Source organism: Poeciliopsis prolifica, unplaced genomic scaffold, assembly GCF_027474105.1.
Source record: "Poeciliopsis prolifica strain line A6 unplaced genomic scaffold, Auburn_PproV2 SCAFFOLD041, whole genome shotgun sequence".
In the NCBI taxonomy this organism is placed as follows: Eukaryota; Metazoa; Chordata; class Actinopteri; order Cyprinodontiformes; family Poeciliidae; genus Poeciliopsis; species Poeciliopsis prolifica.
Genome location: NW_026562416.1, coordinates 4,328,015 through 4,388,962, shown reverse-complemented (window position 1 = coordinate 4,388,962; position 60,948 = coordinate 4,328,015). Strand labels below are relative to the sequence as shown.

At 36.2% G+C, this 60,948-nt stretch overlaps 5 protein-coding genes and 1 gene segment (V, D, J or C); 5 read left to right on the top strand and 1 right to left on the bottom strand.

Moving 5' to 3' along the window:
• The first annotated feature begins 409 nt into the window (after window positions 1-409).
• Window positions 410-957, top strand: LOC129375680 (Ig kappa chain V region 3381-like). The segment is given in 3 exon segments: window positions 410-461; window positions 564-866; window positions 947-957. Coding segments are annotated over 3 exon segments (366 nt in total).
• Window positions 958-2,342: 1,385 nt separating this feature from the next.
• zgc:174904 (uncharacterized protein LOC564690 homolog) lies at window positions 2,343-11,119 on the top strand. Its single transcript, XM_055055381.1, has 6 exons — window positions 2,343-2,527; window positions 5,567-5,683; window positions 6,242-6,412; window positions 6,919-7,094; window positions 7,589-7,704; window positions 9,848-11,119. Exons 1-6 carry the CDS (start codon window positions 2,431-2,433, stop codon window positions 10,011-10,013), a joined length of 843 nt encoding a protein of 280 aa, XP_054911356.1. The 5' UTR covers window positions 2,343-2,430; the 3' UTR covers window positions 10,014-11,119.
• A 4,203-nt stretch (window positions 11,120-15,322) lies between these two features.
• On the top strand, window positions 15,323-22,592 carry gnb3b (guanine nucleotide binding protein (G protein), beta polypeptide 3b). The gene is made up of 9 exons (XM_055055330.1): window positions 15,323-15,579; window positions 17,412-17,528; window positions 17,713-17,858; window positions 18,569-18,632; window positions 18,935-19,091; window positions 19,169-19,235; window positions 20,219-20,420; window positions 21,235-21,451; window positions 21,586-22,592. Exons 2-9 carry the CDS (start codon window positions 17,460-17,462, stop codon window positions 21,690-21,692), a joined length of 1,029 nt encoding a protein of 342 aa, XP_054911305.1. The 5' UTR covers window positions 15,323-15,579; window positions 17,412-17,459; the 3' UTR covers window positions 21,693-22,592.
• Window positions 22,593-23,958: 1,366 nt separating this feature from the next.
• On the top strand, window positions 23,959-28,943 carry LOC129375803 (triosephosphate isomerase). The gene is made up of 7 exons (XM_055055088.1): window positions 23,959-24,227; window positions 25,236-25,359; window positions 25,679-25,778; window positions 26,244-26,361; window positions 26,983-27,068; window positions 27,860-27,947; window positions 28,274-28,943. Exons 1-7 carry the CDS (start codon window positions 24,119-24,121, stop codon window positions 28,390-28,392), a joined length of 744 nt encoding a protein of 247 aa, XP_054911063.1. The 5' UTR covers window positions 23,959-24,118; the 3' UTR covers window positions 28,393-28,943.
• Window positions 28,944-29,801: 858 nt separating this feature from the next.
• Window positions 29,802-48,990, bottom strand: LOC129375802 (gamma-enolase). 2 transcript variants are annotated; one of them, XM_055055086.1, is made up of 13 exons: window positions 48,867-48,990; window positions 39,456-39,541; window positions 39,095-39,190; window positions 38,249-38,307; window positions 37,343-37,412; window positions 36,142-36,275; window positions 35,941-36,032; window positions 35,727-35,857; window positions 35,439-35,636; window positions 35,148-35,349; window positions 32,740-32,848; window positions 32,444-32,502; window positions 29,802-30,820 (listed from the first exon to the last, which is right to left on the bottom strand). In XM_055055086.1, exons 2-13 carry the CDS (start codon window positions 39,538-39,540, stop codon window positions 30,751-30,753), a joined length of 1,305 nt encoding a protein of 434 aa, XP_054911061.1. In that variant the 5' UTR covers window position 39,541; window positions 48,867-48,990; the 3' UTR covers window positions 29,802-30,750. The 2 variants fall into 2 exon arrangements, with proteins under 2 accessions (XP_054911061.1, XP_054911060.1); XM_055055085.1 differs by lacking the exon at window positions 48,867-48,990 and having other exon boundaries at window positions 39,456-39,579.
• A 4,719-nt stretch (window positions 48,991-53,709) lies between these two features.
• The window catches only part of LOC129375835 (cell division control protein 42 homolog), a 13,839-nt gene continuing 6,600 nt past the window's right edge, over window positions 53,710-60,948 (top strand). The window contains exons 1-2 of the mRNA XM_055055168.1: window positions 53,710-53,814; window positions 57,238-57,342. Coding sequence (XP_054911143.1) covers window positions 57,238-57,342 — 105 coding nt within the window. The 5' untranslated portion in view covers window positions 53,710-53,814. The remainder of the gene's footprint in view (window positions 53,815-57,237; window positions 57,343-60,948) is intronic.

Sequence of the window (60,948 nt, the reverse complement as noted above, 5' to 3'; positions counted from 1 at the left end):
AAATTAAACATATATGAAAAAAGCTCAATTTTATCACAAGTTTTCTTAATTTAAATAAACAAGTTTTGTTCATTCAAATAACCAGATCTCTGTGTACAGACAAGCAAGTACAATGGATTGTTGTATGGAAGACACAATGTGAAAATAAAAATTTATAAACCATATTCAGGAGAAAACATTTAATGGAAAGATGACTTTTAAGACTGATCATCCATTACAAATCCATTGGCGAATATAATCATTGCAGAAATTGTCATAGTCAGAACATTTCCATAAAAGGTCACTTTGCATCAGCAGCTCCATGCTCCAGTGCTCTGGGAGAGTTTATAGTCCTGACAGTTGAACACTGGATGACTGACAGCTGTCCTTCATCACAACTGAAGACACAGAAATTCTCCTCATCTAAAACATGACTTTCATCTGCGTCCTCATCTGGACTCTCCTCTGCTGCTGCTTCACAGGTAAAGTCCAGAGAATCCAACTCCTCTATGAACATCTGTCCCTCTGAAATGAAGACGACTGAACCATGAAGCTGATGGATGTTTTTGTGTCTGTGTCCTCAGAGGTCAGAGGTCGGGTCACTGTGACTCAGCCTGGAACAGTGCACTCTGCTGTTGGAGAATCCATCACAATCAACTGTAGGACTAATCAGAGGGTGTACTCTTGGAATAGCAAGTATTATGTGGCTTGGTACCAACAAAAAGAAGGAAAATTCCCTAAACTTCTCCTGTATGATGCCAATACACCAGCAGATGGGAGACCCAGTCGCTACAGAGGTAGTGGGTCCAGTTCTGACTTCACTCTGACCATCAGCGGGGTCAGGGCTGAAGATGCAGCAGTTTACATCTGTCACTGTGTTCATGAGGGTAATAGACCAGGGCCACACACACAGTCAAAACTCTTCATACAAAAACTTCCTTCTAAAATAAACTGTCTTTTGCAATAGAAAGTCACTGAGCACACACACACACACACACACACACACAACAAAGTACTACAGAATAAGTAAAGCTTTAAGATTTTTCTGTGTTTATGGGTTAATTTGACAAAAAACAAAAGTGAAAAAAATGTCACTGCATTAATTCATACAGAATTAAATTGATTTTAGTTTTTATTTGTATTTAACATGGATTATGTGTATTTCATCCATAAATAATAACAGTATCAAATGATGTTATGCTGCTCTCCACAATTATGAAAAAAAATTAGATTAAATATTGAAAGGTAAATCTGTCAAACCTAGGTGAACATGTGATGTGCATTTTTCTTCATGTTGCAGAATCTCTGTGTACAGACAAGCAAGTACAATGGATTGGTTGTCCACCATCCAATCCATTGGTTGGTGTTAAGGAATTTAGGACTTTCTTAACAAAAACCTTTGGATGAATATAAGTTGTGAAATACTTAAAACAAAGCATACATTTCTGTACTAATAATACTTTAACTTTTATGAAAATGCCATTAATTGTGAAGTGTGGAATACTAAACCCATCATCCACATATTTAGAAAAATGTTGCTTTTATAGGCATTAGCGTCCATGAACTTTTGTCGATAAACTGAAAATATGATGTGCAGCTTCTACATGTAATCTGTCTCAAGCTTGTTTTGTTTTTATTTGTTAGGCCAGTTCATTGTAAGATGTTGGACTGAGCTTTTTTTTTATTGTGTTGCCTTTAGGGCTTTATGCACAATACATTTTAGACATTTCTAAAATGTCTAAAATGTAGACATTTAAAAATTTTATGGAGGATGGATGGATGGATGGATGGATGGATGGATGGATGGATGGATGGATGGATGGATGGATGGATGGATGGATGGATGGATGGATGATGGATGGATGGATGGATGGATGGATGGATGGATGGATGGATGGATGGATGGATGATGGTAATTTCACTAAAATTATTGCCACGAACTACTGCAGTGATGTTCTCCGTCCACCAGATGTCCCTGTCTATTAACTTTAAGGAGCAATTCAGAGTTCACTTAAATTAATTTATGTCAAAGATGTTTCTTAAATATGCCCAAGGTATCAGGTATATCGCATTACAATTTTTGTGCCATAAAGTATAACGCAAATCATTCTTTCAGCACTTTGCGTCTTTTTTCTGTGAAAGTTGCAGAGTTAACTTTATTTGATATGTCTTCTCATCTCGTCGCTTTTTTTAAATCTCAAAATAGCCCATCCATAAATACATGTTCATTTATGTATTTTTTGTTTATTTGTCATGAGTCGCCTTTGCCCGTAAGTGTTGGACCTAATTATTCCCACCTTTTACCAGGGCTTTTATTTTGAAAGCTCCGTCCGGAACGTCTAATTAATTTCACTCAGTGATGCGTGTTTGAAAGCGGCGTTTGTTCATAAGTGGAGAACATGGAAAAGTTTCCTCTCACTCCCGGTCAGAGACAGTTGTTGTGTTGTGGAGATGGCGGCCACCGGCAGCTCTGCGGCCTCGGACCGGATGTACTCCCACCTGATAGACGAGGGGAGTTATGAGTCCAGACCAGATGTGCATCAGAGCGGTAAGCAGAGAGCAAAGCGTTAAAGTTTGATCCAGCTGCGGATCCATTGATGCGGATCCCCGTTTTATTCCTTAACAAGAAAAGTTCATGCAAACAGACGTTAATACTGGACCTCAAAACTCCACTTTTCTTACAGTTTCATCTGTTTCTAATTGTCCCTGTTTTCAGTGTTTATTTTGCAAATGTTGCGTAACATGGTCAAAAGATTTTTTTTTTTCAGAATCATGTTGTTTACTGCCTAGAGAAGAAGCACAAATTACACCCACTTTTGTTTAAATCGGGATTCTTTTGTACACCCAAAGTTTAAGTTTCATGCGAGTAAAAATAGTGTCAGTATAAAGTTATGTAAAACTTTATTGTACATTTTAGTGTTTATGTTTGAAATAGTGAATGTAGCTAATCGTATTTAACATGAGCATAAATCTAATGATCTAAACTGCGATGCTAAAATGAATGTCTTCAAAGTTTCATAAATGTTCCTTTACAGCGACTTTGTTTTTCCACATACAGGAAAAGTGTAGTGTTTGTTTTCCGACTGCAGTTTAAATTTGCATCATCACTTCATTATTGTACTGTTACTTTTTATTCTTTATTATATATTTACCATATTATTTGACATTCTTTATATTTGTTGGGTCCTGTTTGTGTTAATATGGTAAATCTGCAGCTTTAATTGAAGTCAAGTTTATTTGTACTGCAGATTTCAGCAACAAGCCAGTTCAAAGTGCTTCAACATTACAACATACTTCAGTTATGAAACAAGAAATAAGACTTAGAGTTTTGTCAAATGCCATCATCAAAATCATCATCATCAAATATGTTGATCAGTGTTCCAGTTATTAATGAAAAGCAACTCAATAGGTAGGAATTTAGCCTTGATTTTGAGGAACTCAATGTTTTGATTGTTTGGTTTTTTTTTCTTAGTTTTAGGGAAGTTTGTTCCAGATTTGCAGCACATAGAAACTAAATGCTGCTTCTCCATGTTTCGTTCTGGTTCTGGGGATCCGGACTGGAGTAGAACCAGAAGACCTGAGAGGTCTGAAAGGTTGATCATGGAGGAACAGCAGCTTAGTTTTCAAAAAGTTTGTGTACAATATTCTAATACAATTTTGAGAGTGCAGTTTTTTCACAATAGTTTTCTGAATACACCCCTACTATCAGAAATATACTTCCCACTTTCTTTTATTCCAAGAAAGGAGAATTCCAACCATAAACTCTGCTCTGTGTTATGGGGTTGACATTTTTCATGCTGAAGAACCAAGGCTACTTATGTAATGTTTTTGTGAGCACATTATACAGAGTTCCAGATGAAAACAGACTGCCTACAAGAAGCACAGTGATTTTAAGCAGATGTCCAAGCTTTGAGCTCCTGTCAGAGCTGTAAATGGATTTGTGAGACTACTACTATTTACAAAAAAAAGCAAAATATCTACTTACTAAAACTCACAAGTTATTATATTTACAGAGTAAATATAATAACTTTTATATTAAACTTAATATAAAAGTTTGCTAGATGCATATTGTCACACTTCAGCTGTGAGGAATTATATTTGTTTGTTTGTTCATTCCAGGCCCGGCTCCTGAGGACTTTAGCAGGGGGGTCAGCAAAAACGATAAATACATAAGCAAAGCTTTCTGTGACTGTTCAAATAAAATAACCATGCTTACTAGTGCAAATTAAACAAGGATATAAACAGTAACGTGTATAAAATGTTGAGTTATTATGCTGAAAATGTGCATAAACATTACCACATACATTATAGAAATCTAAGAATGTAATGTTTCCAATCCCTGAAGTCTATTTCTTTAAATGCAAAATAGTCTATTTCTTTAAATGCAAAATCAATCTACTCAAGAGTAGCAATTATATATATATATATATATATATATATATATATATATATATATATATATATATATATATATATATTATTATAGTTTTTCTTTTAATTGAGTAATATTATATATATAAAATATATATATATATATATATATATATAGAGAGAGAGAGAGAGAGAGAGTATATATATAATATTACTCAATTAAAAGAAAAACTATAATGCAGTAAAATGACTCCTATAAGTAAAAGTTACTCAAGTAAATGTAACCAATACAGTACTATCCACTTTTGAACAAAGATAACAGCAAAATTAATAGCCTGTTCTTGTTGACAAGCCTAACATAATATATTGGCCTCAGTTAGACATAATTTTTCTACATCATCTGTATGCCACAGCTTTACTCTGTGGGCAAGCAACGCTCCCCAACGGCCGCCTTTCTGCCAGGCCTGCTTCATTCAGATATGATTCATACCATTGTGACTTAAAGCACACAGATAGACATGTGTGCACATGCTACAGTTCCTAAAACAGGTTCAGCAAAGACTCCTTATGGGAATTTGCACAAGTTCACTTTAGTTTCAATATTTCTTTGTACATATTCTTCATTTATATTTTTAAGTTTTGTGTTATTTGTCAGTAAGATTTCAGCTGCAGATGCTTAATGTCATGTAAGCAATAAAGTCGTTTTGGATTTAACAGTTTTTTTTTCCTACACACCTCCTGGATAGGTATCTAAAGTATTTGGAACTTGAGTTTATTTGTTGTACTTTCCACCCTGATTGGTTTGCTTTGTCCAACAACTTGAAGTGTTTTCTGCATTCTGGGACCTTTCAATACCGACACAGTAACTCGAAAAGGGCCAGCTTCCGTTCCCTGCATGCATCTGTGAACCTGTGCACCACTGGCTCCTCCTAGAGCTATTTTTAATAGATACTGATGGCTGCAAACTGGGAAAATCCACAAAAAGCTGCAGTATTGGAGATGGCCTGACACCAAAAATCATTAACTAATTGCCAAAAATCTGCTGGTTGGCAGTTTTTAAGCGTTTGGGATGTTTTTAAAAGCATTTGATGTCAAAATGGAGGTATAAAAATGTGCAAAAACTGTATTTTACGTAACTGATCCTCTTTAACAACTCCCTTTAATATTTGTCAGATACCTTCATTTTCATTTACAGAGGAATCTGTTTCTCCTCCAGATTACCCAGTCAGAGACCTCAGGCGGAGTGGTCCGGGTCCCTTCCGCTTTGCCACCATCTGCCTGGCGACACTCTGTGCTATCCTCCTGATCTCAATCATAGCTGTCACTGCTCACTGTGAGTATACAGCAGTCAGAGATGACTAACATTTCCTTCACTCGTTCTGGTTCATATCTAAAGCAATTTAGATTATTTAGTAATTTGCTTCTGTCAGACACCAGTAACAATAAATTTGTCTAAATTTGTATACTTCAATGTTTTCTCTTCATATGCTTACCTTATACAAAGTTCAAGTCAAATGCCATCTTCAGTATATTAGACCTTGACGAGTTAAGCTTAGGCATACTTCAGGAATCAAAATTCTGCTCAGGTCTCTTATTATGATTCATATGTTTTATCCTTTCGAAGCCAACTTGACAACAAGATATTAGATTTTTAATTTTTAAATCATATGTTCTAGTTAAATGTGAATATAGTGCATGTCTGTCTTCACATTCTGGAAAAAAGTACAATCCACATTCTTGGCTTGCTTCTCCAGTTTATTAGCAAACTTGGATCTGTTCCTTAGAGGCCTATATGTTGCAGAAACTACCAGTTACATCTAAATTAGCAACATTTATCCAATCAGATTCAGAAAAGCTTAACAAACGTTTCCTGCTCTAATGTTGTTTGCAGATAAGAACAAACCCCCGCCTGGTGCTGAAGCAACTGCAGAGATGCAGAAGGAGAAGGCAAATGTTTCAGCATTGATGGAGACAATCACAAAACTCCAGCAGGACAATAAACAACTGCAGAAAGAAAAGGAAGAGCTGCAGCTGAACCTTACCTCAATACTGACATCCAAAGGTACAGTTCTCCGTAAAATGGTGCATAATGTTCTCATAGAGTTAATAAACACAGCATTATGTCGAGTTATCATCCATCCATCCATCCATTATCATCCATCCATCCATCCATTAGTTCATATTTTAGATACTGTGTTTCTTACCTGAGTCTAATTACTACACTGGGTGTTAAACTATAAGGCATCACTGAACAATTACATCACTCTCAGTTATACCATGTTAATAAATATCAGATCTGAAACATTAAGAGGGTCAAATTGTTTCTTAGAGAACATGCACATCCTGTGATCATTATATTTGGTCAACCATTAGAGTGCATAATTAATATGCAACTAAATGAAAGATGATTATTTTAGCATCTCACTTGAGAACAATAAACAACTCAAAGCATAAAACCAAACACTTACAATACAAGGCTGCAGGGAATTCAAAGTCAACTCAGCCTGATGATTGAATTTTCATGTTTTCTTATGCATCTGATGTATGACATGTGCTGTTGGTTTCCAGCCACTGCAACCACAGCTAAACCGAGCAGAGCTCCCATTGTGTGTCCTACGAACTGGCATCTCTTCACCGACAGCTGTTACCTCATTTCTAAAGATCGCAAAAGTTGGGCTGACAGCCAAACATACTGTCAGAGACAAGGAGGTCATCTGGCCATTATCCTAACAGCTGAAGAGCAGGTAAAGTATGATAGTTAGTACAGCATCTGTGATCTTTTCATTTGATAATGTCTGACAGAGTTTATTTTATAGTTGAGAACATAAAGTGATTTGCTTCTACTGCCTCCCAAAATCCTTTAAAAATTCACTCAAATATCAGATTTATTTGCTCTGCAGTACTTACCTTTGACAGGGACAGTTTTTGTCCAAACAATATTTCGTGCAAAAACTGTCAAATTCTACCGAAAAATGAAGTTAACGTTGCAAAGAGTGTTGCAATGTCCTAAAACTCTCTTATAAAATGGACATATTTGACTCTATTACAGTCTTCAATAAAACTCAACATTGTTCCTGCCTCTAATTCTTTTTCTGCCCAGCCGTTTCCTGAAGGGCAAAGCTAATGGCTTTTGTTTATTTCTATTGTAAGCATAGGTTTTTTAACAATAATCAAATTTCACACACAATTTTGAGCTTTTGTGTTGCAATTTATGTGAATAAATTTGTTTATCCGTCAGACCTTTTTGTGGGATCTCCTTCCCAGAGGACACTGGAACTCATACTGGTTTGGAATCACAGACGGAGAGACAGAGGATGAGTGGAAATGGGTCGACGACACGCCGCTAGTTGGAGGGTACAGACTTCTCATCAACATACTACAAAATATTGTCACTTAAATTAATACTAAGTTTTAAAACTTACACATAAACCATGCGCTTAAATTGAGCGAGAGACCAAACATCACTAAACTTCAGTCACATTTGGTTTTTATGAAGCTGCAAGTTTGAGTCAATCTAGCAAAAGAAAGATATTTTTAAAAATGTATTAATGTTACTACATTTGGAGTCAAAATATATGACATGTATTGATACAATCCATTTTCTATCATCAAACAGTGCAGAATACATTGTATTATTTTAACCTTTTTAAAACAACGTTATAATAAATAACCGAAACAAAAGGCTTCCATCTATTTCAGCTTTGATTGACATTCACTCCAGCTTAACTGGGGCAGACGTTTGCAAACAAACTGCGGGTCCAGTGGACCTTTGCCTTTGCTTTGCCTGTTACATTTGCCACACTGAAAAATTTCAGGAAATATTTTATCAGTGAATTAACTACTCTTGATTTATTAAACAAAAATCACACATTCATTCCTTCTGAATGGATGAATTTCTTTATCTTTTGTCTTTGATTCACAGCCTGGCTACTTTTTCCTCTTATTTTTAGCTTGTATCACCTATTTTATTTATTACAAAGATTCATTTCTTCAGCATCTTCCACAATTATTAACACCCTTAGAGATTTACAAAAACCTTCTTTGATGAAGCAGAATTAATGCCATCCATAAATATTCCTAAGAAATGAATGCATTTGAACGATTTTCCAAATATTATACTTTGTAAGTTGATCATGTCATCAAAATTGGTCTAATTTTTCTGTTTTTCTGGGGTATAAATTGTGAATTATCCAGTTTTACTTGAACTTAAACAGCAACCCAACAGACTGAGTAGGTTGCTGTTTACTTTTGGACCACTATGGCGTGAACTGATAAGAACAACCACTATGGCGTGAACTGATAAGAACAATCACTGTATACTGCTAGGGTACAGTAAATGTACCTTAGCAGTTCAATCACTGCAAGGGTATAGCAGTCATAAAAAACATACAAATATAATCAAATAAGTAAGTTTTTACACAGTTGCATGTTTTCTCTAAAATCCTCCTTTTCATTATCGTCTTCCATTTCTTGAAATCTAAATATATATTTTTTCCAGTGTTAAAAAATATTTATTTTACAGGTTCATCTTTTCCACTTCTGCTTTGTGAGTCAAATATTGTGAACTTCCATTTTATCTCTGGTTCTTTTACACCAAATGTCTACTTGGCATATTTTATAAGAGACTCCTGATTTTCGTTCCTCATTTTAAAAGTCACAAACTTGTGTTATTGCCCAGCTGTCATTTTTTTATGCTGATTGCAACTTTTTATTTCCTAACTTCTAAGTGAACAAATGTCCATGTTGAAATCACTTCAATTTGTGCCATTTTGTTTATTGGTCACCCTACAAAACAGAAATTTTATGATTTTAGTCATCATTATTATTTGGTTTGCCTTGCAAACAAATGAACACTTTTTTTAAAACTTTTTTTTACATTTTCTCGCACTACAGCTAGTGCCTTTTATGTATATATTTTATGAGGTTCACGTGACACAAATGCAACACAAAGTAATGGTAGTTGCCAATTGACAAAAAATTGTGCATATTTTTTTTTTTATTTCATATTTATTTGTATATGTCCGCATTAGTGTTTTAGAGTACCCTGCACCTGCTGTGCACAGTCTTCTTAGCAATATAGTTCAACCACAAGAAGTGCCTTGGAACATCAAATTATCTTAATGGTCTAGACTTTGACTTGGCCATTCCATTTACCTCCATCTTATCAATGGATTGTCTTCCCTTTAGCACCATCCATTAGTGCTCAGGAAAATCTTCACACCTTAGAGTGCTGTTTAATTTAAGTGTGAAAGATCCTTTACCGAACCCCCTTTGTGTTTTTTCTTTGATTGTTATGATGCCGGCGTTCTTTAGCAAATCTCTGAAACCTTCACCGAACATTTGGGTTCCATGATACGGTGGCAGAATACAAACACACAGCATACCAGATTTTTGTTTTGGAAAAATAAACAAGTTTCTTCTCATTAGTTGCTTGTACATGTTAAGTATAAGTGACTAATCTTTAATATTGCTTTATCTTTTTCTCTCTTCACAAAAGTTTCTGGGAGGAAAACGAGCCCAATAACCACATAAATGAGGACTGCGGTTACATCGTCAAGACGCAGGTGTTGGAACGTGTGGCGACGAAAAGCTGGTACGATGCCCCCTGCACCATGCCGTTGCCCTACATTTGCGAGAAGGAGATGGGCGGTACCACACAATAATAAGATGTTACCAACAAGACTGGCTAAAGCAAGACCTTCAGCCAGCTGGTCATTTTATTTTACAAAGAGGTCGGCTTTCAGGTTATATTAATTAAATTATGATTTAAACCACAGTGAGGCTTGTTAAAGATATACTTTTGGAGTGTCGTTTGCATATGTTTATATAAACCTTGACATAGAGCTTTCCAAAACTTTAAATAGAGCTTTAAAAATTGAGCTTTTCAAATCTCAAATTTAATGCAGTGCCTTTAAATCACAGACAGAAGGTAATATTGCTAATTAATCTACTTAAAGCTTAGAATTTCATGTTGACTAATAGTTCTGTTTTGATGTTATCTTTTACTATGAAAGGTATTGGATATGTTTTACTGGAATACAGAATACTTGTGGTTGTGTGGGATTTTATTAAATGTAATTTCACATTTGTATTTGATTAGAAAGCACTTTAAGATGCCAACATTTCTGATCGTTTGAAAGAATCAGCCGCAGATTTTGCAGGAATAAATTAATCCACTATTTAATCACTATTAAATCACTCACATTATTAAGACATGTGTAAAAGGGATCTTGTGAATTTCCTAAGTTTTTCAGAATAACTGTATTTGACATGTTGTTGTTGTTTCAGCAATTTAACAGATTAACAAAAATAAACTAATTCTGTGCTACAATTTTAAGTCTGCCATTAAACCTAGTGCTCAAAGAATAGACTTTAAAATACTGTTGTTAGTTTACAAATCACTGAACGGTTTAGTACCACAATACATCAAAGATCTGCTGTTGTTGTATCAAACTTCCAGACTCTCAGGTCTTCTGGTTCTGGTCTGCTCTGCATTCCCAGAACCAGAACCAAAAGGCGAGAAGCGGCTTTCAGCAACTATGCACCAAAAATTTGGAACAAACTTCCAGAAAACTGTAAAACAGCGGAAACCCTGACTTCCTTTAAATCTCAGCTAAAAACGCACCTGTTTAGAATTGTATTTGAAATGTATGTAACAATGTATTGTTTATTCTATGTTACATGACTTTTTTGTGTGTTTATGATGTAACACACTCTGAAATGCCTTGCTGCTGAAATGTGCTATACAAATAAAATTCGATTGATTGTTGTTTGTTTATCTCTGGTTCTGTTTTTGTTTTAAGTATGACAGAAAATGTAGTTATTCCAAAGTAACACCACCATACATATTGACCAAGGGGCTCAATTTCACTCCCAGCAGGTGGCAGTGCAGACTGACAACAATTACCTTTGTAAATTTGCCAAGACGTCACAAGACCCAACTAATAAACTGGGTGCATTTTTGATCAATTCATTTACAGATTTTATTCACTGCAGAGGACAGTCATTCATTAACAATACCACTGGCCCTTTGTTTTTGGTTTTAAAAAAGAGGGACATTAATCTGATTATTTTCAGATTAATATATTTATATTTAAAATGTCTGCACAGTGAGAACAAGTTAGAAAATTCCTTGGTTATGTACACAATAAAGCTGAGTGGTTCTGATTTTGATCATGGTTAAGAACAATACGTGTCAGAAGTTAACATGCAGACATCATCCATGTTTATGTGATTATGTTTATTGAGATCATCGTTATGTTTTGCTTTTTGTGGTTTACATTTAAAAAAACTACAGTCCACTGGTACTGTAGTAAGAAGATCCTGGGGTTCAAATCCTAGCCCGGATGTTTCTGTGTGCAGTTTGAATCCACAGGCTTCCTCCCACTGTCCAAAAACAAACCTGTTAGGTTAGTTGGTCTTTAAGTTTGAGTTTGTTGTTTGCCCTTTGTGTTTCTCTGGGTTGTGATGGATTGATGACCTTTCCAGGGTGTAATCTGCAGAAGACAACAGGTGATATGCCATTTCATTTCTTTAAAGTCCCACTTGCCTATTGCTAACACAAAACAAATCTACATCCCTCTGTGAGACCAACATCCAGTTTTCCGTGTGACTCTGTCCCCTCTCTGTGTTCTCAAAGTGGACTAAGAGCTTCTCTGAATGAAGAGGCCAAAAGGGGAGAGAGTTAGAGTGCAGGGTTTTACTCCTGAGCTCGTTACAACTGAGAGGTACCAGGAAGTAAGATAGCCCTCTTCTGTCCCACTTCATTAGCCTGGATTACAGCTCGAGACTTACCGCAGGAGAGTGGGATGGAGCAGCACAGCGGCTCCTCACTCAAACTGTGAAACAAATAGAGCAAGAAATTTCCATTTCAATTCTCTGGAAACAGAACTGAAATGGCAATGATGCATTTTGCATTACAGATTTATTGTAATGCAAAATGCATCATTGCCACAGGACTCTTAACACAGCACCTACTGCTTGCTTTGTTCATGCTTTCTCTTTAACTAAGGGAGAAAATTATTTGACAATTTAAAAATGTTTTAAAATTGATGTTTGATATAAAATTTTCTCAATGAAAATTTTCTCCTGACAGTAGATGGGTTTTTACCTGTCTAGCAATCACTTCCTTCCTTCAACACTAAGAAACCTGGACGCTCTGTTGTCCTTTCTTATGTCTGTTCAGGAAACCAATCAACTCACAAAAGAAAACAGAGTCAGCATCTTGACCTTGGAGAAGGGATAGGGATTTTTGCCAATGGCTTTAAGAAACCTAAAAGTAATAGTGCTTTGCTCTAAGTCAGCTAAGAAAGAACAGTATTGTATTCATCTTACATGAAAATAACATGAAATGTAGATATTAAATGCAATGATCTCCTTTCACTCAAAAAAATTATTGTCTTTGTTAACTTGCCAAACAGATTAAGGGCACAACACTCATTTGACCCACATCTCACCTTCCTATTAGAAATAATTTGATCACTTGCTGTGTTTTACAGTTTATTGGAAGTAAATAAACTCAATACAACACAGTATAGTGTAATTTCTTTGCAGTGAAAAGAGGTGTATGTAAAATTGTAGAGACAAATTACTCTACTCTATTAAAATAATGTTTTACTTGTCAAATATTCAAAATATACTGTGTTAGTCAACTTTTCCAGATCCTGAAAAGCACAGAGGCATGGCCCAGTTTCCTTCTTTACTCTGGATGGATCGCAAACTCAACTCAGAAAAAAAAGGCAATAACTGTTTATGGACTCACTCAACCTTTAAGGATCACATCACAGAACAGCAAGCGCATCACTGAGATAAAGGTTTTGTGATCAGATTAAACTTAATGCTAAAGACAAACTTGCATTAAACTCATTCCTAACTCTTCCTAAACTCATTCAGGAAGAGTTTAGTGTGACTTACAGCAGGTTTTATTTTTAGACAGAATCACGTGAGTCTGAGGAAAGAGATAAACATTTCACAATTGTTTTAACGTCTTAGGCAGACAAAGAGCCAGCTGGAACACTTTCAAGAGAACAAAATTAGTCTTAACTGATGATGTCCACACTTCATTTGCAAGTGTTCTGGTATTTATAACATAAAGTCAACAAATAAAGACAACCAGAGTAAATACAAAACTCAGACATGTCTTTTTGCTTTATTATAAAATAGTCGTGATAAATCGTGTCTTTCAACCAGTTTCACTAGCCATACTAATGTGTGATTAGTGCCAGACTTGCAGATTTTGTAAAAATAAATAAATAAAAAGCATAATCATTTAGCTACACTACCTGAGAACATGACATAGGCTAACATATTATGCTCTTTATTAAAAGAAATAATTACCAAAATTGTAAGTGAATAGGGCGTTTGTTATAGTTACTGCAAAGCATAGATGTTCTGTCTTGTGATTCCTTGAGAAGCTGATTCGATATTTCACATTTTTGTTGTTGCTTTTGGATGATGATGGCCTTTCAGTTAACACCAAACTCATATTTCTGTGGATAATCGCTCTCTCTTACCAGCATCAACCCGCATCGTCATTGGGCTTTTTCCTTTTCTTCTGGGGTTGAAGAAAGCTATAGACCAAACCACATCCATTCCCACTCACACATAATTGGGTCAGTTGAGAGTTTTAGATCTTCCTCTTTTTTATTATTGAGGCTTGTAGAAAATCTTCAACTAAAAGTGCAGCATTGCACTTCCCAAAATGTGTGATGTAAATTAATATTGTGATAAAATTTTAGAGGTCCAAAGAGAATTGTTTTATTTAGAGCTTAATTGGTCCAATGAGTATGAAGTGATTTTAACATGTTCATAGATTTAGCTCCCAGAATATGTGCTTTTTTTCATTCTCTTTTTAGGTTGATATTTCTAAAATATTCAGTCAGAATATGCACTTTTACATGGAATTGAAGCCATTGGAATAGAATTATATTTTATGTGAAAATTCAAGAATTCAAGCATGCATTGGGCTCCCAATCCTTACCTCCATCCTTCCACTTTAATGAAAAGAGGTGATCTAATTACCAGTAGTTGCTCCACCTCCTCTAAATTTGCCCACCCAGATTTCCTGGAAGAAAGAGTGCAAATCCTCCTGACGTTGCAAGTCAGATTACGAGATGCCAGAGGGGTAGACCAAACAAGATCAAACCAAAACCTTCTCCACTTCACATCGGAACATGGCTCACCCCCTCGTCGCCTGGTCTCCTGTTGGCCTTTACATTCTCCAGGTGCCATCTGGTCTTGGAGTGCTTATAGGCGCAATGAAGACTTTCATGAAGACCTGATGACTTTGGACAGATTCTGAGAGCATATCTTTTTGTCTTGCAGTGCATTTCTTCAGTTGCAAAGATCAATTTTCTGAAAAAGGCACAATGCCACAGTTGACTCTTGATCCACTTTTTGTCCCTACCTTTGCAAGTCAAGAGTGACGCACGTTTCGCCCGACCCGCTCTAATTCCCTAACGAGATTGCCCATCCCCGGATATCTCATAAAACCCTGATTAACCAGGCTCAGCTCATTAGCTCTGCCAAACCAATTCGCCCCTTGTCAACCTCCGCTCCTAACTAACCGACCCATCAACTCCCGTAGTTATAGAAAACATGGCCTACGACAAAAAAACACAAGTGACTGCACCAATTTGATGGTTAAAACATCTCAGAGTTAATTCAATGATTCCCATTCAACCATTTCTATTGTTTTCTTCAAAAGTTAATCATTAATTCAAGGGAAGTTTGAATTATTGATATTTACTTCAGAATCACCTGTGTGTTTGGGGAAAAAATAAATTACTTTATTTCTTTGCAAATCTCAAATCTCTGTTTTCCATCTATGTTTTCACTTAACTTCCTGCCTTCCTTTGGTTCCTCACCTGCTTTTGTCATTTGACCTCATAACCTCTTTTTTTCTTCCAATCAGTTTACCTGTTGCACTCTGCCACGTTCCCTCCCCCTGTTTCTCTCAGTCTCACTCCTTCCCTCTCTGTTCCCATCTTTGTGCTTTATCTCTTCATCCCTTATCTCCTTCATCCCCTCCAATCCTCATCTGTTCTTCACAGTGGAGGAAGGGCAGGAGAAAGAGAGAGTTTTTTGCAGGTGTAGCCAGATCGGCAGTCTGCATTGGGTAGATCATCAGAGGAGCCGGCGAACCTGGGACTGTGGAATCTAAACTCATAGGGACCACAGAGCCGGACTGCCCGGTTATAAGAGACAAGGTCCTAACTGTGAGAGGAAAAGGTGAGTTTCTGTTTAAATGTTTCTGGGCAGGTGACTGTTAAAGGAAGATTTTTAAGTTTGATAAACAACATTGCTTCACCATGCAAATGCAGGCAAACTGTGACAACCATAGATCTTTTTCTGCATCTCCATTTTGTAATTTTCTTTCACTGATTCCAGGAATATAATTCATCCACAATTCTCAAGGAGCCATTAATGGTTTTTGCCTTCATCCAAGCAATCATTCCAATAGCTTCAAGCTAGAACTATAGCCTATAAACTCATTTTACGACCTTACCTGTGACTGCTTTCATCATTTTGATGTCAATGTTTGAATTAAAAACAAGGACCCAAAGAAGTTCTTAGTCCCTGGTGACAAAGATGTAACCAAACCTTAAACCGATTCCTGCCTCTAAGATTTCTTCTGCAAGACTTTTTCTTATGAAGAGATTTTATGGTTATATGATGTGTTTTCAACCTTGAAGAGTTTAATTTACATTAGATATTTTATGTGCTGGATCTAAAACACTCTCCCTGTGTGTGTTGGTTATGCTTTTGACTCCAAAAGAACAATTTCTTTCTCCATCATCTTCCACATCACCTCGCTCGTTCCCTGATCCTGAAGTAAAGAGTAGTAATCGGATGAGAAGAGATTTGGCCATAAAGCCTCCTCTGAGATCTCCTGGATTTTAAACCCCTGCAGCAAACTCACCTCAGAAACCCCCTCAACAACGAAACTACTCCACTTCCTGTCTCCCCATCTTCTACCCTTCTTTCTGTCACGGGTTCAGTCTTCCATATGTGCAGCAGACAGGCCTGCAATCCATTTCATCTCCATGATAGTCATGATTTACTGTGTGCAAGATGCTTCACACATCTTAAACAAGATGCTTTTGCAAGATGCTTCACACATCTTGCACACAGTCAGGAGGGCAACACTCTGGATTTTTTCCTTACGCAACAAGTTCATATTTCTCCTGCCACTTTATAATTTCTTGCTGTTCTGTTCACTATGAGTTGCATACAGTATGCAAGTTGTGTTTGTGCTTCCTGGGTTTCTGAAATATAATTTTTAATAGAACTAGGGCAAAACGTGAACAAGATACTCTGTAAAAAGATATATATCATGTAAAAAGCCTGCAAACATGTTTGATTTTAGCGTTGAACGTTAGCCTCTGTAGGTGTAAGCAGGTTCTTGGCATTAAATTTGTCAGACGTCAGTATCCCATTACAGAGTATTAGTCATACTGTACACTTCTGCACGGAAGGCTTTTGGGAATTTTTGATTCTTCTTTGACATTTAACCCTTCATATGTTGTTTGACAAGGACAGAAGTGACTGAATGAATACCTTATATATATGATTATTACAAATGTCTTCGAAGAGCAGGTAAATTCAAATGTTAAGTATGTAAAGCAGACGAGAACAAAACAGGACTCAGAATCCTGAAGTTAAAAGGTTGAGACCATTTTCCCCTCACTTTATTCTTCTTATTATAAAATATTTACTTTGACCTCTTTTTCATACCTCCTTATTTTATCCTACTTACCATTATTTGACCTGTCAGGATTATAACATCAGTTTTGGATAACACCAGTAGAATCTGATTTTTGTGATTTGATGGTGCAGCAGGAACCAACCGCTCGAGATGGATAAATCAAGGTCACTCACTGATCCAGAGAAATGTCAGAAGATGTTAGTGTAATTTACTGCTGTGTCAACTGAAAGGAGTTTATTATTTATCATAGTAAAATGAGAGTGATACATCAAGTTCTATGAAGTAATTCATTTTTTTTGTCTGTAATTTCCTCCTCACCTTACTTTGAACCTTCTTGTACTCCGTTTTGCCACAGAGTGATTGTGTCATCTTCCATCAGTAACATCCTCCAGCAACTGTCATCATGGCAGCTGAGAAAGCTGAAATGGATGCACTGAAAAAGGAGTGTGATGGCCTCCGTGCTCAGATTGAGGTGAGCATTTCCTGAATGAGACAAACTACGTCCTGTAGAAGCTCCTTAAAACCTTCAGACAGGAAGCAATATCTTTATCAGGGTATTTCCATCTGGTCTCACTTTCATTACATCGTTTATCCATTAAGATTTCTTCAAACTTGTTTGAAGTGGACACATATGTATTTCCTCATGTGTCCACTAGGCGGCGCGTAAGGCCGTTAACGACACCACCATGACAGCAGCAGCCAATGGCGTGGCCCCTGTGGGCCGGGTCCAGCTGAAGCTCCGAAAGACACTCAAAGGCCACCTGGCGAAGATCTATGCCATGCACTGGTCAGCAGATTCAAGGTAACAGGATGAGAAATTCTAACTTTTTATTGAATATTGTGCCCGTTTTTAATAATGCTTGATTTCTTGGTTTAGCTCAAATAATAGCCAAAACTATGATTTGAGGTAAACTATTCGTTTACCCCCAGAGGAAATATATTTATTAAAATGTCATGATTTGACAATTGAATAAATATTATTTCTATGATTCACTTCAGTAACTCAGATGGAGCATCATCAACTTAAATAAAAACATCTCCATTTATTTTCTCTTAAAAAGGAGAATAAGGGGAAAAAAGATTTTATTTCATAATTAGCAGCTTAAAGCTCTATTTTTTTTATATCGCATCACTATCTTCTATAACTTCTTATATAAAAAAAGATATATATAATGTAACCGGTGGGTTAAACAGTAAACCCACCGGTTCTTTATTGAACTGGATATCACATTTGTTATTGCAAAGGTTTATAGCTTATTTCAGAGCTTTCAAATTCAGACACCACATTGAACATTGTTGAGAAATAATTATTTCTGGAAAGAAACATTTTCAAAACATTTTGACTCTAGTCATATCCCACATGCTCTGGTAAAACGCATCCATCCACTCATTATCTTAGTTATCTTTGGGTCACAAGAAGGTAAAAAACTGGGTGCAAACTCTTAACTGCAATATATATATATTTTTCTAAAAACCTGCTGTATATACAGTGATGTTGTGTTCCTCTCTAAGGCAAATGGTCAGTGCATCACAGGATGGCAAGCTTCTAGTCTGGGACACGTTCACTGGAAACAAGGTAGGATCACGGCCAGTATTTCATTAAGTGTGAACTATGTTGACTTGTGACTGTTTGTTAATTGCTTTGTTTCAAATATATACATATATATATAATGCTTGCAGAAATTCTGACTTGAATAAACTTTGTAATTGAAAGTTAAGTTAGTGAAGTCCCCTTACTGTTCTGTGGGTTTGAATGGAGGACATAGTGACAAGACATAGGACATAAAACAGCTAAACAATAAGTTTGATTAAGTGGTACTGCTGACTAAAACCTGTGACTGTCTGAATGAAACAACTATTCCAAATTTTTCTCCTCAGTTGATTGCTGTCCCCCTGAAGTCTGCTTGGGTGATGAGTGTTGCCTTCGCTCCTTCTGGTAACCTGGTAGCCAGCGGTGGTCTGGATAACATCTGCACAGTCTATAACATTAAGGCTGCCAGCCCCAAGACCCTCAGGGAGCTGGATGCACACACAGGTGAGGACAAGTCATGTTTGCTACCTTAAAAACTTTAATGTAACCCACTTTAAATAAAAATTGTGTCTCTCACACAGGTTACTTGTCTTGCTGCCGTTTCCTTAGTGATTCTGAGATCCTGACAGCTTCTGGTGACACCACCTGGTGAGTTTCTTACAGTTAAAAACTCATTTATCCATCCAGGAGCCAGTTTTGGATGGATTTTGTGTGGCTCATAACTGTAAATCAAGACTGATGACACTAGCTTTCCCAGGACAGATGGGGAAGCAAATTACAAAACATTTCAATACTTTCTTGGTTTAATTAAGATACTGAATTTTTACTTTGTTATTGAGCAGGTTAAAAGCTGTAATATAATTTTGATTGATAATTTAGTCTTTAAAAAAGTAAAATAAACAAAACATCAGGGCCTGCAAGAAGTTTAGACTTGACAATTTTGGTTCACATGACAAAAAAATAGGAAACTAATGTCATATCTCTATAACTCTTTATAAATTTAGACTTGATCCATGTTTAAAATAAAAGTAAATCCCTATTAGTCTCTTAGATGATTTGTAAAAGTGAAAACCCTTTTAGTAAACATCCACAGTTACAACAATCTGACTTTTATGGACATTTTTACATACTTGAAAATTAAACGATTTGCTATTGATGTGGGTTTTAAATAATTTACTTTATTTTTATTTTTTTTACTTTATTCAACTTTGACATAGCTCTAATAACTGAGATAAATATGTACCTAATAGCAAATAATTGCAACTTGCAAGTTCTGCTTTCCATATTTATCCAGTTTTACTTAATTTCTTCTGCAGTATAGAAAAAGTTATTATGTAAATCATATAAATGTTATTTTATTTTATGTATCCTCTAATATTATATTGATTTCAAAATACATTATGATACTTTATATCAATTATTTTATTTTCTATGTTAATTTCTAAGTATGTTGCTGTGCCATTGGCAAGACATAATACTTTTATTTATATATCCAGTCAATGTGTTGTTTCTGACTGCTTGTATGGTTTTACTGTGTCACATGTAATTTGTGCTTACATTTAAAAAATGCACAAATCCTAATAATTAGATTCAAAATGGCACCAACAAGCCATCCTTCTTAACTGTCCTAGCTGCCTGTGGGACCTGGAGACGGGCAAGCAGAAAACAGTCTACACCAACCACATCGGAGACTGCATGTCGCTGGCCCTGTCTCCAGACTTGAACATGTTCATCTCAGGAGCCTGCGACTCTCTGGCCAAGCTGTGGGACGTGAGGGAAGGATCCTGCAAGCAGACCTTCTCTGGACACACCAGTGACATCAACGCCATTGCTGTGAGGATTGTTTGGTGGTTTGTTTTACAAGAATCATGAAATTTAATAGAGTCTGTAGGCCAATGTGAAGTTTGTTTAAAGATCACAAAAAAACTACCTATAGTCACCAGACTTAAACAAATTCAGGAAAAAACAAATCAGTTTTGAAAGTGTTATGAAATCATTTTTAATGATTTCAGTGAGTTGACGAAGGCCTGTCTCACTTCTCCCAAAAAAAACATCCATGTGTTTGTTCATGTGATAAAAAGCCATCATCCTTCTGCTACTTCCTGTCATCTTTTTTATCATTTCCACCATTAGTAACATTTGGTTATCAATCACATGACTTGTGTGATGTGAAAAAAGTGTTTCCAGTGCAGTTTTTCAAAATACACTATTTTGACATAGCCAAAAAAAAAAAAAACTTATAATCCTAGTGCAAAACCGCTTTTTCTAAAGAAAAAGGGCCTCCTGCATGTTTTAGTTCTCTCCCTGGAGGTAGTCACGACCTTTTTAGCATGTCAATGTTCTTCTTAGGCCTTCCGCTGAGCCATCATTGGATCCAGGTGTGTTAAGCCAGGGAAAGAACTAAAACATGCAGGGTGCTAACCTGTGAGGACCCACTTTAGGCACCACTGGGTTTAAGATAGCAATTAGATTTTCACTTTGTGCTGGTTTAAAAAGTTGCTTTGTGTTTATCCTCTGGTTATCATTCTCCAATCTAAAGCACCTAAATGTGACAAAATCCTTCACAATTTTTCTTCGCAGCTCCATATTACACTAAACTTCGCCATCTTTTCCTCAAACACTTTAAATGTTTTTCTTCCACTGTCAGTTCTTCCCCAGTGGAAATGCCATCATCACAGGCTCTGATGATTGCTCCTGCAAGATGTATGACCTGCGCGCCGACCAGGAGGTGTTGGATTACACGGACACCACCCTGAACGCCGGAGTCACATCCCTGGCCCTCTCCAACTCCGGCCGCCTTATCTTTGCAGGCTATGACGACTTCAACTGCCACATCTGGGACTCACTGAAGGGCGAGAAAGTCGGTGAGAGCTCTTTTAGTGGTACTATGATCATGGCTTTATGGATGTGTTACCTCAAATATACGCAAAGAAGACACGTGGAAGATTATTACTCTATTTATTATCTATTTACTTGCAATTCACCCCCTGTCCTGCAGGTGTGCTTTCTGGCCATGACAACAGGGTGAGCTGCACCGGCGTCCCAGCTGATGGAATGGGTGTCTGCACAGGATCCTGGGACAGCTTCCTCAAACTGTGGAACTGAGGCATTTCAGTGGGAGGAAAACATCTCAGGAAGAAAAGAGGAGGAGCAGAAATGAGGAGGAAGGAAATGAAGAAAAGAGGAGACATTATGTAAAAAAAAACATGCAGGATGCATGAATAAAAAAAGGCCTCCTCTCCCTATCTTCCTCTCTTCTTCCTTAATAATGTATGCAAAACGTGAGTGGTTGCAAATGAGCCTCATTGTGTAAATGGCACCAGGGAAACAATGCGCGATGCATCCTGCTAAATGTGCAGAAGAACTTCAGTGTTGTCATTTTAAATAACAAAACACGTTTTTAAAAATAGCACAATTAATCTAAATGTTCCCAGAGCAGGAAGAAAAAGCTCTGGATCAGAAACACATAGAGGTTTTTGTCAATAAAAGGAGATGAAAGGCATAAGCACTGAAGACAAACTTATAGAATAACATTTTTCTTTTCTCAAGATCATTAATCTGTAAAAGAGCCCTGAACGTCCATAGATCAGGTATAAATTAATGTATGCCTGATAGTACAACAGTTAGGCTGAAGTTGATGTACAATGTTTTATTTTTCTTTACTTTTTTTTGTCAGACTATACACACACCAAAAAGTGTAAATATATTGCAAAAAGTCATCATTGCTCACCTCCTAAGAACAGTTTAACACAGGCTGGAGTTACACAAAGTGTTTGTGAAGAACCCTCAAAAAAGAAAGTTTCAGTCTGGAAGCAGGCTGGTAGACTGGGCTGCAGGGCGGCTGTCTAATCAGAAAAACATTCTGTAAAAACATATGAACTTAATTTCATCCCCTTCAGCCCAGCTGCATTCTGCAGTTATTGTAAAAGTGTCCAACTCTAATGTACAAAAAGGCAAAAATGTTTCCTGAAAATCTTTCTAATAAATAGTTCTGCATCAACGTTATGTTGGAGTTTGTGTGTTTTTGTCTCTGTTCCCAAACATAGCTGCAGCGCCTTCCAACAGTGAACCTTTTCCACACCAGAACCAGATTCTTGAATGTGTTTGGCATTTTCATTATGTCAAGGCAACACATAGCAGCACATAACTGAAATAGAAATGGAAAACCAGAGTTTTTCAAAATTTTCACCAGAAGAACTTGGGAATTGTGGTCTGCATTTTTAATCAGCCTCCTTTAATAACTAAATTAAATCAAGTGCAAGGACTTACATCGCCTTCACAGTGAACAGAGTGCATCTGAATGTAATTTAATCTCAGTTTGAGGATGGCTGTTTAAGTGAAGGCCAGCAGAATAAGGAACATTGCAGAAAGAAATTTAAATCAGTGTTATGTTATAAAAGAACAAGCCTAATTAGAATATCTCACACAGTTCTGTTAAGCTCATTTTCTGAGAACGGAAAAGAAAACTAATCAGAAAAGCAGCCAATATCTCCCTGGTAACTCTGGAGGAGCTACAGAGATCCACCACTCGTGTGAGAGAATCAGTTAACAGAGCAACTTTTAGACTTGCACTCTAAAAATTCACTATATGTGGAACATTGGGAACCAAATTCCCAACAACTTCCGTTTTTATTGATCTCTCTGGGTGCTTTAGCTTCCTCAACTACCTCAACTTCCTCAACTTCCCTTCATTGGTTTCTCCAACTTGCCCTTGCATGTGTGTGCGCTGTTTGTCCTCTTATGGCCCAATGACTGCTGGAGATAGGCACCAAGCTTCAATGCAACCCTTCAAGTACAAAGGAGGGTATAGAAAATTAATGGATGAAAACATTACAGTTGTATGTCTGATTCCCACATGCCTCATTTTCATGTCCTTTTGTGGAATTAAAAGAAGTTTCTCAATTTTACCAGTTGTTCTCAGCTGTGTGAAGGAAGCTGCTTGTATTTACTGTCACCAACCAGTATAAGGTTTTTCTATGCCTCATGATAAAGCTTTTAAAGATGTAAGTGTATAGAATTGTTTGTATTTTCTTATCTCATTATAATGTGTTTTCTTTTATTAAAAAGTAGGACTTCATTTTCATTTCAAGTAAAACTTTCAATGATGTATTAATTAATGTGTTCACTTGCTTTTCAAAATATAGATAATTGAAAAAAAATGTATGAATTAGTCATAAAAATTCAGATGACAAATGTATATAATTATTCTAAAATTGTGCACTCGGCCTAATGGTCTCTGATTTTTTGTGTGTGTGAAATAAATTCTTAGTGCAGTAGACAATTTTACAACAGCAATTGAAATATGCAACATTTTGAAGGCTGCTTTTTGTTCGCACAGCAGGAGGCGCTATAACCACCCTTAAAACTTTACTCCACGTCGGTCTTTTAATCCCAGCTCAGAAGAAGACGGATTTTCGCAAGTATGTTTGCTACTGATTTTTCCAACAGCTCCTGAACTACACACCAGCCTGAACTGAACGCCGGGGCCTCCATCTCCTCTCTCACCGGGTATCAGCGACCGTCAACCGGCCATGGCACGGAGGTTCTTCGTCGGGGGAAACTGGAAGATGAACGGAAATAAGGAGAGCCTGGAACAGCTGATCACCACTCTGAACACCGCCAGCCTGGACGATCAGACCGGTAACCCTGACTGATGAGTGGCTGCAGGGGTGGATGTAACGCTCCCATATAATTATCCGTTATTAGCTGTGTTTTCTAAATAAAAGTGTTAAACAAATATAGGGATGCAGCTCGAGGTGGAGTCATGTGATCAGGATGACTTGCAAAAAGTCCTCTGACGTTTCCGTCTTTAAGTATTAGAAAGTAACTGAGTACTTTCTAATACTCAGTTACATTTACTCAGTTACTTGCACTTCTCTTGAGAATGTTTTCTACATGAAAGAACCTGCAATTTATTTCAGACATGAGTTAAAATTGAGCACAGAATAAAATCTATTATTGTTTTTTGTGCTTTTAGAAAACATAAATCATATTTGAATGATAAAAAAATCATTTATCAAGGTTTGATTGCAGGGATCTTGTTGCCAGGCTTGATAGTTATTAGAATTAAAATTTTAAAAGCATACCTGTAATGAAAAACAATTAATGAGCTCCTTAAATGCAGTTTATCCTTGATAGTTATTTCACCCAAATACTAGAAGATGCACCATTTCAAATTTGCACCAGACATTTTCCATCCTCTGTATGCATCTACTTTCACAGATAATGATCAATATTAAATTCTTCAAGCTACATTTTGGGTGAATGTAAGATGCTCTATAAATTAAAGTTTACTTACTAATCTAAGCTCTGTGTTTGTTTTTGGGGGTTTCTTTATGTTTTTTGTTCTTTCTGTTGTTTTTATTTTATCAAAGTGCATTCAATTTGTATTTTATTATTTTTCCTAGAGTTTACCAGTAATGGGTTAAAAAGCGACATACGAAAGATTCTGAGTAAACTCATAAAGAATCCAGAATGGAAGAGTGTGAATAATTCAAAAATAATAAATAATAATGCCTAGTTTCTATATATTATCAAGCAAGTTTCAGCTATTATGATTCTTATAAAATTACATTACTTTTAAACTGCTCTTACAGAGAAGAAAAAGCAACACTGAACTAACAGATAAATCTTCTGTATTGTTTTCAGAGGTGGTGTGTGCTGCTCCTCCTATCTATCTGGACTTTGCTCGGTCCCTTCTGGATCCCAGAATCGGGGTCTCAGCCCAGAACTGCTACAAAGTGGCTAAAGGAGCATTTACAGGAGAGATCAGGTGTGTCAGCCACTGAGAGGCAAAATAATAAAATATAAAAGAAACATGGTTCTGATTGATTTTATGTTTTAGATAAGTGGTTCTTTTTTTATCAACGAAAGGTTGGGAAAACCCTAAAGTCATCCCATGTGTCATATGTTCAGATCTAATTTGGAGGCCTAATTGGAAATGTTGTTTAGAAAATGAAAAACAGATTTCAACATTTCCAAACGCTGTAGTAAAATCTTACTTTGTTCAAATAAATACAATCTGTTGTAGTTCAGCTCTTTAAGAGGTGGCCTACTCCCCACCATGTTTACCCCCCTCTGCCTCCGTCCAGCCCAGCCATGATAAAGGACTGCGGGGCAGACTGGGTGATCCTCGGACACTCAGAGAGGCGCCATGTGTTCGGGGAAAGTGATGAGCTCATCGGCCAAAAGGTTAGACTTTATTCCTGATACAGACTGTTTATTTTACTGACTGACTACTATGTCTGTCTACGTCGTTACATGTCATAGAAAATGATAAAGTCCTTTCTTGTGATTCTTTTCAATTTATTTCCCTCAGTTAATTAGAAGCCTTTTCTGTTTCCTCAGACTTTTCCCATTCCTTCTTTTCGTGCTGTGAAAAAGCATAAAATGAAACAATCAAAAGTGCAAGAAATCTGTAATTGAGCAAATAATTATTACTGTTTGTTGATTTAGATGTTTGAAGATCTTTTTTTTCTCTTAGTAAATTAGTAAAAAAACCATCTGGGATTAAAATATTTTTGTTGTGATAATGGTATCAGGTCATATCTTCTGTATCAGAATGCCTATATTTTCATTGTACAGAAGTAAAATGGAATTTCTTACAAATACATGAGATGTGGCAGGTAAAGCATGGATAAGTTATGAAATCTGCAGGTTGCTCACGCGCTGGAGAGCGATCTCGGAGTGATCGCCTGTATCGGTGAGAAGCTGGAGGAGCGAGAGGCAGGTTCCACAGAAGAAGTCGTCTACGCTCAGACACAGATTATTGCAGGTGAACAAATTTATCATGTTTCTTCCCAGCTCAGTTTTTGTTTGTTTGTTTTTCATTTCCATTCTTGTTTTATTTTCTTTGGTTTAAGTTTTATATCTTCCTTTAGCTTTTTTTTTTTGTCTTAAAAAATTACTATAAAAGTTGCTATACTAGGCCAATGATGATTAAATATTGCATTTAAATAGGTATATTATTATATGAAAAGTGATCAACAAATAGAGTTGGAATGGATTGGGACAACTGGTTAAAACCTGTACACCAGGTTTTTTTGTATTTTACTCTACTTTACGTAACCTGATTAATGATCTTTTCTCTGGTCACATGTTGGCCTCATGCATTCTCCTCCTGTACTGAATCTAGGTTGCTCACTGTTTTAAAATGTAAATAGGTCAGTGGACTCTGCTGCTGCAGAAAGTTTAGGAGACATAGCCGTGCCTGCAGCTTCCCACTGCTACAAGGACACGTTTCTATGTGAACTTTACTTTCTGTTTGTGTGCAAACGGTTCTTTGCAGACTTTGTATGTTTACTGTCCGGATTACTCGGTTTATGAACAGATTGGGTTAATTACAGCTTTGAGCTTTCATTTGCAATGGATGGATTAAAGGGATGTTTTATTGCAGAAAATGTGACAGACTGGGGGAAAGTGGTGCTGGCGTATGAACCTGTTTGGGCCATCGGCACTGGAAAGACAGCCACACCTGAGCAGGTAACAATGAGAAGGGACAGAGTAGCTTTAGCTGCTTTGATTCAAAAGGCTTAGAAAGCACAAAAGACTGAACTAATCCTAAAATAAAACATCAAATAAGAAAAATATAAATGAATGGTTTCTTTTTCTGAACTGTGCTGCCAATTCATGGACATCTGCAGTTCCATAAAAGTCTTGGGACAAACTTCATGTGTAAAAACTTGGTAATTGTGGCCCAGATGATTTCATAATAACGATTACTGTCTAAAATTTTATCCCCCGCCCACAGAATAAATTCACTGATGATAAAAGTTTATTTTTTTCTCAAGTTTCAGTGTGAGGTTATCCTGCTGTAACAGAACATATATAATTTAAGTTTTTTTAACATATTTACCACAGCTGCTAATAACTGTAAATGATTATTAGATGAAAACAAAAAATGTACTTTTTTAGGATAATTAGGGGCTGCCAAACAGACATGTAGAAAAGCACAAAAATGTACAATATAAATGAGAAAGAACAAGAAGAATAAAGTTTCTGATGCAAATACAGATGTGAAGGAATAGAAACACACACAACAGGCGCAACATAAACTTCCCAAACCTAGAACAGATGTGACAAAACAATAGCACGAACTTGTAGAAAAACTGGTTTGCATGAATATGCAGATTTAGTGTTATATTTCCAAAAACACTTTTTTTGTTCTGACATACTTGAATCTGAGAGATTTATAGAACATCCCAGATTGATTTCTGATGTATTTTTATAATTGTACTTACTTGATAGATGGACAATATGTATTTCTTCCTTAGGCTCAGGAAGTTCATGAGAAGCTGAGAGCTTGGTTCAGAGCAAATGTATCAGATGACGTAGCTGATTCCCTGCGCATCATTTATGGAGGTTAGTGGTGACGTTTTACTGCATTTATTTCTTTTTTGCTTCGATTTTTAGCTGCTGTAAATATACTTGTCTAGTCAAGCAATTTCTTCTTTTGTCCAACGCTTTGAATTCTTCCTGAAAGACCAGAATAAAGAAGTTAGTGAAGATTTTCTAAAGTTTCGCATCGTACTTTAAGTGCAGGTTTCCCTTAAAGAGACCTGTTGTGTCTTCTGCTTTTTTTCAATGCACCACTCATAGCTGTGTTTAAGAATTATTTCCTCCAAAGTTTTTTCTTCCTCCAAAGTTTCATTCACACTATGCATCTCTCTGCTGGGTGTGTCCTCCAGGTTCAGTCACCGGCGCAAACTGCAGGGAGCTGGCGTCTCAGGACGACGTAGACGGCTTTCTGGTTGGCGGAGCCTCTCTGAAACCAGAGTTTGTCGACATCATCAATGCTCGTGCATAAAGTGTAAAGACGATCTCTAAACTGGGATCATTTTCACATTATTCTGCCACTCACTGCAGTTTATGAGAACTAAGCTGACTCATGCACAAACAAATGTCTGTTTTACGTGAATGTTTTTTTTTTATGTAATTTGACACTTATTTGTCTAAAAAGTGAGATATAATTACCATTGACATAATTTCAGTAGGGTTTAGGTTGAAAAGGACAATCTCATTATTACCTGCTCTTAATTTAACTTGTGAAGTTTTTTTTAAAAAATTGCATCCATCAGTGTATGTTTGCTAACTAAATAATGTAATTTTTCTTCACTCCTGTGACATTTGTCTCTCCTGTATTCTAACACACAGTCTGTAATAATTACTGTTCTAGACATAATTCCCTTACATTGACATATGGAAAGGAAATGTGAAGAGTCAGTGACTCTCAGTAGGTCTAAAAGCTTTATGACTGTATGTAGCTTAACGTTGGCTCAGGTTGCACTTCAGAAAATGCAGCGATCAGGAAACTGATCATTGTACACTGGAAGCAAATAAATAAAATGTTGAAACATATTGCAATGGTTTCATCTCTATAAGGGCCATTTTTGAGGGCAATTAACATAAAAGTGCTTGGGGAAAGCATCCTGGATTTATTCACAAATATCGCGCATTAGGTCAAACTGTTATATGGCTTCCTAGTTTTTAATATGAGCAAATTTGTTGCTTTTTGCAGCAATCCTCAAAATTCTTGTCTCCCATTTCCCCAGTCCTGCAAATTGAGCTGATTTTTCATATTTTGATAGATTTTCAAAAAGCACACTTTCATGGCAGACCTTCACTAGTATTGTGCCTGTTCTAATAACTGTGAAGATAGCAGCGGGGATTCTTGTATTAACAGCTGTAAAACAAACTGAGCCCATGAGTGGGAGTGCAAATTAATCTGTCAACACCTTTACTGCCTTTAGATCGGCCCAACGGAAAATCTTAGAGACATTGCATTTTCAGAAGCACTGCAGTTCTCTGCACTCTGGAAGCAAACACTAAGAACAGGAACTGGAATAGAGCAGGAAAGCCGAGCCTTGTGAAACTCCTCAAAGTAAACTGCAAGCTATCTGCGACTTTGAGTATAAGATTTTACAACATTTTTAATTAGCTACTGTAGCTGGAATTTTTCTGTCTATGCATTTTTATGTATGCTCATGTATTTAGATCCTATAATTTTCCTCCACAAAAACTCAGAGATAACCGGGTGGATCACAGAACAGCTATTGGGCTTTTAATTTACTTGTAGCCTTCAACATATATCTTTCTATAGTTCTCAAATGATATTTTGAAGTCACATCTGTTCCATGTAATCATAATACATGTCGTAGGTGTAAAGTTAGGGAGAGAGATTCAGATAACTGCAAACACAGATAGACTAGAAACTGATTGAAATCTTAGAACATAATCTTTATTTCACATATTTTCACATTATTTTAATTGACAAGCGTTCCTTTATTGTTTTCATATTTTTATTTTCATTGCTCTTTCATTTTTTTTGACACAGCTATTCTATGGACAAACAAGGGACGGGGAACCAAAAGGGTCAAAGGTTCTTGAGTTTTAAGGATTGATCTTCTTTTTCTTTCAGTAGAGAAGCAGGACTTCAAGCATGAAGGACAAATAATCAGATTCACACAAGGTTGAGAAGAAAACCAGAACAGTTAAAACTGAGACACAGACACAACGAGAAGAAGAAGAGTAAAATATATAGAGAGAAAGGGAGGAGGACAGAGCTGGGAAGAGTGCAGGTTGTTGAGTGTCCAGGTGAGAGAGAGACACAGCTGAGAGTGTGTGTGTTTGTGTGTTTTGGTGTTGGAGTGCTCTTTATTGTTTTATTGTTGCTTTCACTCAGTTCCTACATCTGCATCATCCTCATTTGGTCTTAAAAGTTTGACTTTTTCATCTCTATCAGTTGCGTGCTTCAGACTATATTCTACAGAATTTCTACTTATTCACCTCTGTTTTTTCACAACAATAATCATCATCTTTGCAGGCCTGCCTCCTGGGTGTACATGAACTATTCCTACAATAACAGTGCATGTCTGGCTTATAGATTGTAGGGTTTTCTTTATAGTGTTCCCCTGCATGTGCATTTTCAGGTGTTGCAACTGTGTGCGGATGTGTATGTGTGTCTGCATACAGCATCACCTCCCTTCTTTTAAGTCTAGTGCATAATTGATTCATTTCTTTTGCTTAACTCTTTTGCGATTGTATTTTTCCTGAATTTGAGTGATCGCTCTTTGTACATGGCTCATTCCTTGCTAGTCTTTTGTGTCAGTTTGCATGGGCATTTTGCGTGCGTTGAGTGTGTGTCATTCTCGTCTGTCAGCTGGTTTCACAGGACGCTTGGGTTCCTGAAGTTATGGCCGGCAAAGCGAGCCTGGTCGCCCAGCTCCTCCTCGATCCTGAAAAAACAGAGACACAAGTCCTTGTGTTACATTTTTTTAAAAATATTTTGATAAGTGAAAGGGACCTTTCATGCAAAATTTATATTTTGCATATTTTTGTGCTTCCATTTGGGTCTCTGCTGCTTCTAAAATCAGCCACAGTGCTTACAAAACCCACCAACTTGATTTTTGGCAATAAGTTAATGTGTTCTGGTGTCTGAAAAACCTTCTCAATGTTAAGTAACAATCAGCAGGCACTTCCTATCACCTATCGAACAGGGGAAGACAGGTAACCTAAGCAGAGTGACAGGAGAGTAGAAAAAAGATAAAAGATTAAAACAGTGTTACATTTTTTTCTTGTGAAAAGTCACAACAAGCTTCTGCAGTCTTTCAAAGTTCTGAGCTTTCAGTCGTAATTGAGAATATTCATATAATTTTAAGATTAAGATGCCAAACAAGAAAAAATAAGTCCACAGCATTTCAGATTATCCACCATACACCGGGCATGAGTCACATGGTTCCATCTTTTGTTAACGCTTGAAAAGCTGCAAACAAGTGTTTGTATTTTTGATGATAAGACAAAAAACGCTTCTTATTGGAATATCTTACAACCAACCTGTAAGAATGTAAAAAGTGCTGCTAGTTGTTATGGAGTTTTTGCGGCCTGCAAAGTTTTATTGTTTCTTCCTTCACCTTACCAGCCGAGCATTATCTGCCACATTTCCAGTCCCACAACTCCCATTTAGTAACTGGTCTTCCTGAGAAAGTTGTCTTGTTTAGGTAACTTTACATTTATTTGTTGTAATTTCCTGGATGATCGAGGCACAGCTTGATTGCCTAAATTATATGTTCTCTTGTTTTTGTATGTATTTGGTGGTAGAAAAGTAAATATTGACTTTTAAATGTTTTATGACATTGACATTAGTTTGAGTTGGACAAGTCAAACTTTTCACCTGCGTTTTCTTGCTCAACTGCACAGATTAGTGTTTCTACTTGGTTATTGCCACTCTAAGTCTTTCCAGCCTCCACCTCTTCCATGTGCTTCCACAGCAACCCAATGGGATTAAATCGCTGAGCCGATCCCTCCTCCTCCTACTCTCCCTGCTCCTACCAGCCGCTGACTGGTTCGGGCGCATGGGGTGACACCAGCAATGCTGTCGACTGTCACGTCAATTAGCTCGGACTCTAAGTCCTAAAATAGAGCAAGCACCTTAGGAGAAGTGGCTCTGGAGAGCTGCTGCTCTGCCTGATTTGATTTAGGTTGAAAGGTGACATGGAACTGCAGCAATACTGAAGAAAGTTTAGGCATAATAAAATAAAAACTGAAAAATGTGTTGAAATATGTTAGCTTTCCATATTTCAAATTTCCATCAGATTAGTCTATTTCCTCACCCATCTAGAATTATTCTAGATCTGGGTGAGGTCTGACATTTGCAAAGAAAATTTTTATTACATTTTGTTTCTCAATCTAGACACAAAAATGTGGCTTTTTCCAAGAATTGGAGAATTATTATTGTGTGACACTAAACTGTCAAAAAAACATTGACAGTAAATGATAATAGCTCAAATTATCATCAATAAAGCTTAATGGGACACCTAAGATGTGTGAATGGTGGAGCCCAGTCTCTGCAACCTACTGACCTCATGAGCTGGTTGTATTTAGCAAGTCGCTCAGATCTGCAGGGGGCGCCAGTCTTAATCTGCAATAGAGAAAGAAGTTCAGTAAGTTATGGACAAACCAAAATAAGGAATAAGTGAAGTTGGATAAGACCAAATTAACCTCAGAGATGGAAATTTTAATGCACAGACTGAAAAAGCTGCAATTTATCAAGTCACAGCACAAACTTGTCAATTTATTACTCTGCTGTGAGCTAGCTTAACAGGATGTTATTTTGTCAGATTACACAAATATTTTGTCAGAGCAGTGAAGTTACTACCTGTCCAGTACAGAGTCCCACCACCAGGTCGGCAATAAAGGTGTCCTCTGTCTCCCCTGAGCGATGGCTGACCATCACTCCCCAGCCATTGGCCTGAGCCAGCTTGCATCTGAGAGGAAGAGCCAATAGTTTACATCATAACCTAATTTTCATGGGAATAAATACTGTAGCATCTCAACATTTGAGCAGGTTGTGCTGCTGCGCCTTGCAGCACGTTATTTACTCTGAAATTAGAGAGTCAGTACTGTTCAAAGGGAACATTAGGAGTTACTAGGGACATTTTGAAAAAATGAAACATTGTTCTGTTTTTTATCTTAAAAAGAAGCAGAAATTTCTACAAAAAAAGAGAGCTGAGAATAACTTAAGCACTCTTAATATATATATTACTCTCTCAATATAAATACTGCAGCATAGGTGCTGAAAATTACAATGAAACTTCCTTAACTTTCTAAGGATAAAGGAATTAAATATCTGTTGACTTGTATTTCCTTTTCTAAAAGCAAACAAAACAACTTTTACATCTAAAACAACTAGATCCAGTCTTCTGTGTTACCCATGTATTGAAAATAAAAATCTCTTAACTAAATGTAAAGTTTTGCACTTTATACAAATATATTATTTACCATACATGATCCCTGACTTTGGTGCAGTTGTTGTTTCACTGTTGAAATATTTCATTGTCTTCATGTACTATAGAGAGAAATTCATAGTCTTCAGCACACAAAATTCCTTCTTTTCGCTCCACTCACAACTGCAGTATTGCATATATTACCCTCTTAATTGGGCGAGTGCATTAATCACATTATGATTCATTTGTAGCCGCAGGTCATCTGACAAGTTAACAACATAAAAATTAAGATGTCCTCTAAAGCTGCAGGCTTCCCGGAATTTCCACTCAGCCAGCTGAGCTATTAAATACATCAGATTAATGATGCAGGGTGATTTTTTTTTTTTAGGAGATGGAGCCAATACATCACTAATAGTGTCATTGGTTCTGTTTGTCATTTAATCTTCCTCACACCCTCTTCTCTCTTGCTGCTGGACTCAATGATTGATAGTTTCATAAGGCTGAGTGACATTATGTCAGGCCTCAAATTAATGACACACACAGAGTCACAGGAAGAGTGCATTCTACTGTGTGAAGGCGGCTAAGAAGAAACAAAGAAAACAACAATCATACCTTGAGGAATAATTTAAATGAACAGAAAATAACTGGTTTAATTAAGTTAATGTTTCGGATTCCTCGTTATTGTCTCGAGATTGACACTGCTGACAGTGACCTGACTAACTCTGAGTTTGTTTGCAGGACTGATTGATGAGACGACACAGAAATCTTTATGGCTCAACAAGGTCAAAGCCTCCATAAGGTGCTTCTGTTTGATCCTTTTCATTTCACAGAAGAGTGAGTTCGGGTTGCATGTCTCCAATCTATTTGCATAAACACTGCATAAAAGTATTCACATTAAAAGGCAGCTTTTTGGGATCTTTCTTATATTTACAATTGTTCTTCAGCAATAAAATGTGCATTTATGCTGAGCGTTTTACACATTATTACCAACAGATCCACAAATTTGTCTAGTACATTCCTTGAAATCTAAATATTGGCAAATTATTGAGTCCTTGAAGCCTTACACAAACTAAAAAATACATAGACAACCATGTCCTGATTTAGTGTTTTCCAACCCAGATCCATAGACCTGCATGTTTTTAATGTTTCTCTCCTTTTGCACACTTGATTCAGATGACTGCAGTTCAGCAAAAGCATGCTAATTACCCATCAATTAAACTTGTTTATTTCATTGTAGCAGCTATGACAAATACAGCAAACCTGCAAGCATTCAATAAATCAGTTTCTAAGAAACATCTGTTTTCATTCTGCACATTGAACAGAGTGTCATGATCTTTGTGTGTTTGAGTCTTGGTTTTCATATACAACATGGATTTATTGGCCTTATCAGTCAATTCATGTGTGTTTTTTTGTTTTTAGGTTCTTCGGTCTGTGCATTTTGGCTTGTTCTCATTTGTTCGTATTAGACTTTTTCCCTTTTGGTTTGTAAAGCCTTCTGTGTCTTGTTCAGCTCTAACTTGGAACAGCTGTTGCCAATCCCACTGATTAAGCTCACCTGAATCCCATAAATCTCCACCATTACCTCAGTAGATAAGCTAACATGTTTTCATTGTTGGCTCCATCTGTTACATATTGTTGGTCAAGTCTTTCCTTTTTTGCCCCCTTATAAAAGCCCTAACATAAAGCACAAAGATCTCATGAATGAAATACAGTAAATATTTGTAGATTCTGTTACTGTCTGACAAGTGAAGAAAAAGTTATCCTATGAAGAGGTATTTCACAACTCTCCAAAGTAAAACAACAAGAAAACAGTTAAATAATTTTTAAAAAGCAGACGTACGCCTGTATAGCTTCAGTGACGGAACCGATCTGGTTGACTTTGAGCAGCAGGCAGTTGCAGGCTCGCTCCTCTGCAGCTTTCTCTATCCTTTTTGGATTGGTCACTGTCAAGTCGTCCCCAACAACCTGAATCCCCACCTGGGCCGTCAGACGGGACCAGGCCTCCCAGTCGTCCTGGTCAAACGGATCCTCAATGGACACCACTGGGAGGTAACAGGGAGAGATGTTTAGTCTTTAAGGAAAGCGAAAATGATTTTGTATTTTCTCATTTATCAAACAGAAAGTGCTGCACCTGGGTAATTATTGACAAAGCTTTGGTAGATGTCAGCCAGCTCTTCCCCGGTGATGTGTCGGGATGAATCCGGAGGGGATTTGAAGTCCAGATCGTACTTCCCCTCACGGTAAAACTCAGAGGCGGCCACGTCCATGCCGACTACGACCTTATCGGTGAAGCCTGCTTTCTCAATGGCAGTCTGCAGCAAGTCCAGGGCTGAGAATCGAAGAAGACATTACAAAAAGGTCAAGTCATTAATGCTTAAAAGCAGAATGGCCTTATTTTCAACTACATTTCCATCTTCACCTTCACTGTTCTCCAAGATGTTTGGAGCAAATCCTCCTTCATCTCCAACGTTAATAGCATCTTGACCATATTTCTCATGAATCACGCCCTTCAGTGTGTGGTAGAGCTCGGATCCTATCCTCAGGGCCTCTCTGAAAATCAAACCACAGGAACAGGAAGATAAAAACAGAGAACAAACCAAAATGGATGACAAAAAGCAAAGCACAGTTCTTACTTGAAAGACTCGGCCCCAACAGGCAGAACCATAAACTCCTGCATGGCAAGTTTGTTTCCTGCATGAGATCCTCCATTTATCACATTAAAGGCCTGGAAGGACAAAGAATAAAATGGCTTTTAAAATCCAGCTAAATGACCATTGTAAGTTGAAATATTTTCATCCGACTTGTAGTCACTGTATAATGTGATTGAGACCTACAGGAACCGGCAGCACAAGCTCCGTGTTTCCAGCTAAGTCAGCTATGTGGCGATACAAAGGGACATCCTTCTCTGCTGCACCGGCTTTACAGATGGCGAGGGATACTCCCAAAATGGCATTGGCTCCAAACTTAGCTGTTTGATAAGCCAGATGATTGGAAAAGACAGGAGTAAGTATCAAAACTTCTTGCAAAACTTTACTTATGAAAGAAAAACAACGTTAAATTTCCATTTTCTTTTTACTTTTAATACATCATATATTATCAGATATTTCAGACATAGGCATAAGAACTTTTGCTAATTTATATTTTTAGGCTTTTATGTTGTTTTTGACATTGGAACAGAATTTTTGGGGGGGAGCACAAAAGGTTTTTTTTTTTTTAAATGGTACAAATGGAATATTTAGTATTGAGGATGTGAGCATGCAGTTTGGATTAACAGCTGTTAACAGTTATGTAAACTACTAATGAGAGAATTGATTTTAATTTGTTGTTATATGTCTTTTACTATACAACTGATGTGTTGAAGTCGACAAAACAAGGGTTTTAAATGTGAAATTTCTCTGAATAAAATTGATTTGGTTTAAATTTACAAAATAAAAGTTTGTCTATTTGCTGTTTCTGTGAATTGTGACTTACAAACAAGACAATGGTGCTTGAATTTATATTTTAAAAAGTCTAAATATGTTTGCTTACATTTTTGTGACTTAGGGTATAATAAAGTAAAGTGATCATAAATATAATTATTTATCCAGTTTAGTTATCTTTTGGTATTTATTGCTATTGTAGAACCTAAATAAGCAAAATCCTTCTCTGTCTCTGCCAATTATTTCCTACTGTTTAATTTTGTCAGGTTTATTGTACCTACTACTATTAATTTCTTCCTACAAACCATTTTCATGGTTGTTGGCTGTGCTTCCAGAAATGATTACTTGTCCTGTTAGGAAGATGAAATAAATTCACAGTGAATTTATTAATCAAACATGTGAGTTGGTGTTCTCCGAGCCAAAGTAATCTATTTGCGCTGTCTTATTACCGTCTGTATTTATGCAGCTTATTGCTCTGCAAAGGACTCTGTGACAAATGAGCCTTTGGTGCAAACAGTTTTTAAAATATGTGCGAGCTGCTGAACACGAGAGAGTTCCAGCTGGCTGGTACAGGCTGATGGTGAGGTATAAGTCATTCTGTCGTGTTTTGACTCACATTTGTTTTCTGTGCCATCCATTTCAATCATCGTGTTGTCCAACTGCTCCTGCTCCACCACACTGATGCCCTGCAGACAGCAAATGAAACTTAGCAAACAAAACTGCATCGTCAAGTTATAGGTTTTGAAAAGACTTTAAAGGCTACTCTCTATGAACAGTTGATGTTTAAATTAGTTTGACTTTTTTTAAGCCTTGCAATGTCAAAAATCACCTATTTATGAACTTTTTAAAAAAATAAAAAAAATTATGTTTAGCATGGCTGAATTACTAAACTTTTGCCTTGTTTGTACTTGTTTTAAAATTCCAATATTGAACTGGGGTGCATGGAAATGGGTAGGAATGTGACATGTTTGTATTTTGGCAAAAAATTTGAAGTAGTATTATTGTTTTCGGTTAATGCTATGTAAATAAATGCCATTAAACCTACTTGAATTACCAATGAAATGGGTTAAAAGTTTAAAAAATTGTAAAAATGAGGAAATAGAACAAGTTTTAATAAGAAAGAAATGATTCGTTTTGCATTGCTTCTGGTATCAAAAATGTTCTCATATCAATTCCTCTAACTCATGACATCATTATCTTCATTTTTGCAGCACTCTTGCCATTCTTAAGTGTTATTGTTCCCCCATTCTTACTCTCTGCAGTCAGTTCATCCAGATGTCTCCAAGGCAGAAAACATTTTCACGTAAGACCCATCCATTTCTGATCATTACCTCCTCGAAAGCTTAAATATTCTTCATATTACATTTCCAAAAACTCATTTTGGCATATCCATAATTTCTAAGAAATGTGTTAATTGCCTCCACATTGGTTCATGTGTTTCCACATTTGAACCTTGAGAGCTTTAGGTTTGCCGTGAATAATTATTATTGCTAATCAGCATAAAAATGTTTTAATGACTTACAGAGGCTATGAGGGCTGGCGCCAGAGTATCATTGATGTGTCCAACTGCCTTCAAAACACCTAAAGCACAAAATGAAGAAAAGGAGAGTTTACAAAATGATAAAAAGGGAAAATCAAGAAATTAACATTGAAGTAAATAAAGTGGAACATAACCACTTCACATCAGTTTAGAGCCAATCTTTGTGTTGAACCCAAAGCAGAAGAAAAATGAAATTATTTTGCTCAAACACAAGGCAACACTTTTTTGAATACAATTCAAACTGAAAAAGAGTGCTGTTTTTTTTTTTTGTTTGTTTTTTTTTTTTTTTTACATATATTGGAAAATAGTACATGTTAACAATACTTTTTATTTTCTAGTAAAGTTGAACTTTTGAAATGATTGGAGAATTTATGGAGACTGTGGAAAGACAAAAAAATCAATTTAACCTAAGGTATAAAACTTCAATTAAAGTGTAGAATTAATTAAACAATAATTTTCACCATATGAATAAAAATAACCTTGTGACTACCACAATTATCACAACGCTCTATTTACATTAACATCAAATGTTTGTGTAGTTTTCTTCCAAAAAAATTAGAATACAGAATTTAGAGTTCCAACACATATTCGACACCAGGTTGCAAACTTAAATTTTATAAATATTTTTGTTACTTTTTTGCTATTACTTTTATCCCTAATCAACATTCAAAATTCATAGAATAACAACAACAACAAAAAAAGGTTTTCAAGCTTTCTCTGCAGAAGCTTTAAGAATTTTCTAAATGTGAATGTTGAATTACTTTATGCAGCACTGAGTTTCTGTTGACAGAAATTAAACATAGATGCCCGGCTGATTTGTCTTCTTACCTTTTCCCTTGAAACGGCTTTTATCGCCATCTCGGAGCTCCAGAGCCTCGTAGATCCCTGTGGAAGCCCCACTGGGCACTGCAGCCCTAAATAGACCTGAGAAACAAATGAAAAAATGGTTTTAAATTGATTAAATGACAAGGAAGGTACTCAAATCAATAGACATATCAGACAGAAAATAAATAATCGCCTCTCCTCTACCGGTAATCTCGAGAATGTCCTTGTATTTTTTCCCAAACTTCTATTTCAAGCATTTATCGATGCTTGAAATAGAAGTCTCTGTCATAGTTAAATAGATTATGCTGTTGGCAACTAAGTCATAAATATAGTTTTTTCATTTTGTTTCTCTAAGTCAAATAACCTTTTTCTGTGCGAAGATCCACTTCAACAGTGGGGTTTCCCCTGGAGTCCAGGATCTCCCTGGCAACAATGCTGACGATCGACATCCTGAGGGTCAAACAGGCTGACATTATCAATCATAAATGGACTGTAAATCAAGGCAGCAAAAATGATTCCAACTGAATACAAGCAAGTAAAAACTGCAGCTGTAGTTTTTAGATCAGATACTGAAACATTAGTGTGACAAATCAAGAAAGATTGACCTTCTGTCATGCTATATTTTGAAGTTTGAGTAAAATCATTTATGTATTTCTTTATTTAATACTTTCTTTCTGTAATAGATCAATGGATTTGTTTCATGTGTTGTTTAGATTACGATCAAATGAATTTACAGCTTGCAGTTTAGCATTTAAAACCACATTAATTCAATACATGAACTGAATGTCTTTGTGAAAATAGAATATAGCATTGCCCTACATTGAATCAATAGTACACTTAACTGTAACTGCAGTTAAAATATATATAATAGAAGGATTTAGGATTTTACCAACACTTAAATTGTTTTCGGTGATACGTTATCTTTATAATGGTCTGCATAATTTCAAGAAACACAAGACACATCATAACCAGATTCACAGGATGAAACTGAGCTGAGACAATGCTGCTTTATAAAATAGAAAGCAAGAAGAAAAGCTTTGTATGAAATTCAACCTTATGCATATTCACTTTTCTGCTGTATTCACAGTATCTTTATGTTTCCGCTGAGCCTGTTTACTTCTTCAGCTTTTTGCATCCCAGGAGAGAGATCTCGGAAACTCTTGCAGCACAAATGCATTCAAGATGCATCGTGTGGTGCCAGTCTACACCCTTGGAAAAACAGCTCAGCCACTGGAGCTTTCACCTAAATAGGTCACAGCATCAACGCACATCTCTCTCAAAAATCCAACAAAATCTTCATGCAAGACTTGCAAAGCAGTGCAATACAAAGCGATTTAAAGCATCCATCAACATGTGCGGTTTACACACATTTTGTCCAAGGCTTTTCTCCATTTAGATCTTTAATGCACTTAGCCGGTTTTGTGTTTGCTGCAGAGGTTTATTTTTAGCAACATGACAACAAAGCTCAGAATAGTAAATGAAAAAAATTTTACCCTACACATTTTTCAGAAGAGAACATAGTTAAAAAAGAAAAAAAGAAAAAGAAATCAAAGGACAAAACTTGATGTTGTTAGCTCTCTAATGTAGCTTTCTTGGAGTGACAGGACAGTGACAGAAAGTTCTCTCTGAGCACATAAACCAAGATGGCTGTTTTGGATTGCACAAACTAGAGCAAGTTGCAAGCAAAATTGTACAATCTACTTGTGTGCAAGTTGTTCTACCGTTGAAATGAAGAGAAATATTTCCCTTTTGGCTCTGTTAGGAGTTAGTCTGGCCTTCCTAACTACAGCAGTACAGCAGCATCACTAGATCAGAGGGTTAACTTCTGAGTCAAATCAAACATAACAGTTTTTTTCTGTTATGAGAGATGAGAAAGAACACTTGAGAAAATTGAAGAAGTTAGATTGACCTCCCAGCTGCGTTTTTCTTTCTCTGCTTTCGTCCAGAATCACCTCATGTCACTTTATATCCAATTCTAACATTCACTTTAAAGTACAACATGAAAGCAGCAGCTTCTTTGTGACAGACTGAACTACCTTACCTATCAGAATTAAAAATGCATTAATTCTCTTTGATGATACTTTTTAATTATTTTTTTTGTATTACCATAAAATTATTAGCCTGCAAAAACCTGCTACAATAATGGAACCTGTACCTTCAATCCCATTTCACTTTGATTATCTGTGCTCTCCTCCGTGGGTGTTTGCCCATTGATATTCCAAACACATAGAACTGTAACTGCGGCAATATGTCAAAAAAGTCCTTTTATGCTGCTCTTGTCCCTCTTTGCTGTATGAATACTTTATCGATCTGTGAGCTAAATTTGGCTGGTAGCTTGCAGAAGCCTGGCACTGAGGTTGTATTTTTCAATTGCACTGACAGAAAGAAGGAGAATCAAAAAAAGATCCACTCCTTTCCTCTCATCACTGCTTCACAATATAGCTATAAGAGTAGCACTTTGTATTTTGCCAATGAATAATGGAGATAAGACCTTAAATCAAAGTTTAGGTAAAAAAGCTTTTTTAGTTTTTATCAGACTGCATCTATGTTGTATGAACATGCATTGGAAGGAAACTGGATTGCTTTTTGTAATTCTTTTACACTGAAGATGGAGAAATTTCTCTAGAAAAACAAAGGTGCCACATTTGTGTTGTCTCGTGTGACTTCAAAGGTTAAGTTGCTGCAATAAAAATAAAAATGTTTTTGATACCATGGTATGTGAATATGTTTCAGAAAATAAAACCACTTGGTTCATATCCAGTACAAGTAAGTTTTGTGACAAAAACCCTGAATGTAAATGAAAAGATTTACATCCAACACCAACCCTGTCACTGGCCTGACGGACCACAAGTTTCATATTTTTTACTCACAGTATCTTAAATAAATACACAAATAAATAGCAAAGGGTTTACACACACTCATCATAGTCCTGGAAATAATATTGATTTTAGCCTTCAAGCAACATTTTGGAATGATTTCTTTGACTGGCTTGAAGAAATGCACAGACCTAGTTTTTAAGCAGAGCTTTTCAGAGACGTGCTTCATTGTTATATGTTTTTTTGGATTGTTTTCCTGTTGTAAGACCCAATTCTTTAGGTCTCAATTTTGATCTTATGTCAAGTTAAAAAAAAACTGAGCAAAATTCTTCTTTCAGCCCGTAAATCCAAACCATGCTTGACATCTGGCACATTGCTTTTGAGTTTAAAATATTCACCTTGGGAGCTTTAAACATTCTTCTCATTTTGGCCAATTAAATAGTTGACCATAAAATATTCCTGACACTTTCCATGTGGTCAATTAAATATTGTTATTATAAGTTTACCCTAAAAGTGCCCATTTTCCTAAGGTCATTGCTGGCTTGGTTCTTCTTGGATTTACTAGCTAATTTCCTTTCATAAAAACAAGTTTGGCTCAAATGGCAGAAACTTGGACACATTCAAATGGGATGCAATCATTTCATAACTGACATTAAAAGAAAATTCCCAACCTTTACTCTTCAAACAGCACAAATATATTTTCAAAATAAACCCTAACTTGGTTCATATTATTAATATCTTAATGCTGCAATATGGAATCATGCTTTAGTTTTCTTTAATCTTTTATGACTTAATGTATTTGTATTTTTATGGTCCAATTTTAAGAATACTTTTTGGATTACCTGAAAAATCTTAAAGCATTTTTTTAAACTTGTTTGTTTTTGCATGAGGCAAATCTTGAATAATAATAATGTTTCAAAGCACTTTATTTTCCTTTATCAGCCTAAATTCAGGCAAAACTTCCTGATAATATGAAACTCTATTAATGTGATTGTTTTTATTGCTCATTTCTACTTATCTCCCATGTAAAAACTTTCTCTAGTAACATAAGTTTGTTCACCCTAACAAAGTGGCTCTTGGCCACTCAACTCTCAATTTTATTAAAGTCTTTAAAGCACTTAGACATTTAACTTCAGTTTTAAAATCTGTTCTAAAGCTTTCTGCTGATGGTTAAGTGCAGACATGAGAACCTATAAATTCTTTCTAATTCACCTATTTTCAGGGAAATGAGTGAAAAGTGTAAATGATGCTCAGTTAAAGAAAAAGGCAGAAAAGGTGCCTTCAGCATTCACTTGGTCAGGAGTGAAAGTAATTGATGTGTGGGTGGATTTTCCCTACAGGCAACCATTAATTTTATGATACTGGTTCTCTGTTCCTTTTTGGTGATCCTCTGACGCCCCACCCTGCCGTATTGCAGAGTCTTCCCAAACAGTTCTACACCTAAGGGTGAAGTAGCACTGCATGAGATGTCAACAAAAAGACTTTGCATTTACTCATAAATTATCTACTTGATTAATAACTTTCAGTTGATGATAAACACCAAGAAAACCAAAGACTTAGCTGAACAGTTTTCATATGTTTAAATTATGCAAAAACTGTTCATAAGTGTGTTTTCATCTCGTTTACTTACATTTATTACCTCTTCTTCTGCATGCAATTCAAGTACAACATGCATCTAAATGAAGTTTAATCTTTACACTCTGAAGAAAGTCTAATTCCATTGTCACTGAGTCAGTCATGCATGCATTAACATCTCTGCATTAACATCTCTGGCATCCTCCTGCAATTTGCACCATATAATATACATGAACACATGTTCTCTCCTCCGAACTTGAGGTTATTGCCTAATCAATCTCATATTATCTCCATCCTTCTTTCTTCCTTTTTTCCACATCCTCCCTGTGTTTCTCACTCTTTGCTGTTTCTACACGTTGCTGTGTGTTACGTAAGCTCTACAGCAGCAGCAGCAGAGCGGGAGGGAGGACACTCACGAACGCATCAAACCACACCTAACTGAGACTGCAGTGCTCAGCAGAAAAGATACCAGCACTGATCAGATGGAGAAAAAACTCCATATAGGCCAACACAAATGGGTGAAGCAGGGATGGAGTGATATGGAGGTATTTAGTTCAAATAGAATAGAAATAGCAACAATATCTATCTGCAAGGAAGACTAACAATAAGAGGCAAAGATGTTGTAGATGTGCTTAAAGTAATTCTACTAAAATCACGTACAATAAGAATAACAATGTAATTGTATTTCAATTAACATCAAAGACACAGGTAGTTCACACCAAACTCTGACCCCACCACCTGAATTTCACTGTTAAAATCAAGATTTAAGATCTTGATCCTATCAGATTGTTACAGATTTTTTCGATCTGTAACAATCTGGCAGTTACCTAAGCTTCAGTTTCTTGCTAGTCCTCAAGATTGGTCTTCTGCTGTTGTAGCCTGGGCGTCTTCACAATTTAAAATCTTTGTGTTTAATATTGGTGTTTTTCACACTTTGACTATCTTTTAACAATTGATTATTTTAGTCTCTGTTGCTTTCACTAAAATCTCAGTCCAGTCTGTTCAGTCACCTCTGATGTCACCAAAGGCATTTTTCAGCACACTAATGCCACGATTAAGAGATTTCTTCATTTTTGGACCATTTTTTGGGAACCCCAAAGATGGTCAAGCATTGAAAATCCCAGTAAATTAAAAATTTCCAAAGTTCCCAACAAGCATACCACCTTCAAAGCAACTTACGGTAAATAAATGTTTTCATCCCATTTTGATGGGAAGAAAAAACCTCCCACCCTAACCTCTTGATTGGTTTCAGGATTAGCAAGCTATTTTCAAAGCACTGAGTTATTGTTTTGTCATTGGCTATTTATGATCTGATTAAACAGGTATATGTTATGAAGCAAACCGTTTTTTAAATTTACCTTGAAATGTTTCACACTTATTGTGTGTCAGATGTGATATATTTTATCAGACTGGGTCATCTGTAAATGAATGTGGGGAGGATCTAATCTTGTAAATATAGTAAGGTTACATTACTTTGTCACTGTAAACAAGACACCAGGTTAATTTTTTGTTGCCTATATTTTCATTGCCATTAAACCTAAAAATCTTACATGTAACTCAAATATTAGAGTTTAACAATTCAAATGAAAGATCTCAAAAGTCCAAGATATCAGTTAACAAGACTTTTCCAGCATTAAATTATTTACAGTAATAATGTTTCTTTTTACTTTGCCACATATTACTAATGCAAAACAAACTAAACAAATAATGTAATCCTTATGATTAACATTAGAATATCAAATTGTGTTCCAGTCACAAAGAACAAGATTGACAGATTTGTTTCTTAACCCATGCAAGTGCTTTTGTACTTGTTTGTCTTAAAATTAATTAATAAAACTCAGAAACAAAACCCATTGAAAATTTTAAATGATGACTTTTTGTTGGTCATAGATAGAAAGCATTCATGAAGACGTCCTCTGATATCCAGAAACAACTGGCTTCTACGTGAAGCATTTGTTGAACCAATTCACAACAAATGCAACCTGAATCATTTTTCAAGGCAAGACATACAAATTTATAAAAATTTAAGTCTAAATTTGGATTAAATCAGATTCTGACATAAGACTAAGATCCAATCTTGCAGTCCAATCGTATCTGAACTGCATAACAATTCAGTCAAATTAGGCTCCTCATGTAATGTTGATACATAAAAGTACATCTAACAAAGCCAAACCAGTTGCATCAAATCACCAACTTTTCAGCAATTACTTGTTACCTCTGAACAAGGAATGAGCAACTGTGGAAAGGAAGAACTCCATTTTATTAACATTAAACAACCTCTAGCCAAACCAGACTGTGTGTGCATTTAGATGACATGAGCAACTTGTTGTTGAAATGATGAATGTGCTCTAGGATATTGAATAAATAATCATAATTTGTTGGATTTGACCAAATCTGTATCATAAGAGGGTTCATTTTTTGGGCTAATTTCTTATAGAGTAATAATCTCTGTTGTTTTTCTAAACATATTTTGTTTCACTTTACAAGATACAATGTTGTGCAGCATTGTTAAAAGCCAGGAAAGAAAATCATTGGTTATTTTGCTAATTATTTAAAAAGACCAATGGGGTTCAGACATGTTAGCCCCACAACTATTCAATTTATTCAAATCTTTTAGGATATTTAGACTAACAGTTGGTTAATATTAACTGGAACAATTTCATAAAGAGTAATGCAATAAAACACAAGTGGAGAATGCATGAAGACCATTTGATTAAATAAAACAAAAGTAAAGTTGTGCTGAATTCTTGATTGGCTTACATTTTATTAAATCACTTCTTACTTAAATGTTTTGTGGTTTCTTTCAGGAAAAAAATACAGAACATGTAGCTTTTCAATTCGAAATAGTAATTAATCAATATTGTAATTGTCAAGACAAGGAGCATCTGTGAAATAAGAGAGTTTAAATCAAAGTATTTATGCAGGGGATAAAAAAATCAGCAGGAAATGAGCACTGAAATATGGCTTTGCATATTTGTCAAAACGAAAGGAAGAGTTTCCCTGGGAATGGGAATGGCCAGCAGGAAGGAGAGAGGGAGGGAGTGATGAAGGACAAAATGGAGAGGAAGAGGAAATAAGGCAGAGCGAGGCAGAAATGGAAGGATCACAAGAAGAGGACAGACATGGATAAATAATTAAATGACCATATATGGCTGGAGAAGAGTGGAGAGATGGAGGAATGTAGAGAGGGAGAGGAGAAGAAAATGGGCAACAGAACTGTGGCATATGGTGCATCAACACGCACACGCATGCACAAACACACAACTGCATGTATATATTGACATAAATAGATGTAAGGAGTTTTATTTATACTACAAAATACTATAATTAGCACTATTTCCAGCTCTGACTGTCACAAATAAAGATGAACATGACGACTGGCTAAGGAAAATAATCATCTGTGTTCATCATTTTAAGACTTATTACGGTCACCAGAATGTCACTTATGATTCAATTAAACTATTTTTAACATTATTATTGTCCTAGCTGAGTAAATTAACATTCATCATAGGTTCTATTTTATTATATTATTTCTACTTGATAAAATCTAAATGTAGAATATTTTTTCTGTTCATCATTAGAATTTAATGAAGGGATTTTACACAGACTGTGTTTTCCAGATGTATCAACAGCTATGAACAGGGCTCTACCTGCTTTTACAAAACAGTTCCGTCATACGCAGAAGGTAAAAATATAAATTTCTCAAACACAATGCCAGTAATGCTTGTTTTCATCCAACAAATTTATATTGCTGAGGACTAATTTGTTGAAATAAAAAAACAGATGGTGCATCTCTGCAACCAGCTGCCCTTTAGCTGTGGATAGAGATGAGGGAAGGCCCAAATCATGTAAACTAACTTCAGTCATGTGGAAATTACATAAAAGAACCAAAGAAACATGATAGAAATCTACAATTTTACATGATTGAAGAACCAGACGTGTATCAGGGTCAGCTATAGTAGAGCTCAGGCTTTCCAGATGTCATCCAAATCAGTGTGTTAGCTAAACATTTTCAAAATGGTTTGCATTTTGACAAGCAGACCATAATTTTGGTTTCTAACATTAGAATAATGTATTAAACTCACAGACCACTGTTGATATCGTCAAATGTCTGACTGCCTTGAAAACAAGACCACATATTGTATTAGCTACTGAGCTGAATCAAAGAAATGGAAAAATTAATTGTCAAAAAATCTGGTCTTCATATGATCATGTCTGCTCAGATCAGTAATATACACAATGACCAAACTTGAAGAACAGATTGTTCTGGACCAAACGGAGAGTACTAAAAACACAGGTTGAGATAAATGAAAACATTTTTTTTATGTATTGACATTTTCCTTCAAGATTTTCTGTTCAAGAGCAAAAATTATTGTTAAATGGCCGACTACATAATGTTTCTCCAGCATTTAGTTTGTGTCTATATCTATTTTTCTTATCACAATAAAAAATATTACAAGCTCGCATAATAACTATCTAACATTAATTTGTCTTTATGGGCTTTGCTACCTTTTCTAAAACCAGGCATGTTGTTATAAATATATTAACCAAGTCACTTTTGGTAGCTTTACTTGAATTGATGAGCTATAGGAAGTGTTTCAGTACAACCAAGCATATTTCTCTGAGACTCAGAGATGCCTATACTCTGATGAAACCAGAGACCTGGGCATTATTGACTCCAGGATCCCATCTCATTCACACACACACACACTGCAGGCAAGAATCACATGAGCAAACACCAGCCATTTTCCAAAAAGTCAGAGGATATTCAGGTCAGTCTTCCTGTAAGCTACATTGCCACCTTTCTAACACACACATACACACACGAATGCATAATCCTCACACACTATATTTCTGCTGCCACAACACTCATAAACAAATCATCCCTCTTCAACTACAAGGACACATTAACACCAAGAAACTGCATATCACATTAACACACACACCCACACATTTCTGTGTAGTTTACAAGAAAAGAGAACATCTCAACACAGACTTGACAGCAAAATGCATAGTAACGCAAAAATGCACACACACGTTTTGTTTTCTTCATCCTTTCTCTCCTATCAGACACATCCTGAGAGCTCAAACTGACACACAGGCACACACTGTGCACGTACGTGGAGGCTCACACATGTACACTCTCATGTCTCTCTCTGCACCCACAAAATTCACTTGACAGCCATTTTCCAAACATGCATGAAGCTGCAACACACACAGTGACACCTCAAATATCTCACAACACACACATACATGCCTTGAATTATGTCTGCTATACGCAGCATGAAACCCACATCAAAACTAAAAAGGAATAAATAGCGATGGAGAATGACAAAACCCAATAGAGAACAGGATAAGAAAAACAACAAAAAACCTTCCTTTACCTGCCACCCGTGAGTGTATGAGTGTGTGTGTGTGTTCTGCCTTGCACGGCAATGGAGAAAATACTGGAGAGGCTGAGCAATGAGGGAGGGAGAGGAGGAAAACAGGAGGGGAAGAGGAGGGGGTGAGATGTGTGACGGAGGGGGGGGAGGGGAGATGACTCAGAAGGGAGATGGAGAGAAGAAGATGAGTGTTAATTAAAAGAGGAGAAGATGGACCAAGGGTTTGGATGAAGGGATAAGGACAGGGTGCAGAGGCTCCATGTCCGACTGTGGTGGTAAAAATAGATGATGGGTGGACAGCTTCTTGTCTCCCAGTGTCTCAGTGTCTTTCTCTACTGCTGTAGTGGGGTTCAGTCCGTATGCATGCGGTTATATAATCCATCTTCTCCATGCTCAGACATGATGATCCTCTGTATGAATATGTCTCTGCTACCCTGAGAATGAATTAGGGAAATTTTACTTCCTACTGTGAAAGGAAGGGAAGGTTTACTTTAAGGTGAAGGTCAGAGTAAAGGTTGATTTTTCAATGTTGCTGAATTAACTCCAAAATCATAAACAAACAACATCTCCTCTCCTTGTGTTGGTGGCTGTGCGGCTGTGACCTTTTATTTATAAAACGAACCCATTTTTCATCCAGGTGGTCACAGTGTGAGAGCTCAAAAATGTAGGAGAACAAAATGTATATATGCTAAATTTTTATCATTGTGATTTTAAGGATGAACAGATAATGGATGGATGGAAATTGTTTAGAATTATAAAATGTAATATATTTGGAAAGAACTGATCTGCATACACAGCTGCATATATATGAAACTCTGCGCCTGACTCTTGGCAAGTTGTCGTCACTGTTGGACAAAAGCTTTGTTTCTTAATTTAGTCAGTTTTGTTATCTTGTGAAAATCAACTGTATCAGTTTTCACATCTTTCTGGGGTTCATTAGCACATTTAACTTGAAAAATATCAAAAAAGAGCAACTGGCTTTTAAATAACATGAATTCACATTCCACTTTCACTCACTCTTCACTTTATTAAAAACACTTTACTAACATCTAGGTTGTTTTGTTGTTCTGTGAACTATTTCATGTGGAATAGATTCAACAACATGTGCCAAATATTTCTCAGAGATTTGAACTCACATTGACTCATACTGAGCCATATTGACACTGTAACAGAACACAATGGCTACAGATTTAGATCTGATCAGATCACTGAGGAAAACCTTCTATTGGACTGAGATCTAGCAGCTGCCCAAGCTTATGGGTTAGGGTTAGGTCCTTTGACATTTGACTTCAATAAATCCTTTTCATACATAAGTCACTGGATATATTCTCTTTTTAGGACTATCCTCTGAAAAAGTAGAAGAATATTCAGACCAGATCATGCAGGGTGATATTGTTACACATTGACAGGGAAAAAGGGTGAATGAAACCAGTGTGTTCTTGGTATGTGTGGATGTGTTTATCTCCTAACTGTATGCCATTTTGTTCACCTGTGTATTTTTGTGACAATGCAAGTGTGTAAGTGTGCCAATATCACTGCAAAACAGTGATATGTTTTTGTGTGTAGGCATACATGAGTGTGAGTGTGCAAGAGTGTGAGATAATCTGTAATTAAATTCCTGAGTTTAATGGGATTATCTAAGGGAGACAAGCAGCACTGTGTCCTTGACATCCATCCCCCGGTTAGCCACAGCCAAGCAGCTGACAGACACGCACACAGACATTTGGGGGGAAATAGAAAGAAACAGCAAGACAAAAAAAGTAGCAAAGTAAAAAAAGAGAATTACTAGAAATCAAAAGAGCACAATGAAAACCTTGTGAAGATATGAGAACAAAGGCCTTCCAGGGGGAGGGTAAAAAACAAGTGACTCTCATTGTAATTATCTCATTTTCTGTTGCGTTACACCGAAGGTCGACTGGCCTTCCTCTCAGCAAGGTTCCCCTCCACCGACAGCACAAACTGACAGCCAGGTCAACCAACACAAATAGTCAAATCACGAACACAAAAAGAATTAGGTTACTTTGACAATATTTCACATGGAATAACTATTTCCTAATCTATAAGATTTTTTTATTCATGGTTGATTGTTTAGTTTTAAAAAAAATTAATCATCCCCAATCTTGTTTGTGGTTTTCATATATATCTATATCTCATGTCATATGTATATAGATGGGCGCCTTCTTTAAATACCTCAGATTTTCATCTTTTTGTCTTTCAAATTTTTTTATTTTTTTTTTAAATATTTACACAAAGACCTTAAGCCAGCATCCAGAGGAGCAGTTCACAGATTTAGTTCCATTATCCTCCGGACTACGAGAAAAAATAAAGATTGTCTAATCATTCTGTGAAGTAAAAATTGTGTTATTTCTTTTAAGAATTTTACTTTAATTCTTTAGTCATTTAACACTAGTATTGTTTAGTCTGTTAAACCGTGTAGGTCAAGGAGTCTTTGAAGAATCAGTTAGATAGGTTTCCTTTTGACTTCTCCCTGGAAAAGTTCCAGTAGGTTGTCAGTAACTAAAATAAGGCGCCAGTGTTTGTTAACAGATAACAATAAACAGGTTAGGTAATTATAGTGAGATGGAATAAACCCTAAGGCTTAACAAATTCCTCCATTAATTGTCACAAGCTAAGGCTACGTGCTGAGTGCACATACAAAGTCTGATAATGTTCTTGTTATGCAAAATTGTTCCATTAGTAAACCTGATTTTTGAAAATGCACCTACTTTTTGAACAAAGATGTTTATCATCTGAACAATTAACTTACCCTAAGAATGGATGCTGCATTCTCTCTATACCCTGTTAAGAGTGACTGTGCATTAACCTGTTCGACTGGCTCTGGGCCAGGGAGTGACCACATCGTATAGAGAGTCCTATATATTGTGATAGCTTGCAGCTCCAAGTCAGAAGTCATTGTAGGTACAGCTGTTGTGTTGTGGTTACTGTGTGTTCTCCGTTTGCAAATGACTGAAATAAAGATTTTGCTCTTTGCCATTTACCAGAGTCTCAAGCCTGATCTGTTACTACAGATTAGATATTGTTTTTTCCACAATTCTTTTTTTTAAGAATTCCCAATTCTTTGGAATAATTTTTATTTTTGAGGCATCCATTCCAGTGGACATAGGAATGTCATACAATTGAAACTAGACTTTGAAGATGATCATTAAATTCTAAAGGAAAATACAAGTTAACATAAGATTAAATGAAACTTTTAAATCACTGCTTATTCTATATGCAAACTCAAAAGAGTAAACAGGAGCACTTTGAATGAAACTCTAATCCCTATTTTGTGCATTTATACTGAGGTACGGTGCAGCTGCAGAACTTTTCCATTTTACTTTTTTGCTGTCGCAAAGTTGTTATGATGCGTAATTGTGGCAATTATTTTTGTTTTTCCACCCAAGAGTAATCAATTATTTTGAAAGCTCAAATAATACCTAAATTATATCTCCATCACACTGAGGAGTTGAAAATGAAGCTTCATTGATGCAGAACAGAACCAAAGAGCAGAGAGCAGAGGAAATTCAAGCTATCTCATCCATTGATCATAATGGGAGATATTCCATATCTCCTATTCCAAACCCCAACATCTCCCTGCCTGGGTTTTTAACCACACAGGCAGACAGAGATTTAAAGAGATGTGGCAAAAGCAAAGGAGGTGGATTGGGAGTGTCATCAAAGAAATGCTACTCTGGAATATTATTTCTGGTGCCTGAAAATTGAGCTGTTTCAGTCATGAGATTCATACTGTGACAGTCTTCATATTCATAGCAAAACTGACTGCTACTTGATGTACTTCTTGCCCACAGACATCACCATTCACTATGACTCTTTGTAGCTGTGGTTGATTTGAGTTAAAACACTTAATGTACCATTGAGATAAATTACCAGTCTTTGAATTGAAATTGACTTGAATTGGTTTTAATCATGTTCCATATAACCTTTGACTGCTTTTAGATTCATTTCAGTAAGAATTGGAGAATAAGACTATGGAGAAAGATATCTGCGCTTCCCTCCTGGTTCAGTTACCCTTTTGTTAAGTCACAATAACTGAAAACATAAAATTAATATTCATCAATTATGCAACTCAACAACATAACTCAGAATGCTCACATAAATTAAATCTCAGATGCCTAATTCTTCCTGTAAGGCTGATTATACATATTATCTTTGAATTTGACACTTTTGCGGATCATATTTTTGAAACATTATAACTGTGAACATTCTTTGTGTTTTAGATATCATTTTATTGCCACTCTGTTATAAATTTATGTTGCATTTTTCAAGCAAAAAACTGCAGAAAAACCAGACTTGAAACAAATAAAGTTTGACATTTATCGCCCTCTATTGGTCAATGAGAAAATTTTTTCTCTCTCAATAAGTGCTCAGTATTGTTAGCATTAATGACGTACATATATGTAATTATGTGATAGAAAATTCTGCTTTTCAGGGACTGCTTATTGAAAGATATTGATTGGCGGAATTCCTAATATTTTGCCGATAGTGTAGTTGCAGCAAACGTCACTTTAAAAATAAATTCCAGAAGAAATAAGATTGATAGATGTTTTTTTTCTCTAGTTAGATAGCACAGCCTGAGAGGTGTAACTGAAGAACCTGTTTGAAAATGTCCTTTAAATGAAGCAAAACAAAAACGTAAAGTCTTTATACGTTTGTTAAAAAAAAGTGTTCTTGTAATCTGTTATAAATTTTTTTATTATTATTATGTTGAATTATTTTTTTAAATTGTCTTAAAAAATATTACTAAATAAAATTGAAACTGAAGCATACAGCGTAACTGACGTAAACGTATACAGAAAAAATTCCAGGCGTGCCTGAACACAATCCAATTCATTTGTCCGACTTCCCGAGCAGGAGGAAATGGGATTTCCAGGAAGGAATTGAACGCACCACACCAGTCGGAACACTCCAGCGGTGGTAATCGGACAAGGTAAGAGCTACAGCTTAAAAACCTGTAGTCTTGCGACTTTAAATGAAGAAGTATATTTAAGGAAACAACCATAACTTTTGGTGTAACTTGTTCTACTGTAATAGTTGTGCCGGCTAGTCGGTTGAAAACTAATTCTGTTAACCCGCAGCTGTCAAAACAAACTACTTCCTTTGGCTAAGTTTATGCTAGCAGCGGTGTTAAATCTCTGCTCAGTTACCAAACCGAACAAGTAAATCAGCGCTGTTGCTGGCGAGATGAGTCGTCATTATACTTATATGTTTAGCTTTATATATTTCCCCCTTCTCGACTTTTCTGTTCTTCGTTCTTATTCTTTTTAACGGATAATATTGATTGTGGGCGTGGGGGGTTGGTTTACGTCAGTTTAGCTAACTTTAAAAATCAACACCCTGTTAAATATTACTTTCGTTTTAAAGCTACCGTCAGCAATCATTAACATCACTTTTATATCTTGTTTTATTTCTAAAAGTAACATCGTGTCTGTTGAGCCGACTCTGATTGTTCATCTATTCTTTCGATGCGGAAGTGACTAAGAAGAAGAAACTCAACCAAAAAATCTTAATCATTTAAAGGTTTTAGACATTTAAACACGTTTTAAATGAATGCTATAACGATCTGACATTGCGTGTACCTTCTTTTTTTAACGTTGTGTGTCAGAAGTGTAAATTAATTTATTCACTTGTTTAGTTGTTTGTTGTATGTAAAATGAAAGTGTTTTCCCATTTTGTTTTACTGAAAATCATTGTTTCAGTCCACCCTCTCTAGCTCCTGGCATATTGACAAGCTAAGTCAAAATGAAAGCATTACATTGCAGTTTGATCAGTAAAGACATAGCCATGAGTACAAAAGTCACTTGCTTGCCTATTACCACAGATTTCATTGGTAATTAACCACTGTTATTAGAGAACTGGTTGCAAATTCATTCATTAGACCAGTCAGGCTGTTTCTGGCCAACACAGATGCCTGGATTTTTATTTATTTATTTATTTTTTTGCCTTCTTACTTTCAGTTTGATTCAGTTTCTTTTTTTTCTAAGCATTAAAACTGTGTTTTTATTTTATAAATATAGAAATACTACCCACTTATGTGCAAAATTCAAACATTACTAGGTTATCATTATAGATCTCTCAAAACATATTTGTCTAACATTGTATAATGTTTATTTTACTAAGCTCAAAAAACATCAAAAATACTTGTATTTGTAGTTTTATACAATAAATGTTTGACTTACCTACCACAAATCAGAGCCAGAAAATCTGATTTCTGGCTGATTGATGGGTTTGTTTTTACAGTAAGCATAACAATCATAATTAGCAAAGGAAGACATTTTATTTTTCCTTCAAATTGGATGTATTATTTATATTTTAAGGATATTTAAATATCGTGTTGAATCTTTAATTTTTCAAATTATTTTGTCAGGAGAAATTCAGTTTGTTAAAAATCTTAAATAAGCTCTGTATGTCTGACTCTTTCTTAAATTGATGTTATCTCATTTTGTTGTGTAATTGTATGATGATTCTCACATGCCTTCACATGCAGAAGTATGTTCTACTCTTCCTTCTCATATAAATATGAAATTTAATACAAATAACACATTGTGTGCATCTAAAGCTGTAAGATTATTTCTGCTATTTAAAGACTTTCTTTATGATTTGATGGAATTTGGGATGGTTTAGATCTGTAACGAAAACAAGCACTTGATGTGTTTACTTTTTATACGTTTTGAAACCCATTTTTAAGATGTTCATTTCCAAATGACCTATTCTGAACCTGAAAAAAACAAAACAAAAACTCTTATCATTTGTTGAATCTTTTAAGGCTGGTGGCCAAACAAGACCAACTTGATGTCCCTGACAACAGTGTGTGCAAGAAGCAGAAGTGAATTGAAGGATCATGCTTGCCAATAATTGTTCATAAGTGTTTTCATGTGAATACAAATTACCTCTGAAGAATGTTTTCCTGACATTCCTGCAGCCAGTTACCGTGTGTCCCTGACTCATCAGGGTTTAGCTGAATGCTGCATACTGCCAAAATGACCCACACAAAGAGCCAGTGATGGAGTGGCAGCCCATAGCCCTATGCCATTGTCCCACCTAATGAACCAGCAGCCTGGGTATTCTAGCTGCTTGGTGTCTGGGTGGTCACAGGTTCTGCCTTCATTGTGTTGTAAACACTGCTGTACAGCGCAGCCACTGTTTCTGTCTACTTGTCTCGTAGTCAGTTCCTGCTCCTGGCATTCCTGTCAGGCATACTGATTTTATAGCTCATGGTTGTTATCTCATGGAAAAGAAGAAGCAGAAGGGCAGGCATTTTTTTCTTCAATTAGTTTAGTTGGGCATGTTCATTATGAAGATTACCCCTTTTCTAAGCTGTACCCATTAGCTTTGGAATGGAAAAAAGTACATATAGAGACCACACCTGTATTTAAGCCCCAGGTCTCCATGTTAAAATAGCCTACCAGGAAAGTCTAGTCATTATCTTTGTCTTCCTCCTGTGCACTAAAACCACTAAAGTCATGTTTTTAGTGTCAATATTGAACAGTCTCACACACTTCTTCAGTCTCTCTTTCACTGACTCTGAAAAGTCACTTTTGACTCGAGATCAATTCACTCTTAAGCTTGTGTTGTGCTTTTCTTCATGCAGCAGCCTGGTGGTAGTAACAACCTTTTCAGCCTGTCAAAGTAGGCTTTCTAATGAGCCATCATTTGATCTAGGTGTGTTATACCAGAGAGAGAACTAAAATGTGCAGGATGCTGACCCTTGAGGACCAACTTTGGGCACCACTGATCTAAACCATTCCATTTATCTCAAGCTGAATGTTTAGGACCACTGTGCAGGAGGAAGGTGAACCTCCACTTCAGTTGTCTTTTGGAGCTACTAACAGCTTTTCTTCCTCCATCTGGATATAGCTGTATTTTTAAACTTTGAATAGCTTCCATGAAGCATGCCCACAGCATGATGTAGCCACAACTATGTTTCACAATGTTGATGACATGTTCAGGGTGATGTTACTTTACTGGCACAAAGCATCTTGTATCTAGGTCAAAGTCTTGAATGTTGGTCTCCTCTGACCACAGCACCTTCTTCCACATATCTTCTGAGTCCCATGTATTGCTTCTGGAGTCTCATGAATTTATTTATTTCTGCTGTTTCTTAAAGGCCAGATTTGTAGGACGTACAATTCACAGGTGTCCCGTTGACTGGTTTCTCTTTGTAAAAATCTTTGAAAAGCATATGCTATTTTTCATCCACTTAGTTATGCATTGATCTTTGTGGTTGTGTGACAAAATGTCCCCCAAAAAAATCCAAGGGGTATGAATACCACTGTAGATTTGATCATGGTCTCATGTAATTTCTTTGCTTTACCTTTTTATCTGTGTAATCCTATTAATGTCTCCTCCTCAGATGCAGACTATAAAGTGTGTGGTAGTGGGTGACGGTGCTGTGGGGAAAACCTGCCTGCTCATCTCCTACACAACCAACAAGTTTCCCTCTGAATATGTACCAACCGTGAGTAACCAATAATAAAATACCACTTGTTGTACACTGTGAAGAGGCAAAAGCTGATGAATTGATATTTATAGAGCTACAGAAGCAGTTTTTTTTTTTTTTACCCTTAACACTGTAGCTCTTTCCTGGCACACAGGAAGTGATACTTGTTTACAGTGTCTGGACTGAGAAAACTAAATGAGCTTTTACCAGAACTCCAACCTTTATGAAACGGAAAGATATCACACTACAGCCAAACATGAATATAATGTTACATTTCACTGTAAGTTTATACAAGTGGTTGTTTTTCCCTCTAAACAAAATGTATCAGAAGTTTGCACAATTAAGCTGAAGACAGATCAGTGAGTTTCAACCCTTTCTGGCCGTGCAGCACCTGATTTAGCCTCCGTTTGTTGGTCGATCTGCAGAGGGCCTCAGTTTTATGGATCAGATTACTGCTGGGAGTGGTTCCAGAATAGTTCTTGTAATATTCCGGCACAAGTCAGACTGATCTTGCACACCTAAGTATGTATGCTGGCATTAACATAGACATCAACTTTCACTTTTATTATCAGTTCCTTAAACTAATTAGGTGTTTGCAAAGTGAGATCAAATTAGTTTTGTTCTTACGCTTTTTTATTTAAAAAATACAGTTTACACTCAGTTATATTATAAACAATTGAAAAATCCTAACCCTGGTATGATTTCATTTTAATGTATTCATTTTGGATTTAGGTGATTCTTGGTGGCAGTTTGTTTCACCTTATGAAATAAACCATGCATATGCTATTTGATTGTAAATATTGGAGCAGCCCCCTGCTGAGCAACAGAACCCTAATATTCTGCAGCTTTATGCAAAATGTGGTTCAGATTCTCTGCTGAGGATGCAAACACTGCATTCTGCCTCGTAACAAAAGAACAGCTGGCTTTAAGTTGGAAACATTCAGCATATAGGCAGCTTCTTCTCTTGGCACTTCTTGGCCCAGTTTGATGAGACGTTTGCAGAACCAGCAATGCTGACTCAAGTTTTACTTCTGTTTCTGTTAATCCTGCTTTTAGCACTGATTTATATACTTATGTAGCTTGTTTTCCCATAAAACTGCATCTTTATTTCTATATTAATTTATTTTGTCTACAATTTTTATGTAATACGATTCTTATCTCTCCAGTTTGTCAAATTGCATTTGCATTTTGGTCAGTTATGGTTTTATTGTTAGAGTTCTTATCACCTAAACAACATCCCCTTCCTGACAGTGTTTCTATTATTAGAAACAACCTTATTTTTCCACTTTATGATAAACCTTTTCATCTATATTTTCTTATAGCCTCCAGGGCGTCCAACGACAAGAACTTTTGAACAAGCATTTTATATTATCTCTTGCTTTCCATCTTTAGAAGAAGGCACAGCTGTAGCCTCGTCAACCGATTCATCTCAGCAAACACAGACAAACCTCCAGTTTCCTCTTTGATTCATTGTGTTGTTGCAGCTTCTTGCAATGTTGTTTCCTGTGAGTCATCTGACAATCACCACAGTAGGAGAGGTGATTTTCAAGGAGAGGGTGACTAAGTCTAACCCTCTCCTCAGAATTTACTGATTTATTGTTTTGTAGGGGTCTCTTGTGTCTTGATTTGGCATTATATATGAGTATCAACAGTACAAATGGTGTACCTTTTTAATATTAAGCTTTTTTCACTGTATCTGTTTTTGATTGGGTTGTTTGCCGGAGCTGCTGTAGTCTTAGCGTAATCCAAAAACGTGAACTGAAGTAGTCAACAAAGAGCAGCCCAAGAAATTACTCAAGTAAGAGTAAAAATGTATTTTAGAACACATCAGCCCTTTAATATTTAAACAGTACATCATGAGACAGACCAAAATAGTCAGGTGAAAATGTTGGTATTTTAAGAAGGAAAGTGAAAAGAACAATTAACAAATAACAAAATCAGAAAAAAGAAACATTTTTCAAAATAAATTTCTTTCGATGGAACTTTAACAAAAAATGCTAATCTGTGTCTGGTGAATTTTTGGTTAAAACAGACTTGTTCATTCAGTGAAATTACTCACAGAGGATCAGGTATCTAGAAATTTTACTCCAGTAAGAGTAATAATACTTCATAGTGAACTTACTCAAGAAAAAGTAAAATGGACCCCATAGTAAAAATTCTCCTAAAAGTAAATATTTTCCAAAAAGTTATTCAACTAAATGCAACTGAGTAGCTTGTTACTGCCCAACTCGGTGCCTAAGTATTCACACTACCAGACCTTTTCTACATTTGACAAAGCAAAAAACATATTTATATTTTTCTTCACTCCATTCTCTGAAACTGCTAAATTAAATCAGGTGCCTCAAGTTGTTATTCAGTAAGAGGTAATGGAAGAATTCTTGACGCCACATTTTTAGATTTTTATTTTAAAAGAAATGTGAAAACCTTGTATTGTTTTATGCTTGTCCACCCAGGTAAATTTCTGAGATTACGTTTAGAAAAAATACAGTCTAGGCCTCGGAGTATCCCGGCTTTACTTGTGTTTTACTGAAGTCAACATATTTCCCTTGCCTCGCCCCTCCACTCTGTTTCCTTTCCCTGTTTTTGTCCAAACATGTTGGTGTGATTCACCTCAGGCTGCCTTTCCAATTCAGCTTCTTGAACTGAACTAATGTGCATTTTCTGTTTTTTGGAAGTAATAATGGAACAAAATTAAGTAAATTTTGTTCATTATGCAAATAATGTCGGTCTATGTACAGTATTTGTAAATAGCCCAACATTTAACTCAATACTTTAAATAATATCAGAGCAAGACTTAGAAAAACTCCTGTTATTTATTAATTGTGAAGTACTTGACAACCCAGAACAAGAATCAAACGTGAAGAACCAATACTTAGATTTTTTTTTTTTTGTTACCCTTACCTTTGTTAGAAATAACTATTTTACCCTTTTAAATTTGTTACTCTAGAAGGCAGAGATACAAGTTTCTTCTCTGTTATTAAATTCCCAGTTTTAAGTGTTTTTTATTATTATTATTATTCTACAGCTCAGGCTTGGTAATAGCTAGTAAAATAACCAGTAAATACTGTTTATTACAATTAATTCACTATTTAACAAGGAAGGCATAATGTTTTTATGTTGGACTGCTTCTATTGTTCAAAGTACAAGATGGCATTTTGTTTTTACTTGTAGAATCTTTGTCTGATGTTAAAAATGATTTGATCTGATACTTAAACCAAAATGTCTGCAGGCTACAGCAAACAGCAGTAGGGCTGAGTGTTTGTTGAAGCTGTGCATTCCTGCTTTAGCTCATTTCCACTTTTGAAGAACTGATATTGCACACACATGTTGCAACTGCGCTGAATGTCAATGCGCATGGCAGCAGCCTGAGGATATGGCAGAAAAATGAGAAGAATAAGTCAGAGTCAACAAGCTCGTTCACCTGAGAAGCAGTTCACCACAATATCTTTAACTTTCCTTTTCAACGGTTTGCTGCTAGTGAACAGGATATTTGAAGCCAGTCTGTTCGACCCAGTCCACACAAAAAGAAAGCCTCACATGATTTCTGCTTGCATGAGGGTGGAGCTTCGTCAGAGCTGTAACACCACCTAACAAAGTGTATGTTAAAGTAAACAGGAAGTTTGT

Bases quoted from the DNA above. Each gene is read 5' to 3' on its own strand.
- zgc:174904 (XM_055055381.1), top strand. From the start codon at position 2,431: ATGGCGGCCACCGGCAGCTCTGCGGCCTCGGACCGGATGTACTCCCAC. The intron at 7,095-7,588 runs GTAAAGTATGAT...TTTATCCGTCAG, and splicing joins TCCTAACAGCTGAAGAGCAG to ACCTTTTTGTGGGATCTCCT. The intron at 7,705-9,847 runs GTACAGACTTCT...TCTTCACAAAAG, and splicing joins GACACGCCGCTAGTTGGAGG to TTTCTGGGAGGAAAACGAGC.
- gnb3b (XM_055055330.1), top strand. From the start codon at position 17,460: ATGGCAGCTGAGAAAGCTGAAATGGATGCACTGAAAAAGGAGTGTGAT. The intron at 19,236-20,218 runs GTGAGTTTCTTA...TAACTGTCCTAG, and splicing joins GCTTCTGGTGACACCACCTG to CTGCCTGTGGGACCTGGAGA. The intron at 20,421-21,234 runs GTGAGGATTGTT...TTCCACTGTCAG, and splicing joins GTGACATCAACGCCATTGCT to TTCTTCCCCAGTGGAAATGC.
- LOC129375803 (XM_055055088.1), top strand. From the start codon at position 24,119: ATGGCACGGAGGTTCTTCGTCGGGGGAAACTGGAAGATGAACGGAAAT. The intron at 25,360-25,678 runs GTGTGTCAGCCA...GCCTCCGTCCAG, and splicing joins GCATTTACAGGAGAGATCAG to CCCAGCCATGATAAAGGACT. The intron at 25,779-26,243 runs GTTAGACTTTAT...TGAAATCTGCAG, and splicing joins ATGAGCTCATCGGCCAAAAG to GTTGCTCACGCGCTGGAGAG.
- LOC129375802 (XM_055055085.1), bottom strand. From the start codon at position 39,564: ATGTCAGCCTGTTTGACCCTCAGGATGTCGATCGTCAGCATTGTTGCC. The intron at 37,413-38,248 runs GTAAGTCATTAA...TGCTGTCTGCAG, and splicing joins CGCCAGCCCTCATAGCCTCT to GGCATCAGTGTGGTGGAGCA. The intron at 35,350-35,438 runs GTGCAGCACTTT...GTTACCTCCCAG, and splicing joins CTTTGTCAATAATTACCCAG to TGGTGTCCATTGAGGATCCG.